The sequence below is a fragment of the Pristis pectinata genome, chromosome 8, assembly GCF_009764475.1.
Source record: "Pristis pectinata isolate sPriPec2 chromosome 8, sPriPec2.1.pri, whole genome shotgun sequence".
Taxonomy (NCBI): Eukaryota; Metazoa; Chordata; class Chondrichthyes; order Rhinopristiformes; family Pristidae; genus Pristis; species Pristis pectinata.
The window spans coordinates 78,630,727-78,702,815 of NC_067412.1; the positions used below are offsets into that span (position 1 = coordinate 78,630,727).

The window sequence follows — 72,089 nt, forward strand, 5'->3', positions numbered from 1 at the left end:
GCCCCCTCACCAAACATGCTGTCCTGCCTGAACAGCATAGTGGCCTTTGTCCTGAATCCCAAGCCAGTCTCTGCTCTTCATCTCCCCTAACAGAACATGCTGTCCTCTTCTCCTGCTCCCCTCTACAATCCCAACCCTCCCACCAAATTCGGTTGTCTGATGCCCTACATCCCCTCCCTACTTACCCCTCCAGCCTCAAGAGAGGAGGACCAATGCACACTTTCAGAAGTGAAAATTCTGATCAATTTTTTCTTCCATAGCTCAGGGTATTGAAATTATTATCCCCACTCTGCTAAGATAAATTTAACCTTGAGCCCTATCTGTTTAAAATTACTTAAATTAGTTTAACTTCAAATTTGACTGAAATATTTCAATAATTATTCACATATTTTCCGACAGTGGAAAACGTAATAGCTTTGCTCAAACAACTACTCAGTTCTCTCTGCCAAAGTAAAGTGAGGGTGTTAAGTAAGCTTTGTTTTTGAAAGGATTTCCACTGCTAACTTAGCTTGTATCTGACCTGAAGATAATTCATTTCTCTTCCCTGCTGAGAACATTCAGTCCTGCTGGCAAACCACTGGTGCCTCCCAAAACATGTGAGCACTGGCTGATGATATCACCCTAGTTCATTTAGAATGGACCAGGAATTAAAACTTAAATCATCAGATCCGCACAACATAGGTCTACACCAGTCATATTTACCACAGCAGTCATCTGATTTGAGAACGACTCACCCGTTATCAATAATGATTTCATTTCCAGTAATGGCTGATTTAGTTAAAGCTGAAGATTTAATAAATGATGAATTCCAAAGGGTTTTTCCTTAGCAGGAAAAGTGTGTTAAGGTACTTCTGAACACCGCTGGGAAGTGAGAAGAAAGTGATGGGGAATGGGGGCAAATTAATAGATTGTGAGATTCCCTGGCAACCAAATTCTATTGCAAATGTGACCATAATCTCATGCGTTATAGCTTAGGCCTTGGCACATAAACAGACATATAGGTTTTTCCAGGATTAGCTCTGCAATGAGTACAGAAGTCTAATATGTCACGGATCACATTTAGGGAGGTTGCAATGGGGAAGACGGGTGGAAGATCAGGGGGTGGTGGAAGACACAAGATAGGACCAAGGTCTAAGGGTGTGGATTGTGATAGACATCAAATCAGGCAAAGGTCTGGGGATAATATTAAAAGTGCAGCAGAAGGTGTGATGAGAGTGAACACCAAGAAATATGCTTAAAGAGAGGACCTGCCTGCAAATTAACAGAAGTTTGTGATTCCAGGGTTGTAGAAGAGGTAAGTTTGGTCTCTTTTAATTAAAACCAAAACAAACCCGTCCAGTTAAGATCTGCTTTTAGTGCAAGCATTCGACATTCAGAGGCCTTGACTGTTCAAAAGAATTTTGCTTAAACAAGGATAAAATAGGAGTTGTATGCCCTTTGACACCACTGTGCATGCCTGGAAGTCTCCATGCACGTTATACACTCCAAAGATCTGGATCAGACTTCTGGACTGAAGAGTGTTTAGCGATCAGGTTTTGGATACAATTCATTGTGCCATGCACAAAAATATAGCACACACGGGGTATTTCTAGCCCAGAGTCTTTTACAACCTCAGGATATTGCAGAATGTTTTATAGCCAACAAAGTACTATTTCTAAATGTATTCGGTCTCGGAATGTAATTTAAGTAGCAACCAGTTGGCATGTAGCAAGCATTCAAAAATGAATGGATTTTTTTTATGGTGATGGTGGTTAGGGATTAAATATTAGCCAGGGCACTGTGGAGGATTCCACTGTTCTTTTTCAGATAATATAGTAAGATCTTACATTCACCCAAAAGTCCTGATGAGGCCTCAGTTTAAAATTGTATTTTAAATATGGAATCTTTGGAGCACTTCCTTAGTACTGTACTGGAGGGCCAGTCTGGATTTTGTGCTGCTGTGTCTGGTACATCATTTGGCTTTGCTGACTGACTAAGTGTCATGAATATTGTCAACACATCCAAGTGAAAGCATATCAAAGCAGCTGTAGCCGTAAGGATTGGGAAAATTAAAATTATTTCAAGAAAACAGTGGAATCATCTAGAACATAGTTATTTAAAAATGATATTTTGTTTACTTATTTCTTCAAATATTTTCAAACAACATTTTGTAGAGTTTTTGCTGAAAAGATATCCTGGTGACTGCTGGTACAGATCCTTCTTACTTTGTAAAATGCCATTGCACAATAGCCATCAGGGTGCTGAGGTGTAGCTTGTGAAACTCCTCTGTCCTGTTCTGGATAAACACTTCATCACGCCACTAGCTTCATCAATATTCAGTAAGTGTTGAGAGCAAATATTCTGTGAAGCGAAACATTACATGCAGGTTTTTTCTGTTCATGTTACAATGGTTAATAAAGAATGTAAATGGTTGGCAGCTACAGCATGTTTAGGTAGAATTTCTTCAGGGAATAGCATTATAAAATTTAGCTCAAAGTGTTAAATAGAAAACCATTTGAACTTACAAGTCCTTACAATCTATATTTTTATGTGTGTGCTTGCATACGTGTGTGGTGAGAGAGAAGGTATTTACTATGGAGAAGGCCTTGTCACAAATGATTATTTTTAGCATGCTTTATATGTCGCCAGTTTCTCTTTATATAAGCAATAGAGAAATGAAAATATTGCTGCAAGCATTAAGCAAGTGTCATTGGAATGATCAGGAAAGGAGGAAGTTAAAAGCACTTTACTTAAATTCAAACAGAAATTTTATTGAAACAATATGCCAGAATGTCATTGATTCCAACAGATTTCCCAGCTTTAAAAAAATCCAGATATAGCACCCAAAGGCACCATCTAGTGACCAGAAAAGGAACAGACCATATGTGAACAGACAGGATGAAGAATTCACATTTGTGTTGTTTGTTTTTAGGAAAGTTAGCATTGTAGTCCTAAAGGCTCTTCAGATACCATAGTAGATGACTTCACATGTCCAACTTACAAGCAGCTTGATTTTGTTACACATCATCTTGTTGGGCCTTTAACAGAAAATGCTGTAAATATTAAATAGGGCAGGCAACGTGTATGGAAAGAAAAACAGTTGACATTACAAGTCGAAGACCCTTTGTCAGAACTTGGTGCAATGTGTCTTCAGCCTGAATCAGTTTCTTTTTCTGCACATACTGTCTGATCTGCTAAGTATTTCCAACATTTTCTGTTTTCTTTTCAGATTTTCAGCATTTGCAGTTTTTAGATTTACATAATGCTGGGCCAAGTGAGGCAATGCAATGGGCAACTAGAAATCCTGTTTAAATTGTATAGTTAATTAAATAAAGTTCCAAGCTGAGGTTTGTATTTTTTGGCATGCCTTAACCTCCATCCTGTACACACCAGTTCTACAGTCGACCAGATTTAACTCTATTCTTAAAGGCAAGTTGCTACCGTTAGAACTGGTGGTGAACATTTTTGTCACCAAACATTTATTTTCTTCTGCATAACAACATTTTAAATTCATCAACTAAAATACAGGAGCCTGAGGTAAGGTATTTAATAAAAATAGAGGAATTTGTGAAGCAGTAACCACATAAGCAGAGAATTTTCATACTTGTGATACTTAAGGTTCAAGAGATCCATGATACTAATTGTTTGGGTTTTGCCCCCTCACACAGCAGCTATTTCATGGAATTTGTGGGGGTTTTTTGTTCTCATTATAATGCAGATAGCATGGAATAATGGTATATCATTCACTGTCAAAGCAGTTTAATACATGACCTCCAGAGCCACTGATGAATGTCAGACCTTTACTAAAATGTTAGTAATTCCAAATGTAAACTACCCTAAAGCCAGGGTCTGAAAGGCAAGAAGTTTCTTGACTGTTTTGGCAGATACCCAGATCTCACAAAAGGTTTGCATCTGTCATGGAGACAGGAATTTCATGCAATATTATTCACATTGAAGAGTAAGGGTACACCTATAAATAAATTGAGGCTTAGTATTTACTATTTAATCATTCCAGAGGAAATTATTTTTGGCTTTAACTTGACCAAGCGTAAAAATCAGAAATGTTCTTAGGAGGGTGCCTTCCCAACTTCCCAGGATTGAAATTGTACCTTCACAATTCATTTCAAACTTTTTAACATTTACCTTTAAAAATGAAATAACACCATGTCCTATTGAATTCACATTGGAACCATTACTGTATTTTATAGCTGAGGGGCTAGTTTTACATTTACTAACAAAAAGAAAGCAAATTGAATTGTAGAATGTAATGTCAAAGTTCTATTAAACATCCTACAATCTAAACATGTGAAAAAAGTATTTATCTTATTCAGTTAGGATAAACAGTGACACTTGTTCATAGGCATTTATATGGAGCTGTTTTTCTGTTGTATGTTATTTTAAGTTTTCTTTAAAAGCCATTAACTTTTTTGATATTTATGGATTAACATATATTTCCCTTCCTAACCCAAAGACTCATAACCATGTTGCAATACCTTTACTTTGGGGGTGGACCAGTTAATTCAACAAAGTTCATTTCCCATCCCTTCCAAAATTGAGAAGCAACTAAATGAATATTTATGTTTATTTTAGAAGTCAATATATATGGACAAATTGGAATTTAAAACTTGATGGATCTGGAAACCAGATGTGCAGATATGAAAGGGTGGACTTCACCTGAACCAAAGAGGCCAAAATGCCTTAGTGGGTGAGAAATGGGGGAAGATTTAAACTATACGGCGAGGAGCTGGGTTGAGTGGAGAGGGCAAACAAGATTAACAATGCTGCTGGAATGGATGCAGAAGGCTTAGCTGAAATTAATAGCATGAAAATATTAGAGAAAGGGGGAAGGGTGGAAAGAGTGAAATACAAGAAAAAACTGTTTTATTGCAAAGAGGATCAATCAATTAAAATACCAATGTTCCAGAAAATCGGAGCTGAGATTGATTGGAATGCATGTGAATACACAAAGCATTTAAGGCAAAACTGAAAAGCTGGAAGCATTAGTAACCAAGCAAATGATTTAGTAACTATCACATTTAGACAGGATGGGAATTTAATATTCTCAGTTATAAGATTTTCAGAAAAGATAGTGGAGAAAGGAGATGGCTATTGTGGTAAAGGATCCCATCACTGAAATAATGCAAGGATGTTCTGGGGATTGTATTGAGACAGAATCCATATGGACAGAGTTAAGAAATGCAAAATTAACAACTCTCAGTGTGCATTACTAACTGGTGTAGACATTTCAGTGAAATATGCGAGAATAGGTATGAGCAATTGTACAATAAACCCGGCACAAATAAGTTGGGATAAAGCATTTGGCCAAAATGGTGGATGATTATGTAATTTATCCAGGACTGCTCACAAGATCAATTCTTTCTTCAAAATTGAATATTAAAAGCTTGATTTTGTTCCGTCAACAAAAAGAGCAAGTAACTAATACAGAAGCAGGAGAACCATTGAGTAATGGTAACTATTGCCTCAAAACAGAAAGCAACATTAAGGCAAAGTGTGTTAAGACGTAAGGTATCCATTCCAAATTGAGTGGACCATAAAGGTATCAAATAAGCCAAAAACCAATGAATAAATATCAGAAACCGAAAAGTTGAAAGAAATGAGGTGATGTTCCATAAATGACCACTTGTTGATCTGTAATGCACAAATGAAAACAAGACTAAAACTTAAAATGGAGGCAAATTATTTAAAGTGTTATAGAGAAATGAAAAAAGTGAAATAGGTTGAAAGAGGATGTAGAAAACAATATAAAAGTAAAGAGCAAAGGGTTTGATTAATGCATTAAAAGTAAAATAATTAAAACAGGGAGTGGGGGAACTCAGGTGAAGGAGTGAATCAAATTCAGGAACAACAAGGTATGGGAAGAACATTAAAATATATATCATATTAATATTAATAATAAACAAAGTTAATATTAAATAAATATTAAATAATATCATTGAGAGTATGGGTATATAAAAGGAAGATATGAAACATTTGTCACAAATCATTAAAAAAGGAATTGGTTCTGAAAACATTAGTAGAACTTAGGGCACAACAGTTACTGGTTGCATGGGAGCACTACCACCCGGAAGTTGTCTTTTCTCCGATACTTTCACAGTTGCAACGTGACTAAAAGTCAGGCAGATGGCAGATACTCTGATCTTAATTTCTCAATCCTCATTTAATCTGAAATTGTAATGAGCAATGTAACACTTATTTTCAATAAGAAAATTAAGGATACAATGGGTAGTGATAGATCACAATCCGTACCACAAGATACACTTATTAAGGGCTTATCATGGGCAATTAATATGTATTTATCATCTTTATCAATTATTTTAATGGGAATTATTTTGTCAATGAGAAAGAATTTGATACATGCGACCCTGTGTTATGAGGTGGTGGGTGTTGCGTTCCTAGACCATTTTCTGTCACATGAGGCCACATCACCTGTGCTTGCTTCAAAAACACCAGTTGAAAAAAATAACACACACAAAATGCTAGAGGAACTCAGCAAGTCAGGCAGCAATAATGGAGAGAAATGAACAGTCGATGTTTCAGGCCAAGACCCTTAATCAAGACTGGGAAGGAAGAGGCCAGAAGCCAGAATAAAAAGGTCAGGGGAGGGGGTAGAACACATGCAGGCAGGTGATAGGTGAGTTCAAGTGATGGGGTGAGTCCAGGTGAGGGGGGAAGGTAGGAGGGTGGGGGTGGGGCAGGGGGGAGAAGTAAGAAGTTGAGAGGTGATAGGTAGAAGAGGCAAAGGGCTGAAGAAGAAGGAATCTGGTAGGAGACGACAGTGGACCATGGAATAAAGGGAAGGAGGTGGGGAATAGATAGGCAGGTCATGAGAGTGGGGAAAGGATGGGCAGTCATGAGGGTGGGGGAAGGGGAAAGAGAAGGGGGGAGGGGGCCATAGGAATGAGGGTAGACAAAGGAGTAAAAAGTGGTGGGGGGGAAATAGGGGAGGGGTTATTATGTTTATTTATTTACTTTAGTCACTTGTATTCTGTGAGAGTGAATTTTGTTCTGCATCTCAAATTTTTGGGTAGTGATTTGTGAATTCTATAAGGATGAATTTCCCGAGCAGCCATAAAGCAAGGGCCGCTTGTACTGTTTATTTGCAATGTCAGGAGACTTGTTTATTGCATTGTGATAAAATTATAAGTGGAGTAGCATGGATCAAAAATTGGTTGTTGGGTAGATAAATTAGTGTTGTGCAAACTGGAGAGTGTAAAAACAGTGCATTCCAAGCTTCAGAGCTGGGTTTATTTTTGTTCTCAGTATGCAAAGAAAATTTGGGTTTACCATTATTATTGCTTTAATATGGAAAAATGTTCCACAGTATTGCATACAGGCATGAACAAAAGATGGATTCAAACTGTAGATAATATTATAAGCAACACCCGCTTCAGAGCAGATGTAGATATATTTGGCAAAGGAATCACAAAGTATGGGACTGCAACCACCAATGGTACACCGATGGCCTAAACTTAGCAGAAAATTTGGGATAGAACTATAGAAGGTTATAGGAGAAAGTAACAGAGAAGGCCCAATAGGAATTTAAAGCTGATGGTGACAATTTTAAATCAAGGCCTTAAGAGTTTGGAAGGCAATGACAATTAAAATAAACAAGATTTTTGTGCAAACAGGACAGTCTAAAATTTGCCAAAGTTGAAGTACTGGAGATTAGCCAAGGGGTTAAAAAAAGCTGAGTTTAGAACACACACTCTATTGAAGACACAAAAGCAGGTGGTCTTGAAACAGCGAAGAGAATTGTAAAGGCATTCAGGAAGATATTTTTTTTAACTTCAAAAATAAACTTTATTTTAAGAAATATATATAGAAGAAATACAAAACACTGCATAGCTTTCTTTATATTCATAGTTTGTCCAGTCTATACATACAAAGTGTTGTCAAGTCTATACCTTCATGGTATCATCCAGTTAATACATTCTATAAGCACCAATGCCAATCATGTGGCCTATTTGAGCAATATACCTGCAAGTGTTTATGGGGCTGTTACACAGGATCCAGTCCCTCAATCCCCAGTGGCGGCAGGACCTTAGTTTGCAGTCCTTCCTCAAAAACCTTTGCGTTAGCTTCACCATGCTTCAGTGCACCCTTATCAGCTACTCCTGCAGCCAGGAATGTGCCAGGCAGCAGCATTCACTTATGAGTAGAGTAAAACGTGTCTTTCACGGAACTGATGATCTTCCAGCAGCACTTGATATTTGTCTCAGTATGCATCCCTGGGAACAACCTGTAGATGAGAGTCCCTGTTACACAACTGGTCTGGACAAACTTTGACAAGGATCCTTGCATCATTTTCCAGTCTTTCTTTGTGTAAATATCACTAACAATTTTTCCTGGTCCAGCTGCATGGACGCTACAGCCAAGAAAACATACCAATGCCTCTACTTCCTCAGAAGGTTAATGAAATTTGGCATCCTATCTCGATACATCTGAGCTTGGTATGGCAACTGCTCTGCCCAACATTGCCAGAAATTGCAGAGAGATGTGAATGCAGCCCAGTCCATCATGTAAACAAACCTCCCCTCCATTGACTCCATTTACACTTCTCGCTGCCTTGGAAAAGCAGCTAACATAATCAAGGAGCTCCTCCCACCCCGGTCATTCTCTCTTCTCCCCTCTCCCATCAGGCAAGAAGATGCAAAAGCCTGAGGGCACGAGCAACCAGACTCAAGGACAGCTTCTATCCCATTGTTATCAGACTCTTGAATGGGCCTCTCATATGCTAAAAGATGAACTCTTGAATTCTTGATCTCCCATTCTACCTCATCCTGACCCTTGCACTTTGTTTGTCTACGTACACTGCACTTTCTCTGTAACTGTAACACTATATTTTGCATTCTGTTTTCTCTTTACTACCTCACTGTAATTATGTATGGCATGATCTGTCTGGATGGCACGCAAAACAAAAGCTTCTCATTGTATCTCAGTACATGTGACAATAAGATAAGATATCTTTATTAGTCACACGTACATGTAAATACACAGTGAAATGCATCTTTTGCATAGAGTATTCTAGGGGCAGCCCGCAAATGTCACCACGCTTCCGGTGCCAACATAGCATGACCACAACTTCCTAACCTGTACGTCTTTGGAATGGTGGGAGGAAACCGGAGCACCCGGAGGAAACCCACGCAGACATGGGGAGAACGTACAAATTCCTTACAGACAGTGGCCAGAATTGAACCTGGGTCGCTGGTGCTGTAGTAGTGTTACGCTAATGGCTACACTACCGTTCATGCCATACAGTAATAAACCGAAACAAAACAATACCAAATGCACAGTCCATAAAGAGTGGAGAATAGTCTCACCTTCAATGCAGCTGCCTTGAGGACAGCATGCACTGGAGGTGAGACTCTGACCGTGCAGGAAAGATCTGATGGGCGGAGGGTGGGGGCACTCTCACTGCCAGCAAAGCAAGGTCTTGGTGCTATCGGTGAATTAGGGTGATGAGACATTCTGCCAAATGATTTTGATGTTCTGCTCAGGAAACCATCCCACAGGATTCATTATGTTCTTATCCTGCCGGGCCTGCAGGACATACCATGTTGACCACTACCTGATGGACTAGTGATTAAAGGTGTTTTCCTGAAGGAACCTTTCTACAAAGGACAGCTAGTGCATCAAAATTGAACTGAATGAAGCATAGCATGGCAACAGGTAGAGGCCTCTCCTTTGTAATGCTGGGGACAGTAGAACTTCAGGACGTCATGACATTTGGTGTTTGTGTTGTTCGGCTCTGCACACATCTTGGTGCAACCACATATAAATGTGGCCATCAAGACAAGGGTATGTCAGGTCTGCTTTTCCCCTGTTCTCTGAAGATTCTTGAATTGCAACCTACCAGAGGTGCTCCATCTTGGACCCCCAGATGAAATGGAAGATGGCTTGGGTGACTGCAACAGCAGAGGAGCATGCTATGGGCCACACCAGCACAGCAACACCTCGCACCTGATGACTAGGTTCTTGCCTGCCATCAAGAGTGAGCACCATTCCCACATTCCCAAATTTTGTTGGACCATGCCTATCTGCTCATCCCAATTTTTGCCACACACCTTGGTTCCTCTGAACTAGAACCTCAGCACCTTCAGGTAGTCGGACTTGATGGTGAAGGGAATGGAGGATTGGTTGGGCCAGTTGCCAAAAAGCATGGCCTCACTCTTCCTATGGTTGACTCTGGCTCCCAAGGCCAGCTCAAATTGGTTGCAGATGCTGATCAATCTGCAGACCAACTGTGGATCCAGGCAGAAGATGGTGACTTCATCCACGTATAGGGAGGCTTTGATCTGAATGTCCACTTTCCCTGCCTTATGTCCATGTCCTTGGTAAAAGAGCCAGCATAATCAAAGAACCCACTCACTCAGGACATTCCCTCCTCTCCCCTCTCTCATCAGGCAGAAGGTACGAAAGCCTGAAAGCACATACCACCAGGCTCAAGGACAGCTTCTATCCCACTGTAATAAGACTATTGAATGGTTCCCTAGTATGATAAGATGGACTCTTGCCCTCACAACCTACCTCGTAATGTTACACTTTACACTGCATTATGTTATTGTTTTACCTTGCACTACTTCAATGCACTATTGTAATGAATTGATCTGTATGAATGGTATGCAAGACAAGTTTTTCACTGTACTTTGGTACATGTGACAATAATAAACCAATTCCAATTCCAGGATTTGGCAAAGGGCAACACACAAGCAAGATGGGAAAGCAGGCAATCTTGCCTGACTCCAGCAGGTAGATCCAATTTCTGCTTCCTTCCCCAAAGCCCATTTTGAAGAGCATATCCATCATGTAAGTGTACCGTAGAAGGAAGCATGTCAGTAATGTATGTGTGTGTAGGAAGGTAACAGTAAGGTCACAAGAATGGACAAACAAGAGGAAAAGACCAGTATTATGGAATGTGGCACTTTAACATTCACTTCCATCTTTGACACACCATGCTGCGTAGTGTAATATCTATTATTTGTACATTTGTTTCACCAGAGCATGCAAACATGATATACTGGTATGATTAAAAATGCTGCTTTTAGAATGTGCACTAAATGCTGACCCTGTCGGTGATAACCAAATGCAATATACCTGGGGGAGTCCATGCAGACAGATGATGTTGTAACACAACCAAAAGCATTTTGTGTATTGAAAGCAAAAGCAAAATTGTGAATTTCACAATGGCTAGAGCAAAGAGAGCATTGTGCAGTGTTGCATTCCCTGTACTGGAAGGGGCGTTACAGGAACATTGTGATTGACAGGGATGATGTTAGAAACTAAGTTATGCAGAACTTCTACAATTACCTTCACTGAAATAGATTAACCAACCCATTTAGACTTTTCACAACCAAACTGGGAGGTTTCTAGTGACCACATTGACCATTATAATGGTATTGGATAATATGGAATATTTCCAACAAAAACCTTTTGAAAATGATTTGAAGGAAATGGAAGGCACATAGGATGTAGATCAAGCCATAAGGAGAAGAGTGGAGCACTGTTTTTCATTTCAAAATAAACTTTAATCCCTGAAAATATATACAAGAAATACAAAAAACAGTGCATAGCTTACTGTACATACATGGTTTCATTCAGTCTATGTACTCATAGTGTTATTGGTTCTATACATTTGTAGTGGGAACATGTTCTGTATACAGAGCACCATTGCCACCCATGTAGTCCCTTTGGCCAATACAAAACACCTGATGATTGAGAGGCTTTTACACATCCTCTCAATGTCTGGTGGTAAAAGGACCTTAGACTGAAGTCCTTCCGGTCCCCACAAAGTCTTTGCATTGGCTGCATCAAGCTTCAGGGCATTGGACTCCTGCAGCTTTGAATGTGCCAGTCGGCAGCATTCCTTATGGACTTCATGTTGTACTGGAACACCAACAAGTTTTGCATAGACCAAAGTACACCTTTCACCAAGTTGATGATCTTCCAGCAGCACTGATGTTTGTCTTGGTATGCTTTACTAGGAACAGCCCATAGATCAGATTCTTTTGTTATGCCAGCCGCTCCAAATGAACATTGACAAGGACCTTTGCATCCCTTTTTAATACCTTGTTTGCAAATGCACTGTTTATAAAGAGGTGGGTTATCATTTTGCCTTCCACCGATTATCTTGTCCTTGAATGGCAATCAGAGAGGGAGGGATTGGACAGAGGAAATGGGACAGTGATCGGACAGGGGGGGATCTGAAAGGAAATGGGAGCTCCTGCCAACAGCTGCTTGTATGTTGGGCGTATGATATGCTTCATCGTCAGGGGAGAGCTGTTCCAAGGGCAAGGTGCATTGGGAGTGAGACTCCAACCATGCAGGAAGGACTGCTGCCAACCAAGCAAAATATTTTTCTTTTAATTTCAAAAATAAACTTTATTCATAAAAAATATATGTACACTCAAGAAGCACTCTGTTTACATTCGTAGTATTGTTCAGTCTATGCATTGACACTATTATCTGTTCTCTGCATTGGTAGTGTTCACACATTCTGTGTATAGGCCCATTGCCACTTATATGACCTCCTGGGATGATGCAAACTTCAAGTGCACAAGAGGCTTCTTTTCTTTTACAATATTTTTTATTAATTCTGGATAGAAAATACAGAGTACATGAAACAAAAGAAAAGACAAAATGTTACAAAATACATTGTATTGAGTCACACTTGAAATCACAATACCTCATATTAATAAACAGAAATGAATACTAATTAATACTAATAAATTGGAATAATTTTATTATAAAAAAAATCTAAACCCACTACCAAGACCAAAGCTGTTTGGTAAAAAAAAGACAAAAAAAAGCCCTGAAGACATAATAGTATTAGCCAATATCTGTACTTTAAGCACCAAATCAATGGTTTTGAAAGTAGTTCAAAAAAGGTCCCCACAATATTTGAAACTCCAGATTAGATCCAGAAATTGAGCAATGGATCTTCTCTAAATTTAGATATGACATAACATCCTGTAGCCATTGAACGTGAGTGGAGGGAGTAACTTCTTTCCATTTAAGCAACACAGCTCTCCTGGCTATAAGAGAAATAAAGGCCAATATGTGTAAGTCGGAAGTCTCCAAAATTATATCATTTTCTCTAACAATCCCAAATAGTGCAGTTAAAGGACTTGGCTTAAAATTTATTTTAAAAAGCACAGAAAAAGTTTGAAATACCTTTATCCAGTATTTTTTAAGACTCGGACAAGACCAAAACACGTGGATTAAAGAAGCCTCTCCATTACTGCATTTATCACAATAAGGAGATATATCTGAATAAAAAATGTGATAACTTGTCTTTGGACAGGTGAGCTCTATGGACCACTTTAAATTGAAGGAGGGAGTGACGTGCACATAATGATGAAGTATTAACCAACTTAAAAATTTCATTCCAAGTTTCTTCAGAAATTGAAATCTTCAAATCATGTTCCCAAGCATTTTTAATTTTGTCTAAAGGAGCCTTAATCATTCCTGATAACCTACCATAATACTTAGATATTGAACCATCATAAAAAGGCTTCAAATTAAAAATTGCATTTGGTAAGTTCTTATCAGGACTTACAGGGAATGTATGTACTTGAGATCGGAGAAAGTCTCTGATTTGCAAATATCGAAAGAAGTGAGTTTTTGGTAAATTGTATTTAATTGACAGTTGTTCAAACATTGCAAAATTTCCTCCAACAAATAGATCCTGAAACAAGTAATACCCAATCCATCCCATCTTTAAAAATGTCATAGAAGGTTTAAAAAACAATTAGCAAAAATGGGACTAGACAAAGAAAATCTCAATAAACCATAGTATTTTCTAAATTGTAACCAAATCCTCAAAGCATGTTTAACCACCAAATTATCAGTTAATCTATTTAATGATAAAGGAAGTGAAGAGCCAAGCAAAGAGATAATAGAAAATTTTTTAACAGAATTAGCTTCCGAAGAAACCCATACTGGGGAAGCCTCATGATTAATATAATGTAACCAAAACGTAAGATTTTGTATATTGACTGCCCAGTAATACGAGAGGCTTCTACACCAGGGTTAGTCCCTCAATGTCGAGTGGCAGAAGAACCCTTGATGACTGCAGTTCCTCCCCACAAAGTGAGGGCTTGGTACTTGTTGGGGTTGCATCACACCAGCTTTTTTATTTTGAAAATAAACTTTATTCTTAACAAAACATATATACAAAAAAAAGGCAAGGCTCTTTACATTCCTGGTGCCATTTGGGCAATACATTCAGTAGTGTTGGCACTTTTGTTTGAACTATAACACCACCGCCACTCATGAGGCCTGCTGGGGAGATTCATTGTTTGAGGGGTTTTCCCCACCACACCCAGCCCCTCCATGCCCAGCAGCAGAAGGACCTCCCCAGCTGCAGACACTCCTGACCCAGGAACCTGCCAACACCACGAAGCTGCAGCTGGTGTGAGGTCCCAGTGACAGGTCGGTGAGCCCCGCCCCCTGCCACCTCCCGAGTCTCGCGAGATCACAGTCCGCCGGGGGCGGGGCCAGCAGGCGCGGGTCACGTGGTGCTGCAGGACATGGCGGGCGCTAACGGTGATGATGGCAGGAGGGACAGTGTCTGAGAAAATGAAGACGCGCGGCGCGGCGTTCCTCCGGTCGGGCGCCTGATCGCGGCTTCCACCGGCCGAGGGGAGGGAACTCCCCTGACCATGGAGCACATCATAACGCCCAAGGTAGGGTCGGCGGCAAGGAAATCAAAGCCGCCCATTTCCTCTCCGATCCTTCTTCCCACACCCACCCCCCCCCCCATTCTGATCCCGTCCCATCCCCGTCCCGATCCCCGCCCCATCCCCGATCCCGTCCCATCCCCGATCCCCGCCCCATTCCCGATCCCCGCCCCATTCCCGATCCCGTCCCATTCCCGATCCCCGCCCCATTCCCGATCCCCGATCCCCGCCCCATTCACGATCCCGTCCCATCCCCGTCCCGTTCCCGATCCCCGTCCCATCCCTATCCCGTCCCATCCCTATCCCGTCCCATCCCTATCCCGTCCCATCCCGATCCCCGCCCCATCCCCGATCCCGCCCCATCCCCGATCCCCGTTCCATCCCGATCCCCACCCCATTTCCTCTCTGATCTCGTCCCATTCTCCACCCGATCCCCGCCCCATTCCCTCTCCCTGTCCCACCCTCTCTCCCCTATTCCTGTCCCATTCCCTTTCTCCGATCCCCGTGTCACTCCATCTCTGATTCCCCCATCCCGTTCCCTCTCCCCGATTCCTCTCTCCTATCCCGCTCCTTTCCCGATCCCCGTTGTATTCCCTGTCCAATCTCCCTCTCCCATTCCTGCCTCTGATCTCCCGTCTCGTTCCTTCTTCGATCTCCCGTCTCGTTCCTGTTCCCTCCGGTACAGTAACAGGTCTCACCCGACCGGAGGTTACAGACCTTCTGTTGGTTAATGTCGCATTAGCTGCAATCTTCCCTCATTACAAACTACCCTCTTGCCTTTTATCCCAGTTTTCTGTACGTGTGTCGCTATTTTAATATATTTTTCCTGATATTTTTGTGTTTGTAGAAATAATTACTTCACCCCTTCCCCAAGTAGAATATAAATCACACCATCTTATTGGAATTAAACATTTGTTATGACAGGCAATCTTATCAGTTCAGTTGGCAGCTACTACTGGATTGGAGGGTTCAGAATTGAGAACCAAGGAAGTTGAAATAGACCTCAGGCATTATTGCTGCCAGTCATGTCAGTTGATCTGATTGTCCAGCGCAGGGAGTGTTTTGCTGAACTTTCACGAATATTTACTTTCATCTGAGTGTTGAGTTTTTGGTGGCCAGTGGGGCCGCATTCCATCATGGTTGCCAACTCATTTCCTTCTACTTGTCCACTGCTTTTGTGATAGTACAGAGAGCATGCTGACATTGAGATGGAGGAAAGTCGTGCTTGATCAAGCAAAGTGGAATGTTGCAACTGTTGTCTTGTTCAGTTGCAATGGCTGAGTATATATTGGCGTCAGTGGTCAGCACATGGAGTAAAGAAAACAGATTGCATTTTGGGAGATCATTGCTGTTTTGGAGAACACAGTAAAGTTCAGATATTATGTCATTTTGATTTAAGCAATAGGTATTTAAGCTGGGATAAATGAGGAAAAAATCTGCAGATGCAGGATATCTAAAGTAAAAGCAAAATACTGAGAATATTCAGCAGGTAAGGCCCATGCGAAATGAAACAGTTAATGTTTCAGGTCGAATGGTTAAATAACTATTATATTTTGTTTTTCTTGTGAAGGGTTATTTTCAGCCTAGAAAATTCTTTTGCTGTTTGGCTTCAGGGCTCTTGGCCTTCAAAGTATTCTTGCTGATTGGACATCCATGACAAAAGGGCATAGTTAAAGGTTCAAACCAGACCTTTTGGGAATGAAGTTCATTATGAAATGAATGTTTCGCAAGTAGTAATTAATGCTTCAAATGGTAATTGCTAGATTACTTGTTAATTTACTGGGGCAAAGAATTCTAGGACAATGTTTTGAGAGAAAAAAATTTCTTCAACATTTCAGTCCTAATAGATACCCTTTTGTTCTGAGACTCTGGTCCTAGGCTTTCCCATAAGGGGAAATATCCTCCCAGTATTTATCTTATGAAGCTCCCTTAAGAGTCTGTATGTATCGAAAAGATCTCTTATCAGTCTTATAAACTCCAATGAGTACAGACCCAACTTGTTCAATTTTTCCCAATGAGACAATTTTTCCATACCTGGGATCTTTCTCTGAACTGTCACCAATGATATATCTTTTAAACAAGGCAAAAAAAACTGCTCCTGATGTGGCATCTTTTGGCTAGATAATTCCAAAGGTTCACTGTGCTCTTGGGTAAAGAAAATTCTTCTCATTTTGAATGCCAACCCTTTATTTTGAGACCTCAACTTTGCATATCGGTGTGAAGCCCCATAAAATGTTGTATCTTTCAATAAGCTGTTGGGCTTGGGGGTAGGGTGGGTTAGTGGCTGGAGGAAGAGTTATGGGCAGCAAAGGAACAGCGCTGAAGAGGATGAGTGGCACCATCAGGGAGGGGTGGTCTTGCTCTGGGAAAGAACAAACAGTCAGCATTTGGAAAGTTGTGGGAGGCCAGCATTTGGGGGTTGAGATTTTCTTGGGACCGATAGGAAGGGGGAGGGAACCAGACCAGGGAGGGATCAGGATAGGGAGACAAGGAAGAGTGTGTGAGCAGAATTGTGTGCATACGAGGTGTCCATTTCTGGAGATCTGGGGAAGTACGGTGAGTTAGAATGTGTCTTAGACTTCCTTGCCATTGGATTAAAGCTAACCTGAACAATAGCAGGCATCTTCCACTCTCCAGAACTGGAGTGGAAGCAAGTCAACCGAGGTACTGTCTATGAAGAAGCAAATTATAATGGGAGCAAGTCATCGCTACTTGGTACTCAAATCCTTTTGCAAAGAAGACCAGTGCACTGTTTGCCTGACTTTGCTTACAGTTCCTACATGTCAACTTTAAGGGCTAATGCACAATGATGCTCAGGTCTTTCTGAACAGCAACAACTTTCTGCTCAGCTTTTCTATTTCACCACATGGGTGACATGTCAGTTTTCCACATTATATTCCATTTGCCAAGCCCTTCTCCATTCACTTAATTTATTTATATCTCCATAAAGCTTTTCTACATTCTCCTCCCAGTCTACACTGGCATCCAGCTCTGTATGATCAGTGTGCATGGATATATTACACTCTTAAAAGCAAAACTGCTGATGATGGAAATCTGAAGATAAAATGGTAAATGCTGGAAATAATCAGTAGGTCAGACAGCATTTATGGAAAGAGAAACAGTGTATATTTCAGATTGATAACCTGGTATTGTCAGTCATCGGTTCCACTGAAAGGTTGTCAGCCTGAAATGTACACTCTGTTTTCCATAGATGCTGCCTGGCCTACTGATTATTTCCAACATTTTCCCTTTTTATTCTACATACTACGCTTGATCTCCTTGTTCAAATCATTGATTTAGACTGTGAACGGTTGTAGCCCCAGCACCAATCTCAGTGGCATCCCATTAGTCACATCCTCCGTAACCAAAAATGCTCTGTTTATTTCATCTCTGTTTTCTGTCCAGTAATGAATCTTTAATTCACAAATAATATTATCCCCAACTCTATATCTTCTTAATAGTCTTTTGTGTGGCCCCTTTCAGAGAAGGTCTTCTGAAAATTCAAATACCTCACATCACTGCTTTGCTCTTTTCTGCTCCACTAGTTACAGTCTCGGAAAAAGTCAACAGATTTGTCAAATGCGATTTCCCTTTCATAACTCCATGTTGTCACTGCCCAATTCTGTTGTTATTTTCTGAATGCCCTATTACCACATCCTTAATAATAGATTCCAGCATTTCCCTGTCTACTGATATCAGCTGTCTGGTTTGTTGTTCCTTGTTTTCTCTCCCCTTTTCTTAAATAGTGGGGATAGATTTGCTTTTTTCTGATCTATAGCATTTTGGAAGATGGCAGCCACTATTTCCATTGTCGTCACTTTCAAAACCTAATTATTTTTTTCTTACATTAATTTTTTACTGATGCTAATTTCTTTGAACTCTTTGTTCACTTCCTGTGGCTCACCACTATTTCCAGAAGTTTTTTTGTACCTTCTGTGAAGGCAGACACAAAATTTAGTTTAGTTTCTCCGTCATTTTCTTTTTCCCAATATAATTTATCTTTTTTCACTCTGTAAGGGACTGCATTAACTTTAGCTAATATTTTCCTTTTTACATATCTACAGAAGCTTTTACTGTCTTTTTTAACATTTCTCAGAGCCAGCTGTTTTATTCAATTCTCTCTTGTATTGATCTTCCTTTGCTGAATCTAAAATTCTCTGTTTTTCTGGCAGCCTTTTAAGCATCTTTTCTGTGATCTGAAGCTATCTTTAATTTCTGTTGACAGCCATATCTCAACCACCTTTCCTGTTTTTTTTTAGCTTACTATGATACTGCAAGTTGCTGACTCATCAAGGGACCAGTGATTGCAATCTGCAGATCAGAATTTTTTTTTGTGATCTGTGAGTTATTTAACTCATACCCCGGAAATGCAAGACATTGACCCTGCGCAAAGTGCTCCTAGTTATTTTAGAGTTAGGAACTAAAGTCATTGTTTTCTTCTAAAAGCTCCAATTTCTGCTGGGAATGGAGGAAACATATACTGTGTAACCTTTGATATTATTAGCAGTGTGTCTAGTTCCAGACAAATGGTAGCTGCGATGAATTGTGCCTGGGGTGATTTCCATTGGTTACCGATTGACCTGGAAATTATCGCTAGTGAGATCTAACATGCTCCAGATAGCTTATAGTGGATGAGATGTACTTAATAAAAATGATGCAAATGGTTTAATTTCAAGACACTTGATTTTAAAATTCTTGTTCACGGTAGCGTAGCAGTTAGCGCGACGCTATTACAGCACCAGTGATCGGGGTTCGATTCCCGTCACTGTCTGTAAGGAGTTTGTACGTTCTCCTGTGTCTGTGTGGGTTTCCTCCGGGTGCTCCGGTTTCCTCCCACATTGCAAAGATGTATGGGTAGGTTAATTTGGGTTTAAAATGGGCGGCGCGGACTCGTTGGGCCAGAAGGGCCTGTTACCACGCTGTAAATAAAATCTTAAAAATCTTAAAAAAAACACTGTAGTGATATTCTCTCTATCTTTACAGGCTCTGGTCAGGCTGCACAGAAAGTTGAGTTGGACAAACTATGCTATAGAAAGGACAAAGGAGCAATTTTAGATGGTTGGTGTCAGAATTGAAAGATTACAGCTATAAGGAAAGACTGAACGAATAGGGGACTTGGTTTTTTCAAGTAATAAAGGGAATAGGAGTGAACTAAGGCAGATCTTTAAAATTCAGGATTCACTGGACAGAGTAGTGGAGGCTAGGATGTTGTTGGACCAGAAATTGCTGGTCCAGTCCACCTATGTGGATGTGCACCTGAGCTCTTCCCACATCATAATTAGCTGACCCATAGGCACACCGCCAATTTCACTGGTCCTTAGCATGCAGGACCTCAGAATCAGTGGGGCCTCCAGTGCTAGACTGAGTAAGCTCTGCTTCAAAGTGTGTCTGAATGTTTTGACAGCTGGGAAGATCTCACCCTTAGCTTTGTCAGCTTTTTTGTTATCTGCAAAAATTGTAAGTTTTTTTTAAAGACTATAAATGTCTCTTATTCAGTGAGTTTCAAAAAATATTAAAATGTAAGTAAATAATTATAAAATTACAAAGCATTTATAGCACTTTGTTTTAATTTAGACTCTTCAGTATATTGCTTTTGGAACTGGAAATACATTGTATTGTTTGATAATATTATACGCCAATAACGGAAAATCTGCAAATATCACTGTTTCTCTTTGGGTATTAATACTTGCAAGAGCCCCTAAAACAGTAAAAATAAAATCTCTGACATATTAATGTTATTTTTTTAATCTTGGTAAGTATTATTTCATTAAAATACCTTTGTTGCTACACAACAATTTGTATTTACGTAACAACTTTACCATGATAAAGTATAAGAAGTACTCTTTCACCTTCATATATGTTATTTATAAACAACATTTACCATTCTGCATGGTGGTCTACAAATGATATCACCTTATTTCTCAATTGTTGTTGACTAAGAGCAATTATTGAATGCAGTAAAGTTTATTTTAAATTGAGAGGCTATCCAAGTCTATGTGATCTGAGATATATGTTGTATTTTTTCAAATAATGAACAATTTATATAATCGTATTTAAAATGGTACTGTACTTCACAGTACTTTGACAGCTTTGCTGATAACAATGAAGAAGTAGTTTGACCAAAAGCTATATATAACTGTCTCCTTTGTATGAAAATGTAAAATTGCTAAGTATTGTTGATAAAGCTTCTGTCTCAGTTTGATAGGCAAGTTGATAGATTAAAAGACAGGCTAGTGGAGAAATTGAGTGTATCCACAAAGTTAGTGTTTTAAAAACACACAGATAGTGTTTTAAAGTATCAATTAACTTGGAGCATTTCTCTAATTTAATGCTAATATGGTAAAGTATCAGTGGGGGGGAATATTAACTTGATTGTTCAAAGATTATGTAGACAATCTCTGAGTTGGGAGTAGGCCTAATCATTAGATGAAGTGGGATTAGAAGGAGGACAATAGTGTATAGATGTTAGTCACTCCCCAGTTGAAAATCATTCATTCTGGTGACATTTTTGTGTAATGTTTGGTAATTTTGCCAATTTGCCATTATTTATTCCTGTGTCCACATTTGTAATACGAACTGCCTAAAAATGTTTGTGCCCCTCTGCTGCTAATGGCACCACAATGCCTCCATTGGTAAGTTAATGTATTGCAGCAGGGGAAATTTGCATCAACTGTTCTGATTATAAACGTGAACATTGGAATTTTTAATGAGATGTTATGCTAAGGCCCAGTCTGGCTGTTTAAATCTACATAAATAACACCAAGTGCCTTTCTCAGCCTGGTGGCTTCCATTTGCCCTGAGCTTATCACCATCTCTATCTGGTCCGTCTTTGTGTGGGTTTCCCGTGTTCCAGTGAAAGGCAAATAATTCATTTACTGTGAATTTAACTACTCGACTATTGGGGAACTGTAGTCCTAATTCCTAGTTTTTGCTTGCCTTTGTATTTCTTGCAGGTGGAATATGTGAAGCTGCTTGACCGGTTTACTTCTAAGAAACCAACACTGGGAACGCTTTACTTGACTGCAACACATCTGATATTTGTAGAATCTTCATCAGAGGTCCGCAAAGAGACATGGGTATGTAATTGCATATTGAAGTACACTGCTTTTGTGCTAATGTCTGACTCTGAAAGTAAGAGTACCCAATTTAACTTAAACCTTCCCTAGGAGCAAGGCAGACTTGGATTAGGTGCTTGTTTTGATGTTTGGTTTTTCTGGCCCTTTGACTTCAATGAATTGCCAAATTTGGAACAGTGTAAGACTGGCCTCTGACAGAAACTCATCCCGTTCCTGTAGATCATGTTAAACTTTGGGCTAAATTTTTCACAAAATTGGTGAAAATTTTTAAGCCAGTAAGCATTTGTATTTGCTTTGTGAATGGATAAAGTTAATATTAAAAAGGACAAAGTTAAAACCTAAAATCTTAATTCCTGTTTATTTCTAATTTTCCATGGTTTTCTAGAATCTGCAGCAAGATCATGTACTTGCTCAATATCCCCAATGAGTAATTTAAAGTAGAAGTTACTAGTGGCAGTCAGGAATAAGAATTCTATTTTATTTCTCTTTATCATGCACTGTTTGGATTTGTTTTCAGTTTTCATTTGATTACTTTATTGACAAGAGAATTGCGAACACTGCAGAGGGATACAATTTAAACTGTTGTTGCCAAATGAAAAAAATATTCGCAGCTAGGCATTTAAACTAATTTATTTTTAATATTTTTTTTATAGATCTTGCACCATCATATTTCAGCAATAGAGAAGCTTCCCCTTACTTCTGCAGGGTGTCCATTGTTGATTCATTGCAAGAACTTCAGAGTTGCACACTTTGTTATTTGTCGAGAACGTGATTGCCATGATGTTTACAGTTCACTTCTCAGACTGTCACAGCCAGGTACACTACACCCTGTGTAAATTTCTATGTGTAATCTTTAAGTTTTTTGGCATCTTTCACTTACCTTGGTTCTATTCAATAGTTGATGCATAGTTATGGTATCTTATCACATATTTCAAAGTTTGCATCTTATTAGTTACTTTAAAGTGATTGTTGTGTAGCCAAGAATGCCCAACTGTGTCATGCCCAGCATAATTACAAATAGGAAAACTATAATGATGAAGCAAATTTTTCTTACTCGTTTAGTGGATTAGAAGACACTGGTGTTTTTTGATAAAACCTAAATTCAAATCCATCTTGTGCAAATGGATAACAGTGCTTTTGCTGGCTTTAGTGATCCAGAATGAGATTCCTAATTGATTCGACTCCACTGTTCATGCTATCTTTAGTTCTACACTAAAATGACAAATTCACCCAGAACGAATGAATTTACTACAAGCAGAATAACTTTTGAGGTTGACATACATTGTTGTCACTCCAAATTGTGCCGGTGTTGGGTGATAAACAGGAAACATAAGAGAAAATCACAACTGAATAAATAACTTGCATTTTTATTGTCCCTCAAACAAGATATTACTTCTGACTGCTTCACAGATACATAATCAGATGAAAGTTAATGCTGAGCCAAAGAAGGAGATGTTAAGAGTGACTAAAAGCTTGGGTACAAGGAATTTCAGAGCTTGAAGCAAACACAAAATTCACAGAGGGCTCAACAAATAGATATAGGAGGATGTTTCTCCTGGCTGAAGAATCTAGAATGAGGTTTACAGTCTGAAAGTAAGGACTGGACCATTTAGGATCGCTGTGAGGATAAAAGATAGTGAAACTTTGGAATTCTGTGTCACAAAGGACAGTGGTGGCTCAGTCACTGGCTATTTAACATTGAGATTGATAGATTTCTGCTGTTAGGATATTTGGCAGTATGGAGATAGGTTAGGAAAATGGTGTTGAGGTAGAAGGTCTGCCTTGATTGTGTTGAATGGCCTACTTTTTCTGCTGTTTCTTATATTCTTATGACCAAAGTGAACAAAGACATGTCTGCTAGTTTTGCAGTGAAGAGAATCTAGGATGCAAAAGAGTTCAGAGTTTGGGGAATGTAGTTCTTTTGGAGGTTGATGGTATAAGGATGTGAAAAGTTATGGAGAAAGGATGGGTGATGTACCTGAAGGGATTTCAGCTTTAGAAAGGGAACTTAGAATTTTAGGTCTTGAGGGTTTGGAACCAAAAGTACATAAGCAAGGAGAAGACTGGTGGGATAGGAACAAGGTAACAAAAGTTTTGGATAAGCTCATATTTATGATGATAGGACATTGGCCAGGAAAGCATTAAAATAGACTTTGTAACGGTCAAAAACATGGGCAAAGATTTCAGTAAAAAAGGCAAGAACAGAAATGGAGAATATTACTGAGATAGAATGATAGATATTTTTTGGATCGCAGAGGACATGGGATGAGAATATCAGGAATGACAAGATATGTCAGAAATTGAGGCAATGCTGTTATGTTGTAATTCTTATCTGGAAATTTGAGGTGCAAGAAAAATAAGGGTTCTCTGTATAGAGACTTGCTTCGGTATCTCTCCTAATTTCTACTTCTCACAAACTATCTTTGTCAGCACACTTCACTATGGGAAACTTCTGTGAGCTTCCAGTTATTTTTGTTTAATATTTTAGAAGTTTGAGCCTTTGCAGAACTTCCAAAGGATGCTTTCTAAAAGGATAACATTGAGTAGTACAGGAACATATTTTACGATGCGAAAGAGAGAATTTTGAGAATAAGCATTTGGTTAAGCACACTGCAGCCCAGCCCTAGGTTACGAAAGGGTTCCATTTTAGAGATATCCATAAGTTGATTTTGTCTGTAAGTCAGAAAATACACAAACATACTTGATATGGTAACCATTCTTCCACAGTATTGTAATGAATGGTGTAGATGAGGGCCAGTTAACATCAACATTTATTTATTGTCTTCTCCTGCCTCGTTACAGTGGTACTGAATCAGGATGTTCCACACAATGGCTGATTTTGACGGGCTTGAAGTATCAGTGGTTGCTACATTGTTTAACAGAGTATTTTTGCACAAGTATCAATAGAAGCAATTGCTTCTCAATTTGCAAAGGAACTCTCACAATGGTGTCTGATTACTGTCGGGAAGTTGCATGTAAACAGGTTTTTTTTCAAGGCTAGTTCTTGTTTGAATTTAAAAATATTCATGGGAGCTCTTTTGTATGTACGGGATGTGCATAAGTTGGGCGTTTGTAACTGGGGAGGGCTCGTATGAAGCTGATTCATACAGGCTGCTGATGGTCAAATTAAATCTCAGTTTGTAGTAAGTAACAGATTTTGGTGAAAACAGCAACTTATCTGCAAAACTAAGGCAGTAGTTGGTAATTTAACTACAGTGCCACAGAGAAAAGAGAGCTAAAATTATTCAGGATATCCCCTTATGATTGTTACTCAATCATCAATGCTCCTGTTGGTGTTAGGAATGGATGAATTGGGTTTCATTTAATGCTCTCAAAATAGGGTTGTATCAGATAGATACTTGGGCAGGGTTTTAAGGGCAACTGGCACTCACTGATACAACAATAACTTGGCCCTATAGAAAAATACAGAGAAAGTTGGAGACGGGGAGAGAAATTGAGAGGAAGGAGAGGATGGGGGTTGGGCTCTCTTTGTGGAGTGATCTTTGGACATTTTCATAACACTCAGCCACTGATCCAGTGCCCAGTACCTTGAGAACAGTTGGTCATCCACTGGGATGTAATGGATGTTTTGCATGTGGTGTTATGGAATTACACATTTCAGGGGAATCTGAGGCATTGATTTAAAGATGCTCAGCTTATGAGTCTCTTTAATCTCAGGGGTTCTGGTGCATGGGAACTTTTAACCTGGATTTTCATGATTGCGTTGAGAAGGCTGCTTTGATCTATTTTTTGTGGTAGTAAAATATGAATGTAGATTCAACTATGGCTTAGAAGATTTGCATTAATCAGTTATCTTCAATAGTACGGATGTCTTGGACACACCTAGAAGGAATTTTCTTCATCCCACAAATGAATTAGGCAAAAATCTGCAGAGGACAGATCTGTCTGCTAAAATGTGTGCAAAACTCAATTATAGTCTCCTCACTGAGGCTCAGCCTGGGATTCGCCATCTGGATCTAAATGGGTGTGTGCTTTTTGCCCAATATACAGGATAATGTTAATTAGTGATTGTCTCTTTTTTTCCCTATTACCTGCATGGATTTAGCAAGACTTCAGCAGCATCACTGCACACTTAGGCACCTCCTCCTGGACCCCTGCCACCCACCAAGCCTTGGATCTCACAATCTGCACTAGGATGCTGTTTATTTTGTTTACTGGGATGTGCTCCCACAGATGAACAGTATAATTTAAAAACCTTGTGGATTTCTCAGTTAATAAACCTATCATAAATTTGATAATGTTCCATTCAATAACATGTAGGAGCCTTGGCAGATCAGAAAAAAAACATTATATGAAACACAGCTGAGTATTTATAATTACAGTTTATATATGGAGGTTTTTATTGCTGATTGTTAAGGAAGTTCCTTTTATACACCAACAGTTTAATATTTATTAACTTTGCAACAAAACTGATTACATTTCAGTGGAGTATGAGGAACTTTATGCTTTCTCGTACAACCCTAAACGGAAGGAAATGGACAGAGGCAGAGGTTGGAAAATGATAGATTTAAGGGAAGAATTTCACCGAATGGGAGTACCTAATGAACACTGGGAACAGACTGATGTAAATGAAAATTATGAGGTGAGTAATAGTGATTTTGTACCTTTTTTAAGAGCCAGGTGTGCCCATGCTTCAGTGGGATCACAGTACCCAAATAGTTATCACAACAATTAATTGTTTTAGTTTAGCTAAACATAGTTTATGAATATGAATGTTGAATTTGTGCTTATGTTATGGGTCTCTGTTAATTTAGCTGGTTATGCCCAGAGCAGAGGATTGGTTGTTATGTGTGGATCTTTAAACTAGGAAAAGGGAAAAAAGAGGTTACAGTCTTACTCTCTGGATTTCCTGTTTACCCATGCTGGAAGGTGTGCAAATGTGGATCAAGCAGGTTTGGAGTTCTCTCTTGTCACTTCCTAACACTGTCCAGATTTATACCTGGGGGAAAAAATCCACCTGATTCAAGGTTCCAGAAGGCAGTCCACCTGAAACCATAACAGAGCAAGAATCAGAGTCTCTGGGGTGATAACAGAATCATACAGATCCCTAATTTAACATAAAAATGTTTTCAGCCCAGATACAAAATAAACCTAAATCTAAACGATATAATGTTTTCAACTCACACTTTTAAGTTGTTTTTGCCAAGGTTCTGTATCTCCTGGAATTCTTGACATTTGAAGCTGCCTTCCTTATTTATGAGAGCTGAATCAATATCCTGTTTAGTTTCTGTTTTCAGTGGGTTTCCAAACATCACCAACTGGAATTTCACTTTCCTACTGGCAGTGACAAGTTAATTTTAAGAAAACTTGCATTGAGTTTGACTAACTTGTTTACACTCACCTTGTTATTTCATTTCTGCCAATATTGGCATTGAAAAAGTTTCCAAAGTATGGCAGTTATTTAAATTTCCTGATAGGGTGATGGAATCTTACTCAGAAACAACTTTGAAAGGAAAAAAAGATCAACTGCTGAAGTGGAAAAAAATGCAGGAGTAGAATTAATTGATTAGATCTTTAACAAAGTTCGCATGTATACATTGAGCTGAATGGCTGGCTTCTATGAATAATGGTGGGATTATATTAAAAGAGACCTATCATAAAATCTGTGTATTATGCTTGTCAGTATGTTTTGCTGATTCATTTTGTTGAACCAATCAAACCATTCATTGACTCTGTGGTGAAAAAAGTCTTCTAGCTTTCCAGTAGCTGACATCCCTGATGTGAAAATAACATTTTCAACTAGTTCACTAGATTGACGTATTTAGTTTAAAATACTATTCTTTGTGTTTTAATTGAAAATTTGGTCTGCTTCTAAAATCTGGACTTCAATTCAGTTTTCCCAGGAACATTTGGACGAAAGTTCAAAACATATCTGCAACTTGTTAAGTCTTAAGTCTTTGTAAAACATTTCTTCCTGCCCTAGCACTAGTGATCAGTGTTTAAGTATGGCTTCCTTCCTTTTGAAGAGATTTGTAAATACCAAATCTTGCATTGCAGCATAATCCAAAACTGAACAGAAAAATACCTGTTACTGTCGTTTGCTTATCTAATTGATACAATTCCTCTCTTGTCTGTATAATCTTTAGCTATCAGAAGAATAAATAACCTTGTGAGACTTAGGCTCTAAACAGAGTCGTAGAGGGACAGCATGGAACCAGTTCTTTTGGCCCACCAAATCTGTGCTGACCATCAGGCACCCGGTTTACACTAACCTGTCCCAACCCATTGTATAAATCCTATTTGATAAGAGACGCATTTTTAGTTGATGAAAAAGAATTGATAAAAATGAGCAAGATGCTTTATCTCAATATTATTATTAAACCTGATCCAGCAGCAATAGTCATGGATTGATTAAATCATTTAGTCTGTCCAGTCTTGTGATCCCCATCGTTAATTATGAAATTCAAACATTCATATTGGATGAAAGCCTACCATGCTTCTAACTTCATAGGGGTTTACTCCCACAATATTACATTAGTGTGGCAGTGACAACACCATCAGAAGAGGGAGAAAGATTGACAGAGTAGAGTATCTTCTCCATAAGTGTCCAGTGTGGATAATGCATTCGGGCAGTAAAGTCTAACCCATCTGGTGATCCTTGGAAATTTTACAAAGGCTGCATTTAAAGGTGACTACAAAATTATGCAGCAGTGTGAAAGACAGTTTAAATAAAAATATTCTTGTGATTATTGTATTAAATCTATACAGTGGGCAATACATAATAGCTTTAATCCTCATTTTGATTCTGTGCCAAAGACTGATGTATATTGTGACACATCTTTCAGTAACAAAATGTTGCAGATAAATGTTAACAATCTTAATGTATTACAGCATGGAAGTTCTCATTGCATTCATTCACTCTTTCCATTTCCACCCCATAGTTTTAAATATATGGTGAAGTACTTTGAATTGTACAGCACTCATCATTCAGACAGCCCAGCAAACTTAAAGTTGTCTGAAAACTGAATTAGTATTTCAAGTATAGATGCCATAGTAATTTATACCATGAAAGTGATTGCCTGAAAATTGTTAAATTTGCAAAGATTTCTAAGCCATTTTAAAGTATATACACACAAGCACAGGAAAATGGGACAAAGAGTGGGCTACATGGTGCCCTCAAGCATCCCCCACCACTCAATATGATCATAGCTGATCTACCCCAGGCCTCATCTCTTCTGTGCCTGATCCCCACTTGGGTAGAGAATCTTGGGCAGAGATTCACCAACCTCTGAAAGAAGAAATAACTAGGCACCTTGGGTTTAAATGACAGGCCCCTTGAAACTATCTCCCCTTGTTCAAGACTCTCCCATTAATGAAAACCTGTCAGCATCTATTTTGCCATGCCCTCCCTCCTTAGGATCTTGTATGTTTCAGTAAGATCACCCCTCATTCTAACAAACTCCAAAGAATACAGGTACAACTTGTTTAACCTCTCTTGATAAGACAATCCTGTCTTCCCGAGAATTAGTGTGGTGAATCTCCTTTGTACTGCCTCTAATACTACCATATCCTTTTTTAGGTAAGGGTAGCAGTTGTCTCGGTATCGCCTCACCAACACCCTGTACAATTGTTACAAAATCTCCTAATTTCTAAACTCCAAACCCTTTGCAATAAAGGCCAATATGGTGTTTGCCTCCTTAGCTACTTGGACTTGCCTGCTAACTTTTTGTGATTCACACATAAGAACACTTAAATCCATCTGTACTTGACTCATTTGCAGTCTATTTCCATTTAGATAATAATCTGCCTTGATTCATCTTACCAAAATCCATGGCCTCACACTTTCCCACATTAAATTCTATTTGCCAACTCGTCCAAATCGGTCTATATCCTGTTGCAGTGTCACAATTTCCTCATGACAATATGCCTTTCTTCCTATTTTTGTATCATTGGCAAATTTGGATTCCTTGCATTTTACTCCCTCCTCCATATCAATAATATAAATAGAAAATAATTGAGGCCAAGAGCTAATAAAGCTGTTGCCTCACGGCGCCAGTGATTCGAAGTTCAGTCTTGACCCCTGCTGCTGCCTGTGTGGAGTTTGCACATTTTCTCTGTGACTGCATGGGTTTCCTTCAGGTGCTCCATTTTTCTCCCACACCCAAAGACATGTGAGTTGGAAGAATAATTTCTCATTGTAAATTGCCCCCAGTGTGTAGGTGAGTGGTAAAAAATGGGGTTAGTTGACTTTAAAGTGAGGTGAATAAAATGGAATTAGTGTAGGATTAGTTTAAGTGGGTGCTTGATGGTCATGCTGACTCATTATGTCAAAGAGCCTGTTTAAGGACTCTATTTGTTATTAATATTGTACCCTTCAACATTTAGTGTGGAAGCTGACTGTAGCCCAGAAAAAAATGATTTCTAAAGGATGCTGGGCATCAAAAGTTAACACATTAAGTACTAATTCAAGTTTACCCCAAGTTAACACATTAAGTACTAATTCAAGTTTACTATTGCAGTAAGTTCTTTTTAACTGCATTTTGAAATTTTAAATTATCCAATGGAGACACAAGAGACTGCAGCTGCTGGAATCTGGAGCAACAATCTAAGTCCTGATGCGGGATTTTGACTCGAAACATTAACAATTCCTTTCCTCCCACGGATGCTGCTCGAACCACTGAGTTCCTCCAGCAGATTGTTGCTCTAAATTGTCGAAATGAAGTATTGTTCAAATTTTCTTTAGGTTTGTACTTTGATAATAAAACACTCATTTAAGTGTTGTTCAGTTTTATGTAAATAATTGGGTACAGCTCCATTTGTATTTGTCACACTTTACTGTGGAATTTACTTTTGATTTCTTCTAGACCTGTAATACTTATTCAGCAATTCTGTATGTACCAAGAGAAGCCACCAAGCCAACAATAGTGGGCAGCTCAAAGTTCAGAAGTAAAGGACGATTTCCTGTTCTTTCTTACTTTTTCAAGGAAAACAATGTAGGTATCTTTGCTGATAAGTGATCTTCGCTGATTTTTCATCTTAATTCCTACCGTCTCCCTTGATAATTATGTGTTTGTTTTAACAGGCTGCCATTTGTAGGTGTAGTCAGCCACTGTCAGGATTCAGTGCCAGGTGTGTGGAAGATGAACAAATGCTACAAGCCATCAGCAGGTCCAATCCCGGAAGTTCTTTCGTATATGTGGTAGATACTAGACCAAAGGTATTTTAGTTTACCAAATGTTCAATCAAGATTACATACAAGAGTCAGTGGGTTGAAACACATTACGATTTTCTGATTTACAATTATTTCTGAATTAGAATAAAAATTCTTCTATAGATATCATTCAAGAGGGTGAGGACAGCATGAAATTCCATTGTGATACATTTCATTGTCATCATCAAAGAACCTATTAGTTATGTCCCTTAACTGCGATGTATAGGTTTATCCATCAGGAATTAATACTTATGAGTGGTCAAATCTGTAGATTTCAAGACTGCTTATTACACCATATTAACATTGAGACAGCAAGAAAACTCCTTTTAAGCGACATAGAAGCAAAGGACGATGAATGCTGGGAATCCAAAATTAAAAACAAAATTGCAGAAAATACTTCGCATGTAGGGCAGCATCTGTGGGGAAAGAGTTAATGCTCCAACAGAGCTCCTGGTTAGTCATCAGCCTGAAACATTTATCTATCTGTACAATCTGCCTGCTTTGCTGAGTATTTCTGGGATTTTATCCATACATGAAAATTATTAAGCTGTGTGTTCCTGATTTTATTTTTTGTGATAGCTGAATGCCATGGCAAATAGAGCTGCTGGGAAGGGGTATGAAAATGAAGATAATTACTCCAACATTAGGTTCCAGTTTGTTGGTATTGAGAACATACATGTGATGAGGAACAGTTTGCAAAAGCTTTTAGAAGGTAACATACCTTTTCTACAATTGTTTATTAAAAAACAAGCAGCATTTGGGAATTGTTTGTTTAAAAATTATTAAGAGAAATTAAAAATAGAATTATTTTTGGTTGGTAAGGTTTGGTGGCTGCTGACGCATCATTGATGGAAGTTGTTGCCACTGCACTTACTGCTTTGATTAACATTTGTGAACTCTACACATACCTTGGGCCTTTTTGTGTATGATTTTGCAATTTACTGGCTGATAAGTACTAGGCTATCGGGCGACAACAAATTTTGTCCTGCTCATTTGAAAAGATTTTTAATGTAGGTATGGAACTAATTTTGTTCTGGATCTATCAGAGCTCATGAAAAGTAGCCAGTTAATGTGGGTGAAATGAGCTTTTAAAGGAACAGCTTTTCCTACAATGTTATAAATTCTGTACATTGGACAGAAATAGAATAACTCCTGTCTTATAATCAGCAGCATAAATCTTCCAAAGAAATGAAATAGAGAAGGGGTGGGGGAAATGACAATTTTAGCTTTAAAAAAAATCAATGTAACAATTGGGTGCATGGTTTAGAGGAGTCAAGTTAAGGATCAACTTTATACTTCTGGAAAATTGTTGATATTTTACAAAATATCTCATTAATATACAGTCACTTCCTATTACTAAATTGTATGCAAATTACTTTGATAACAATGATGCTTATTTAAAAATATTATCATTGCTTTAACTTTTAGCTAAAATATTGCCTTTGGATACTTTTTGTGTATGATTTTGCAATTTGCTGGCTGATAAGTACTAGGCTATCGGGTGACAACAAATTTTGTCCCCCCTCATTTCTCATTTCTTTTTCATTCTCCCCTTTTCTTTGGAGCAGACTCGATGGGCCGAATGGCCTACTTCTGCTCCCTTGTCTTGTGATCTTGGATTAGTTTCCATTAGAAAAGAGAGTGCTGTAATTGCAGTGAATATTATAAAGGAGATGAAATAGCAAACCTCTAAACCAATAACACACAAAAATACGTCAAACGACACAACTTTAAGTGTGAGGGCTTCAAACAGCTTGTGTTTTCATTTGTATCACTAATCAAGGGAAACAAAACAATGTTGAAACCTAAATGAAGAGTATGATTTTACTTTTTAGTATGTGAGCTGAAAATGCCTTCAATGAGTGACTTTCTTACGGGCTTGGAAAATTCTGGGTGGCTGCGACATATTAAAGCTGTCATGGATGCTGGTTTATTTCTATCAAAGGTAATGGCTTGAGCTTTTCATTTGCGAGTATTTGTCATCTTTCTGGAATGTGATGAATTCTTATTATACAATGATTCAGTGGCTGAGCCACTGGTAGAGCTGTATAATTCCTCTGAAAAACACTTTTATCTTATCAAGTTTTCCATATATTCAAAGGTTGCTGTAAAATTTATGACCTTACCTCTGGTTTTGCAGACTGTTCTAGCCTCTTCATGCAAATGGAGTTTGGTATTCAACCCTTTTTTTGAATCACTTCAGCATTTTGCTTAAATAGTTACATTTTTCATTGCATTAATGCATGGAGGAACTTATCGTGAATCACAATAATTGTGAAATATCTTACTCTTAAAATAGTACTTCCCCTACACATTCTCCCTCCCACCCTAACAAGTACAAGAAAATAATAACATTTCTGTTGCAGTAGTTTTCAAATTGGCCTAAAACAAAGCATTACTTTTGAAGTTGTCATTATGTAGGAAAATTTTGTTTAATGATTCATGAAATGCAATACAAGATATTTATATAGAACATTCTGTTCAAAACTATTTTCCTGTACACTGCTGACTCTAGGCAGTGGCTGAAGAACATGCGAGTGTGTTGGTCCACTGTTCTGACGGATGGGATCGTACTGTTCAAGTTTGCTCATTGGCTGGCCTTCTCTTGGATTCCTACTATCGGACAGTAAAGGGATTTATGGTGAGAATTCACATGGCACATTATGATTTTTTGGGCTTTTGATAACTTTGTCTACTGACTCAACCAGCTGAACTTAGTTTTATGTTCTGTCAATGAAAATATATTATATTATTAATTAATAAGCAGTTTGCAGGCTGAGTTGGAAAAGGCATTGGTCTGTGTGGCATTACTTTGTGCAGACGAGAACTGAATTAGTAATCCAATTGAATTATTAATCCAGTTTGTGTGGCTAATTGCTACTGGGATGGGAAAGATGTGGTGAGACAGCAGGGGTGTACAGTAAGGCCATTTCTGAAGAAATGAGGAGGAAATCTGGACTATATATGTCCTTATGTTGTTTTGCATGAATTCTTACTCTGCCATTAAAAATAATTTGCATGGTAATAGACAAGGCGTAACTTCCTTTTTGTTTATTACTATATACCTGTAATGCAAAATTGAGTATCACATGTTCTGAATGTTTCAGTGGTTGTGTCTCATTTTTATACTAGAGTAGGGAACCATCTGGATGAGTAGGACAAGTTGGACAGCAGCTTCCTAATTTCCACATTTAACTGTACATATATTATTGCTAGAATTTGTCGTTCGGACTCTTTAGTAATGGTGAATGCTGATGGCCTCACTGATGTTCCCCCCCCCCCCCTTAAAATCCTGCTAACATCTTATAAGTTGAGAAGATTCCTAAAATACTTAAATGTTTTCAGGTGGTGTCTATCAATGAACCTTGAAAGCATCTCCCAACTCAGGCATTGTTGATGAAAAAATCAGGACATTTCCACATGTGCTGTATTCTGACAGCTGAGTGCTTTTTAAAATAGAGGCTTTAAATAAAAGTGTAGACTTTAAAGTCAACTTGCCTTGATTCAGGCAGCCATTGAAACATGGTAAGAGCAGAATGATGCAATTGGAATTATTTGTGTGAGGTAGAATGCAGGTTTTGGTCTGGAGACGAGGATAATAGCAAACAGAGCAAAGGTAAAGTCCAGCCTTGATGCAGTTATATAATTAAGGACTTTAACAACGTCTCCATTGAAGATTAGCAGTGCTCCGGGGAATGAAAGGAGGAGATTTTTGGCAATTGAATGATTGTGAAAGTGGGGGCCTGACTTACAATTGAACAGATTTCCAATTTTAGAATAAGATCGATGGGAAGATAGAAGTTGGGACCTGTGTAAAGAGAACAGCTTTTAGCTAAAGATAAAATGAAAATTATTGAGTACTTCAGAGGAGTATTAGATTATGTGAATACAAAATAATATATTTAGATCCAAAGGGAATCACGTTTTTCATTGCTGATGAATCAGATTTTTTTTGTTCGCCTTAGGGTATCATAAAGAATTATTTCTAATGATTTGTCGTCTTGTAATCAATACCTGTCTTTTTTTTCAAGGTTCTTATAGAAAAAGAATGGATCTCTATGGGACACAAATTTTCTCAAGGTAATCATACTCTCTTCTAGTAATTGGGGATGCATCAAAATAAACTTTATCATCCTTGTTTTCATTATCCCTGTTTCCCTCTTGAATACTACATATGAACATATGACTTAGGAGCAGTAGGTCACTTGGTCCCTGAAGTCTGCTCTGCCATTCAATAAGAGAGTGGCTGCTTGACCTCAAATCTGCATTCCATCTCCCTGTGGTAATCTTTCAGCCATTGCTTATTATCTACCTATCTCTGCTTAAAATACTCTGCTACCACAGCATTTTGAGGAACTAATTTCCATAGACTCAATACCTATTGAGAGAAGAAATTTTACTTGTTCTAATTCCTTTCCACATCACCTTGTCAAGACTCTCGGGACCTTATGTTTCAATCATATCTAAACTCCAATGAATATAATAGCCTGTCCAGCTCTTCCTTATAAGGCAACCTGCCCACTCAAGGTTTTGATCTGTTAAATCTCTCTTAACTACTTCCAACTCATTAACATCCTTGAGAAATAAGGAGACCAGTAGTCTAGATGTCTCAGCAACACCCTATGTAACTGAATCATAACCTCCCTTCTTTTGTATTCAATTCCCCTAGTGATAAACAATAATGTTCTGCTAGCTTTCTTAATTACTTGCTGAAACTGCTTGTAGCTTTTTGTGAATCTTGCATGAGAACAGAAAACCAGAAAATGCTGCAAACACTCAGCAAATCGGGTAGCATCTGTGCAAAGAACAAGAGTTAACACTTCAAATCGAAGACTTCATCATAGCTGGAGAAATGAGAAAACGAGTTAGTTTTATGGAACAGAGAGTAGGGGTGAAATTGGTAGGACAAAAGGAATAACTCTGAAAGGGTGAGGCCAGGGTAGCCTTCATGATACACTTGATGAAGCTATTGGATTGATAGGGCAGTTAGAAAATATACAAGGAAAACATAAAGCTACATCAGAAATGGCCAGTTCTGATACAACAGAAAAGCAAATTACCCAGAATTGTAGAATTCAATATGAGTCTAGAAAGCTGCAATGTTCTCAGGTGGAGAGTGAGTGGGTTAGAGAATTGATAGGTAACTGAAAGTGGCTGGATTGCAGATGTTCCAAAAGGCAGTCACTCATTCTGCATTTGGTTTCCCCAGTGTGACGTACACTTCTTCGATTCTAGTGTACTGCTCCTGGAGGAACCCACGTGGTCATAGGGAGAACGTGCAGATTGCATACAGACAGCACCTGAGGTCTGCATTGAACCAGGTCTCTGGCAGTGTAAGCGGTCTACTCTACCTGCAGCACCACTCTACCGCTTGTATCCTTGAGGCAAGAAAATAAAAAACTGCAGATGTTGGAAGTCTGAAATAAAAACAGAACATGCTGGGAATGCTCAGTAGATTAAGACAACATTCGTAACATTTAGGTGGAAGACCCTTCATCACAATTGGGAAATTGCTCCTAGTGTGTAGATGGGTGTAGAATCCAGGGGGAATTGATGTCAATGTGGGGAGAATAACAACTAGGATTAATGTAGGATTTGTTTCAGTGGGCTGAAAGCCTGCTTCCATGCCATATGCCTCCATGACTCTTATGTCTGGATCTCTCTGCATTTCAGATCTCTACAATCTCTCATCGTTTAGATAATATGCTTTTTTAATTTTTCCTGCCAAAAAGGACAGTTTCAGAGTTTCACACCTTCTTCTGCCTAATAACCAATAAGTCTCTGTTCTCTAATTCAGTTCATTGTATACCTTTTGATTTTCATTGTTTCACCAGTGGCAGTTATGATTTAGTAGCCAAGTCCTGAGATTTATTTCCTGGGATTCATTCCTGAACCTCTCTCCCTTGCTTCAGAGCTCCCTAATGCTTCGTCATCTGAACAGATTTTTAATTACTTATTCTTAAAACTCCCTAATCTGGATCTGTCGAGTTCTGTTTAATAATGCTCCATCTGATGATTTATGTTAAAGTTATTATAAAAATTGTTGGGAAAAGTGGGGGAGGTAATGAAGCAGCCAGGGTCCTTACTCCAGGTCACAGCCCAGCACCTACTCCAAGGGAAAGTATATGGACAGTGGGTGAAAACATAGTTGAGCAAATGATACAGGCTTGCGTGTAAAGAAGAGCGGCTGGCCAAGGTGTCAATGGGTGACCATTGTAAATGTAAACGTGCTTGGGTGCCTTCAGGTCAAAAATAAAGTAGTTGGAGGAGAGGTTTTTAAGAATATCATTTCAATTTAAGGATTTAGTTTTAAGGAGCTTTTTTTATAAATTTTGTCCTTTATCTTTACAGATGTGGCCATTTAGAGGGTGATCCCAAAGAAGTTTCACCTGTGTTTACCCAGTTTATTGAATGTGTCTGGCATCTGATGGAACAGTTCCATGTGCTTTTGAGTTTAATGAGAAGTATCTGCTGGAGATCCATGACCACATCTACTCTTGCCAATTTGGTAACTTCATTGGAAACTCCCAGAAAGAACGTCAGGAGTTAAAGTGAGTTTCATGTAAACATTAATGTCATGAAGGAACTAGACTAGTACCAATTGTGGTTTAGGAGACCCTATTTAGTTTTATGCTCTTTGGTTAATATGTTAATTGTCTTTGAATCCTAGTATTGTATCTTTAACTGCCTCACCTATGAAGTGTAGCTTAAGCCAACTAATATTAATTGTTTTGCAATGGAAGCATAGAGACATAAATAAATAAAGCTTTTCTGTAAATGCTCTTGTAAGGGAAAATTGCTGTTGAGCCACAGGGATCAGAACTCCTAGTTTGTGTAACATTAACTGACATCAGCTATAACAACAGGAGTGCTACAGATCACCTCACAGTGTTGACAAAAAAGTCCCCATTCCTAAATGCTGTATTGTTTGTCTCACTTGTGGGTTGCATCTGTGTGCCACCAGATGAGGTCAGAATTCACCATGTCTTTGATGCCTCAATAATTGTCATAGTTAAGTTAGAGGCATTTACTGAATGGTTATTTGAATGAGATAATTAGGAAGTAATGAAGTGCACATAGGCTTGTTCTTCATTGAAACTTGATTTCTTGAGAGAGTAAAAATTTAATTTAAAGCAATGTCAATTACTATTTTCTTTGTTAATGGGTATGATTTCTTAAATTAATAAAAACTGCAACCATACACCTGTACATTATGATTGCTTATAAAATATTGAATATTTTTCTTGTAATTATAGAATACAAGAAAGGACTCATTCCTTGTGGCCGTTCCTACTGGAAAAGCAATACCAGTACTGGAATCCCCTGTATAAACCCAGTGCAATAAAATACTGTGTTAAAACCCAATACTGCCCTTTTAACTTCAGGTAAGTGTGAATCCGAAACTCAAAGTCATTTTGTTTTGCCTTGGTGTTGGTTGTAACTCTTTAAAAAAATACTGGAAAAAATTTTATGGCAGGACTTCTTGATCAGTTGATGTATAAAGACATCAAAAATGTCAGGCATCAGTGTAGAGAGGGAAAGAGTTACCGTTCAAGGTCTATCATCAGGACTGGGAAAAGTGAGGTAAACAGATTTTAAATGTAGGGAAAAGTGAGAGGGGAAGGGAGAATAAAAATGGAAGTCAGGATAAATTTAATGACAAAGTGACAATGGTGAAAGAGACAAGCAAGTAATGGGGCAAGCAAGTGAACAAAAGGTCTGTCTGAAGGAGATGTGAATGAGGAAGATGAGAAAATTATCTGAAATAATCAGATAAAGAATTCTGATTCTGGAAATCTGAAGTGAAAGTGCTGATAACTTTTCTATTTTGCTGCCTAGGAGATTGTAATGGGCAAGTGAGGTACTTGCTAATGTGACAACAGGATATGTTGGAAATATTCAGCAGATCAGGCAGTATCTGTGGAGAGATATCAGAATTAACACTTCATGTTGAAGACTGGAAGATCTTCTCAGCATTCAGCTTTCTTTTGGATTTCAATTATCTGCAATTTTTTTGCTTCTTGATTGCTGTTCCTTGAGCTTATGTTGCCTTTGTTAAAATAGTGTTAGAAAACAAAGTTTCAGGGATGGGACAGAGAATAGTGACAATTCTAGAGTCTATATGTGGGAAGTAAATATCATATCGTAATGTGAAAGAAGTACAAATAAATCTGTTTCCTCTGGAAAGTGTGCTTAGGGTTTGGATTGTTAGAAGGTGAACAGATGTTGCATTACATGTAGTTGCACGCAAAGGGGCTATGAAAAGTAGAATGAATATGGTGGGGTTAAAAGAGTGAACCAGTGTGTCCTTTGTCCCTGAAACTGCCTCTGATAGGATAGAAGAGAAGAAGATACATGTTGCTGGCAACACGTGGGTGAAAATGGTGCTTTGTGTAAAGGTTGTGCCTAGTTTCTAGCTGAGGTTGTTGATTATGACCAGATCTCTATAAGGATCATTAAAAGTGATTTTGTACATAAGCAGTTGGTGAACCATAACCATGGGGACACCAGCCAGCTGGTCTTGCTGTTCCCAGTATTACCCACTGGAAGTAATTCAGGTGTCTTAATCTGCAAGGGATAGTAAGAAAACAAAACATTTTAAAACTTAAACCTATCTCCAAGCTGTTAAGTTCTTGTGAGGTGGGTCAGTGAGTTGAGTGAGTGACTACTCTTGGATACAGGTCAGGGTTTTGGAGGACTTGGGGGAGGGGGTGACCAACGTGTCCTCAAGAGGTGGGGCAGTAGACGTGATATTGGTTGGTTGGCTGGCTGAGGCAGGTAAGAAGGGAGAATGGTGGTGGGTGACCAGCCATCTCTTGGGAAGCAGTTTCTTAATTCTTAAATAAAAAAAATACTTCCACCATGTTTTGGATTGAAATAACTGATAAATACCCTCTTTTCTCTGTAATGCTTTTAAGCTAATGTTATGAGAATATTCCTCAGTATCTCATATGATTTTTATTTTCACCTCTATGGGACAACCAACACTAGCTGTGGTAAAGATGTCTTGCTTTCTTTGGTTTGTTGAATCAGAACATCAACAAAGTATTGACAGATTGACAGTTATTTTAATTGTCAATTACACAATGAGTGTTCTGTCAGGCAATTAGTGCTCTTGTTATCATACATTTGAGAGGAAAAGAATAATAATTTTGAGATTCCTTTTGTAAGTTTCTGTTTGTTCCATTCTTGGTGAAAATCCTCAGACACTTTGTGTTCACATAGCATAGTCCTTTTCATTTTAAAAGATCACTGCTACTTGTTAACATGCAGATTTTTTTTATAAACATTCCTCCTATTCTCCTGTCTAGGTTCTGGTGTGGAATGTATAATCGTTTTGATAGAGGAATGCAACCAAAACAATCAGTTCTAGATTCTCTACAAACTGCAATGAAACAGAAATCAGAACTGGAAGAAACTGTAGAAGATCTGAATCAGGTAAAAGGATTTAAAATGCCATGTAGGAGTTCCATAATAAAAAGTACAATTAAGTCTGTGAGGCCCTAAATTTCGTATTGCAATCTACACTACCTTCTGTAGAAGAAATTAATTGGTTGATGTTTGCACTTGTGATGTAAACCTTCACCTCTGTTGCTTGTACATAGGCTTCCTTAGTGACTCTTATCCATAATACTTTCTTCTGCCTGAAAATGGCTCATACTGTCTCCAAGCTCACTCAGTATTTTTACTTCCTGTTGCAGTATGATATATCTGTAGATGTTTTCTGTTTTTTGGAGGACAGAGCATCCCAAGTAAACCAGCAGGGAAGTTGCTTCTTCTGCAAAGGGCATTTGTTCCGTGGAAAAACATTACTGAAAAATGTTGACTGCTAATGTCATTGATTACTGAATTATATATTATTAGGAAGGTGTAACAGCTCTCTTAATTTTAAAGGAAAGTTCCCAAGTTTTGCTTAACTAATTTGGGTGGTGACTGTGGCAAGGGGCTTCACCCTGCCTTTCTCCAAATAAGCCTTGTAAAGGAAGAGTTTTTTGGGTGTCTTTGAACTACCAAGCAAAGCAAAAGAAATGGGTCAGCAAATGACTATTTCCTCATTAATCCTACATTTTTATATTTTAAATATTCACTTAGGACTTGACCTCAAACTAATAAAAATACTTTCTCATGCTTTTGAAGGATTCTTTTAGTCCAATAAGTGGTATTCCCTACAGTTGTTTATATCAGATAAAATTATTCACAGGCTGTGTCAGCCCTAAGACAATGTGTCAGCGAACTATGCAATTGTCTTTGTATGGTGTACTCTTGTATTTTTCAGCAAGGCATTGTGGCATACCAATCCAACTAATTTTTCTGAGGCACGGAAACCCTAAAGTTATAGGTGATTTCACTACTATTGTGTATGGAGCAGTGTTCACTGAATAAAGTTCATGAAATATTACCATAGGATCATAGAACCATACAGCACAAAACAGGCCCTTCGGCCCACCATGTTGTGCCGTCCATCAAATCACCCTCACATTATCTAACCCTTTCATCCCGCATATCCCTCTATCTCACATTCCTCCATATGCCTATCCAACAGACTCTTGAACCTGTCCAATCTATCTGCCTCCACCACCACCCCAGGCAGTGCATTCCATGCACCAACCACTCTCTGGGTGAAAACCTCCCCCTGACATCTCCCCTGAACTTCCCACCCATACACTTAAAGCCATGCCTCTCGTCTTGAGCATTGGTGCCCTGGAAGGAGGCGCTGACTGTCTATCTAATCCTCTCAATATTTTATATACCTCTATCATGTCTCCTCTCATCCCTTCTCCTTTCCAGTGAATAAAGCCCTAGCACCTTAAGCCTCTCCTCATATTCCATAACTCTAATCCAGGCAGCATCCTGGTAAATCTCCTCTGCACCCTCTCCAACGCCTCCACATCCTTCCTATAATGCGGCGACCAGAACTGAACACAGTACTCTAAGTGTGGTCTAACTAGAATTTTGTAAAGCTGCATCATCACTTTGTGGCTCTTAAACTCAATCCCACGACTTATGAAAGCTAACATCCCATAGGCCTTCTTAACTGCTCTATCTACCTGTGAGGCAACTTTCAGTGAACTGTGAATATGAACCCCCAGATCCCTCTGCTCCTCTACACTGCCAAGTACCTTGCCACTTACCTTGTACTCTGCCCTGGAGTTTGTCCTTCCAAAGTGTACCACCTCACACTTCTCCGGATTGAACTCCATCTGCCACTTGTCAGTCCAGCTCTGCATCCTATCAATATCCCTCTGTAAGCTCCGACAGCCCTCCATACTATCCATAACACCGCCGATCTTAGTGTCGTCCGCAAACTTACTAACCCAGCCTTCCACCCCCTCATCTGTCATCTATAAGTATCACAAAAAGTAGAGGTCCCAGAACCGATCCCTGCGGGACACCACTAGTCACTGCCCTCCAATCCGAGGCACTCCCTCCACCACAACCCTCTGCTTTCTACAGGCAAGCCAATTCCTAATCCACACAGCCAAGCTTCCCTGGATCCCTTGGCCTCTGACCTTCTGAAGAAGCCTACCATGAGGAACCTTATCAAGCGCCTTACTAAAATCCATATAGACCACATCCACCGCACTACCCTCATCAATCTTCCTGGTCACCTCCTCAAAGAACTCTATCAGGCTTGTGAGGTAAGATCTTCCCTTCACAAAGCCATGCTGGCTGTCCCTAATCAGTCCATGATTCTCTAGGTGTTCATAGATCTTATCCCTTAGAATCCTTTCTAACAGCTTACCCACCACAGACGTGAGACTCATCGGTCTGTAATTCCCTGGACTATCCCTATTACCTTTTTTGAACAAGGGGACAACATTCGCCACCCTCCAATCCTCCGGCACCATTCCCGTGGACAACGAGGACTCAAAGATCCTTACCAGCAGTTCAACAATCTCCTCACTTGCCTCTCGAAGCAGCCTGGGGAATATCCCGTCAGACCCCGGAGATTTATCTGTCTTGATATTATTTAACAACTTCAACACATCCTCTCTCTTGATATCTACAACCTCGAGAACATTACCCTTACCAGCACTCCCTTCCACGTCATCAAGACCCCTCTCCTTGGTGAATACCGAAGAGAAGTACTCATTGAGAACTTCTCCCACTTTCGCCGCCTCCAGGCAAATTCTCCCACCTTTGTCTTTAATCGGACCTACCTTTACCCTAGCCATCCTCCTACCCTTCACGTACATGGAAAAGGCCTTGGGATTTTCCTTAACCCTACTAGCCAACGCCTTTTCGTGTCCCCTTCTAGCTCTCCTCAGCCCTTTGTTAAGTTCCTTCCTCGCTACTCTATATTCCTCATGGGCCCTGTCTGAACCTTGCTGCTTATACCTTATGTATGCTACCTTCTTCTCCCTAACTAGTCGTTCCACCTCTCTCGTCACCCACAGTTCCTTCACCCTGCCATTCCTTCTCTGCCTCACCGGGACATATTTATCCCTAACATCCTGCATAAGATCCCTGAACATCAACCACGTCTCCATAGTACATTTCCCTTCAAAAAGGACACCCCAATTTACACTCCCAAGTTCTCTCCTTATGGCCTCATAGTTCGCCCTTCCCCAATTAAATATCTTCTTGTCCTCTCTGTACCTGTCCCTGTCCATGACAATTTTAAAGGTTATGGAGCAATGGTCACTGTCCCCCAAATGCTCACCCACCAATAGATCCTTCACCTGTCCCGGTTCATTTCCTAAAACTAGATCTAGCATGGCATTCCCTCTAGTCAGCCTGTCGACATACTGCGTCAGGAATCCCTCCTGGACACATTTGACAAATTCCATCCCATCCAAACCTTTGGCACTGAGCAAGTTCCAGTCTGTATTTGGAAAGTTGAAATCTCCCATTATAACAAGCCTGTTATTTTTGCTTCTCTCCAAACTCTGCCTGCCAATCTGCTCCTCTATATCTCTACTGCTACCGGGGAGCTTATAGAATACCCCTAGGAGAGTAACTGCTCCTTTCTTGTTCCTTACTTCCACCCATACGGACTCTAGAGATGATCCTTCTACAACATCCATCCTTTCCGCAGCCGTAACAGTGTCCCTGACCAGTATCGCCACCCCTCCTCCTCTCCTCCCCCCTTCCCTATCCCTCTTAAAACACTGAAAACCAGGAATATTCAATATCCACTACTGGCCTGACGTCAGCCACGTCTCAGTAATAGCCGCAATATCATCGTCCCCCATACTTATCTAAGCCCTCAGTTCATCTCCCTTATTCCTGACGCTTCTTGCATTTAAGTAAACATACTTCAGTCCATCTACCTTACTACTTTTATAGCCTGTATTCTGCTTCTCCTTCCCCAAAGCCTCTCTACCTGTTTGATCTAACTTTTCCCCATCCCCTTCTTCCTCTGACCTACTCCTCCGGTTCCCTTCCCCCTCACAAACTACTTTAAATCCTCCCGAACCACCCTGGCAAACCTAGCCGCAAGGATATTGGCCCCCTTCTGGTTCGGGTGTAACCCGTCCTCTCTGTACAGGTCCCACCTTCCCGGGAAGAGATCCCAATGATCCAGAAATCTAAAACCCTCACTCCTGCACCAACTTCTCAGCCACGCATTTATCTGCCACCTCCTCCTGTTCCTGCCTTCACCACCGCGTGGTACCGGCAGCAATCCCGAGATTGCTACCTTTGAGGTCCTGTTCCTCAGTCTTCTGCCTAGCTCCCTGAACTCGCTCTTCAGGACCTCATCCCCCTTCCTACCTATGTCGTTGGTGCCAACATGGACCACAACTTCTGGCTGCTCTCCCTCCCGCTCCAGAATCCTGTGGACCCGATCAGTGACATCCCGGACCCTGGCACCTGGGAGGCAACATACCATCCAGGATTCATGCTCACTGCCACAGAACCTCCTATCTGTTTCCCTGACTATGGAGTCCCCTATCACTACCGCATGTCTCTTTCCCACCCTTCCCTTCTGAGCAGCAGTACCAGTCCCAGTGCCAGAGACCTGATAACTGGAGCTAGGCCCCTGCAGGTCATCCCCCTCAACAGCCTCCAAGGCAGAAAACCTGTTACTGAGGGGAACAGCCTCTGGGGTTCCCTGCTCTGTCTGCCTGCCTGACTTCTTCTTCCTCTTCCCTCCCCTGACAGTCACCATTCTATCTGCATCTTGAACCTCAGATGTACCTGCTCTAAGGGGGGTGACTGCCTCCTGATGGACCGTGTCTACATAACTCTCTCCCTCCCTTATGCTGCGCAGTGTTTGTAGCTGCGACTCCAGCTCATCAACTCTGAGCCGAAGTTCCTCCAGCCTCAAGCACTTACTGCAGATGTGGCCATCTTGGACTGCAGCAAGGTCCACGAGTTCCCACATTAAACAGCTGCAGCATATGACCATGTCCTCCATCTGACTGCCTTTCTTTTCCCCCTAGTTAATCCCACCTACAAATCTATAATAGACAACAGGTAAACCTTAACTTTACCTACTTACCAGCTACTTACCCTCCTTGCCCATTCACGCCAAAGCCCCTTGAGCCAAAGCCTGACCACTCTGCTGCCTCTCACTCAGCTGCCCGCTCCGATGCTGCCCGCTCTACAGGCTGTTTGCTTTTTTAAGCTGCCCCCGCATTCCAGCCCCCACTCGACCAGTTAGAAAAAACTTTTAAAACACTTACAAAAGCAAGTTATAAAAATCTAACCCTCACACTTAAAACCCTAACAAAAAACTAACTCTTACACTTAAAACCCTAATAAAGTGATAAAAAGAAAAAAACTTAGCTGCTCCGAAGTCCTCCGAACCGAAGCCCTCGAGTCCTCCGGAGTTTTTTTCCTCTCTCCTCTTTTAAGCTGCCCACACCGTGCCTGCCTAGTAGCAGTCACAAGACCCTTTGTTGTTTTGACATTTCAGTCTCATTGAGAATCATTGGGTCATATCTGTGAACGACTTCCAAGTATCAAGAAAGCTATTTCTACTTGTTTTTTTATTTTTGGTTTTGTGTCAGACTTCTGTCTTTGAGAATCTGACAACTACTTATTTATCTGGTGAGCATCTAAATTTATGCCTCCATGATTACACCAGAAGGACAATAAGAGTAGCAGGATCCACTTATGTAGCAAACTAAGTTGGAACTCTATGCTTTTAGAACTATTATTGCAACTCTTTCCCCTTTGTGCATCAGTTTGAATGTAAAATTGACAAACTTGCACTAGTGCAGCACACAAAGTGCTGGAGGAACTCAATGGGTCAGGCAGCATCTATGGAGGGAAATGGATAGTCGACATTTCAGTTCGAGACCCTTTACCTGGAGTCCAACATCTGCAGTCTTGTGTGTCTCCAAACTTGTGCTTGTGGTGACTTACAGAAGAGTAAAATTGTCTACTATTATGTGACTTACTTAATGTCCTTTTTAGTCTAAGTAGCTTGAGCTGATGCACATTTCTTTGTTGATGTTTTTTATTCTATTTTCCTTCACACAGAAACTTCTTCATTTAGATGAATCACACTCTGATAGTCCTTTCACCTTACCAATGAAGCTTTCTACTGGGGAACGTACTCCACAGATCCAAGTACTTAATGCTTCTCAGGACAATACAGAAGAACAGAAAGTTCCACTAGCAAATGGCATGGAGAAGTTAGTAGAAACTATTTCTGATGGGATCAAAGAAAGGGAAAATGTAATGGATTCTTCACTTACGCACGAGTCTGCTTCAAATCACATCGACTCCCTTGCGTTAGTCAAATTGAACATACAAGGAGATGAAGAACACCGTGAAATATTTCAAGATAAGGATGAAAAATAATTACTCATTTTAAAACAATTTGTATATGTGTTTGTTCCCAAATATATTTGTTCTTGATATTTTTATATCATTCTGCAAGAGTGTCAAAAAGGGAAAATGCCAAGAAACAGCAGTGTAACAGAAATATATTCCAGGATTAGAAAGGGATTCTCAGTGCTTAAATCACATTATTTACTTCAGAGAGACAATTTTATAAAAATCACACTCTTCGTGTGAAAACTTATCCATTAGGAGGCCCTAGTGGATATTTAGGTGAATGTCCATAATGGATGGGAAATCGTGGTTACCTTGGCCCTGAATTCTAGTGGTGAGGCTCCTGAATTCCTGATATGTTCCTAGTGATGAGGCTCAGATGTTATAATCTGTCCAGTTATTGCAAGCCTGTTTTATTGTATTTCTCAACTTTTAAAGGTCCATTCTTGGCAAGTAGCTTCGTTGTATTATTTTAGAATTTTACTACTGAAGAAACCACTTTGGGTGTGGTAAGGCCTTTTAGAAACCCAAATTGGCTGCTTTATATATTGAGTATAACCAATATGTTTTCTAAAATTGGAAATTATTAAGTTTTAGATTTAATACTTAATAAACAGATTATGATTGTTTTCCCCTCTTTCATTATCTTCAGGTTTTTCCCCACAGCTGCCTTTCTATGACACATTTTTTGATATGGCTTTACGCCTGTCACCAGCTTTGTGATATTTTGGCTAATTGGCAGTTCATTGTGTAAGCCAGTAAGACAAATTATTCTCCAGTTATATTCAAATCTAATTGTGTTCTCACCATATCTCCACACTTGCATTTACCATCTAGAGTTGATGCAAAGTGTTTAGAGATAGGAACGCGAGCAGCTGAAGTACTATCATTAAATGTTATGAATTGACTCTGGATAGGATTTAGAGATAGGACCTCAGCTAAGGCCTGCTACTGTCTCATCTATGATCAAGTAACTCAGCACAAGAAAGGGAATTCATCCAGGCTTTAGTGTGGAAAGACCCTTATGGGTTTGGTCACTGGAGGAAATCGTAATTAACTTATTTTTGCAGAGTGCTTTGTAAGTGGGTTGTAATATCATTCTGCCAATTATGAACGGTATCAAAAGTTTTCACAGTTCTTTCAATGTGATTGTGAGATATTATCACTTGATATTGCCTATTGAAAAGTAGCTCTGGTGCTATATTTGCTGCATAGTTAGTGCTGATTTCTTACTTCATTGGGCATTAGAAATATGAAATCTTTTTCATGAGGCTCAACAAAAAGTTTATTTTCTAATCATTAAAGAGTTGTCATTTGTATTTTTAATGTGTTTGGTTTATTGTTTTCTATCATTTATTGTCTGAAGTTGGACTCCAGGTTATTCAAATTCTGAACTTACTTTATTATTTGCTATGCCTCCAGATTCAGTTATCTAATCTCTGTAACCCTTTGCAATGCCAAACCTAAGTTAGTGCCCCAGGAAGTCATTCAGAGGCTATTTTTTGCGATTCTTTTGGGGGCAATGGTCTGGAGATTTATAATGTGAAAGATTGTTTGCCAGATGTGCAGTGTTCTTGTCCACTGGTGTTGTATGCTGTCAGTAGCAGATTTTCCCTCAGAATCCAGTCAGCAGCAAATGAATAAACATTAACTGCAAGTGTTGTTAAGCTTCAGCTTCCCTAAAGCCTTTATTTCAAGACCATTTGTCACACAATTTCTTTTTGCAGCAAGTGTACAGAATTTTGTGATTTAAAATGGATCATAATTTGTCACGATGAGTATTGTCCATATATACATGTGTAAGAGGAGACTTTTGGTTCATGTTTTAAGGGTAGAAAGGAGGATGCTTGCTTAAATATGAGTCATTGTGATGGAGATTACCGGGTTCATATTTGGGAGTGCATTAATTTGCTAACCAGGTCCTGCTCTCCTTTCCTTCTCTGTCTATTGACTTGTACCAAGAGATCACATTGCTGCAAATGAGAAGAATTTGGGCCACTTTATCTTTTGATACTGAGTCAGTACATGTACTATTGAAAATAGTTGGATTGGAGAAGGCATTTTTTAAAGAACATTTAAAGTGAGATCTGACTAAACTTTTTGGAACCATACCACAACCATAGACAGATATGGTAGCATTATAGTTAAATCAGCGGGGGACTGGAAAATTGATCTCATCAGATGAGTTTGAAACCCACAATGGCAGTGAGTGAATTTAATTCAAGTAATTAAATACAATCTAAAATGAAAAGCTATTATCGGTAAATGATCACCATGAAATCACCAGATTGTTGTAAAGTCCCTTTATGTCCTTAAGGGAAGGAAATCTGGCATCCTTCCCCAGTATTGGCTACATGTGACTCAAAGCACATTGTGATATGGTTAACTGTCCTCTGAAGTGATTTTTTTAAACCACTCTATCCAGGGGCAATTTGTGCTGGCTGTGAACGCTGGCCTAGCCAGTGACACCAATATCCTTTGAATGAATAAATAAAATTAGGAGGAAGAAGCTTACCTATTTTGCTAAATTATTTCAATACCCAGGACAATTGTTTTAATGTAACTTATGAATATAATAAATATGCAAAATAGTTTGACTATAAGAATGTGTGGAATGTATGATTTAGATATGGTTTTACATACCAATTTTTCAGACAAACTTTTTGTCAGTGGGATCTTGAATGTCAAAGGAAAAGCTATGAAATACTTGGAAATCTTTTTATAAAATAGCTCCAGTTTCCTTTGCACATTTCTTGAAACTGCTAACCAGTGTTCTATTCAATATGAATACAAACATCTGCTTTGCCGATGGCTTCAACCAAGATGTAGGATTCCAGATGATGTTAACGATCTAATCGACTGCTGGTGGGGACGAGCCAGATTCTGTGCTCACTTGACATTCTACAGAGACATTCCCTTCCTTGGGGTGCCAAGGGACTTTACAGCACTTTGCAACCAATCTAGATTAAATGAGATAACGCAGAACAGACTTGGAATCATCCCAAGATCTTGTGCTATTAATGGTTTTGTTAGCCATCTATCTTGTTGTATGTATTTCTTTCTTAAACATTTAATAGACTGTGCCACGTTTGAATTTTACTTTTGAACAGCATTTAAGGTAATTGATTAAAGTACCTACTAAGCAAAATGAAAGCAATCAAAAGAGATTTTATAGAAAACGATTCTTGAAAATGTTCCCTCATAAGAGTCATAGAGCAATACAGCACAGATACAGGCCCTTCGGGGCAACCAGTCCATGCTGACCATGGTACCCACCCAGCTAGTCCGAATTTCCTGCGTTTGGCTCATATCCCTCCAAGCCCCACCCCTCCATGCACCTATCCAAGCACTTCTTAAATGATACTATTGTATCTGCCTGATTACTTCCTCTGGCAGCTTATTCCATATACTCACTGCCCTCTGCATGAAAAAAGTTGCCCCTCAAGTCCCTTTTGAATCTTTCCCCCTCACCCTAAGCCTATGCCCCCTAGTTTTAGACTCACCTACCCTGGGGAAAAGACTGTTACCATCCACCCTATCTATGCCTCTCATAATTTTAAACATTTCTATAAGGTTGCCCCTCATTCTCCTAATTTCCAAGGAATAAAGACCTAGCCTGACCAACCTTTCCCTATAACTCAGACCCTCTAGTCCTGGCAACATCCTCATAGGTCTTTCAGAAGTAGTCTTCAGATCAAAATTGATCAGTAAGATAATCCATTTCTGCCTATGGATCAATTTAAAACTGTTACCTTTTATTTGTGATGTAATTTAGTTGCAGACCACCATATCATCTGTGCTGCCTGGATTGGATAGTATGTCACATGCCGCTGGAGAACTGATCAAGGCTGTGACTTAAACTAAAACATTGATGTACAATGTTTTATCTCAGATTTCCAAGATCCATATTTTTTCCTTTGTTTTGGTGTAGAGGTTGATATTGCATATTGTTTATAAAATGAATCCTTGCTGTTGCTGCTCAAATTTATCCAATTATTAAGTAAACAAGCAAAACTACCCTCTAGGATTGCACAGCACTTTCATATTGTCACACTGAATTATTAAGATGTTTAATGACTGGCTCAATAATGTATTTTTCTATTACTGCATTTGAATGGTTGTGTTATTTAATTTATCTCTTAACACAAAACTGAAATGTTGTCATTTTAATACCTGTTTCACCTGGTATTAATGTTTTGGAATTGATTGTTCAGCCATTTTAAATTGTTCCTGTCTGTACTTTCTTAACTTCAACCTTCTACAAAAGGAGTGTGTAATTCGTTTATTTTCTTAAACTTAATATAGTAATTTTGAAGGTTTTTCTTTTCAAAAAATCTTGACAAACTGTCCTGGAAACATTCAGAAAAGAAAATACAAATATTAGGTTGGATTTTGCTATATAGACATCAATGCAGCATGAGCTGAAAGGCGTGTTGTTTCCTGTGTATCCTGTTATCTTGCCAACTGTACCCCATCCCTTCCTGTCCTGTTGATTTCTTGACAGTTTAGTTCCATAAGCACCAGATGTCTTCTGCTATCATGAATAATATCAGAATTTGAACAAAGCATTCTTGGTAATTGTTGGTATTATGTCAGGATGAGATGTGATCAGATATATATTAATGTTTATGCTCTTCCAGTAGAATTAAGATACTGATCATAGAAGAAACTGATTTTTGCTATTTGTAATTAGAGGAGCAGGGTATAATGTCATTTGTACAAATCTGTAACTATAACCTGCTTGAAACAAGGCTGAAGTTCATTTCTGGATTACATGGGAATCAGACAACAAAATGGAGTTATCCATAGCCTCACCAGCAAACACCGAACATTAAAGATCAGTTATCTATCGTCTTATTGAATGACAAAGTGGGCTTGAGAGGCTATATGGACTTTTTCTTCTGTCCCTTTCGTTCATGTCTTTTATGGGAATTAAACACAAGACAGGTTCAAGCAAAGAAATTTTGCCCATTATAAATACTACCATTGAGGAAAGTCTGTTTCCCTTAAACTATTTTTTTTCATTTTTCCTTTGACAATTCCTCCTCCTCTACCCTCATAATAGACTTGCTGGGGCATCTTTTCACAGCTCCTCTGGTGCCCCTCTTTACTTGCCTTGTGTTCTCAATGAATTTTGAGCAAGGTGAATTTCTGATCTGCCTTGATGCCCACTTCTTTCATCATGAGCTTTATTTTCCCCTGCAGGTGAAACTTTTTCCTTCGTATCTCAAGAATTTTTGTTCAGACAGGACCCTTCTGACTTTTTACCCCTTCTAGATAGAGTCATTGAGAGCTAATGGGGTGACAATGGTGGTATCAGTTTTTCTGCTCCCTCATTCTGATTTAACATCCCTTTGACCTTGCAGCAATCTATTCTTTCCCCTGATATTGTCAATAAACCTGCTAACTGGGGCTATATTATTTCTGCTTGCCAAACTTTTGTCTACCTGACAGTTATATCCACCTCCTATTACCTCACATGGGGTTATAACCCCACCAGCAAATACAAACATTACACTCCATTCCCTCTGGCAATCTCCACCCAAAGAGTCTTTCCATGGTCTCCATGATCACCACCAATTCCACAATCCCATATGATCCTATTCTCTCTCATTCTCAAGATTCATAGGCAGGATTGTCCTAGCAGACCCTCATTTCAACCATTTTTTGGGTCTCAGAATTATTTCTTACTATCTCAACTTTATTTTTGCTTTATTTATCCAGTTGCATATGATCTACATCTACCACTCTTCTGACACCCACCAGCATTAAAAATAAATCCTGTATTTCACAGTCATTTTTTTTCATTATGAGTATTCAGTACCTCAACAGCTTCATCCACCTCCAGGATGGCATTATTATATTCTATCCATTGTTGCCACTTGCATGGCTGAACTTATTCTTACATTGAGCAACTTGTCTCTATTTGCTTTCTCCAAATAAATGTAACCATGGGTCTTAGGTATGTTTGCCTTTTTGTGGGATTTGTGGAACTTGCTACTCAGAAACTTCCCTTGAATCGTAATGATGTCATCTTGTTTTGCATCGTGCATCCTTAACCAGAACATTTCATCAATTGTTTTAAATTTCTGTCCCAGCCTTGACTTCACATGATCAATCTGTGATTCTTCCCTGTTTTTTGTATTCCAGTTCCTGGGGATAAATACTCAACCAACAAGTACTATAATCCTGCAAGTACATTGATTACTATTCTACCCACCCTGCTTTCTGTAAGGACTCCTCTCCCTTTTATTTTAATTCTTCTGCATCATATCTGCTCTGAAATCTCCTGCACCAGTACTTCTGATGCCAACCAGGTCCTTGAGCCTGTTTCATCATGCAGCTGGATTCTGACTGATTTGCATCTTAACTTTGTCTGCCCATCTTAGTTCCAGACCCACAAGGCACTTGTCTAACAACAAGCCAATGTTGTCAGTTGACTTTGATTCCACTGTTTTTCAGGGAAGATTATATCAGTTTATCACTGACATGAGGAAGTAATTCTTGATGTAACCCATGAAAACCTTTTCCATTGTTCTGGACTCTCCCACTGTGAGTCACACACACAATTTGATGAAGTAGTTGGAACTCAACTTTCGACACTAGGTTTGACTATGCAATAATCTTAATTTTAGGGATATGGACTCAATGCTGCACACTTTCACTGCAAAATGTACACTTACCCCTTGTGGTCAGACACACTTCCTTAGTTGTGTTTAATTAGAATTAATTTTTGTGGGGGAGGGAAGACAAGGCAATCCTCTTCAGTTTTGTATTTGAAACCAATTTCAGAATCAGATTTGTAACATCTGGTAAGTTTTCACAAACACTGAAATACTTTATCATAGATAGTGCTGGCAGCCCAAGTTGCCATTCTTTACACATTACATTGGACAAGAAGGATTGCAAGATATTTAATCATTCCTGACCTCCCCCCACCGGCCCCACCAAACACACACACACACATTCCAGTTAAGAACACAGGGCTGTCATCTGTGAAAGTAATCCTGTCAGTTTTTTTTAAAGGTTTTGAGATCACATGTAATCTGTTGAGATCATCTTATTCAGTGTAAAACAAAACTAGAACCCAGCACCTAATGGTTCAATTACATCCTGCCTTTACCAACTAACACTGAGAGAAGATCTGTAATGAGAGATGTATAAGAATATTATCACAAGACAACTTTTGTTCATTTGTGTGTGCTGAAAAGGAATGTCATAAAGTTGCTCAATATATTTCAAGAATGTTTTGTGAATCAAGTCATGGAATATTTTGTATAAGACTTTACTTATCTTTTTGATTCTTCTTTGTAAGCAGTGAAATATTCTTTTTGTAAATGTATTTAAAAGTATACTGTGTTTATCGAACCTGTGTGCCATTTTCTTCTGTTGTGGTCAGAAATCTTTATTCATAACTTATCTTGGGAATGGTTGATAAGTTAGCAGTTCCTCATACTTTTTTGGGACCAGTTTTTCAACTCACCCTCCTAAATGTGTTTGCTTATCATTTTTTTTAAAAGGTGTCTAATGTCCTGCAGTAATGTGTATGTTCTTCATGTATGTTTGAATATTATTTAGTTCATTTAACAATAGGGAACATAAATGTTCAGTTCTTTGTCATAAGCCAGTATTGAAAGTGGCAGGCTGCAATGAATCAGCTTTTAAAAGAAAAACACAGATCTTCACTTTTAGTACTGAGATGTAGCAGATGAAAGCAAGGGCGCAATATTAATTTTGTTTTTATAAAACACTGCCACAATTGAGGAAGAACATTAAGGGCTTTGAGAAGCTGCAGTAGGAATATGCAAGAATGATACCAGGATGAGAGGTTTTATTTATCCCGAAGATTGGAGCAGCTAGAAATCTGAGAGCAGGAAGGAATAAACTGAGATTGGAACAGCCTTCAAAATCATTAAGTTTAGAGTAAATAGGTTTGCATTTGGAGGAGGAGTGGTAACCAAAGGGCACAACTTCAAGGCAAATGGCTAAAGAACCAGAGGTGACTTACAATAATCTTTTCAGTAAGTAATTGTGATCTAGGTTGAATTTCATGAAATAGTACAGAAACAACATTGTTGAACAACATGTAGAAAATAATAGGATACATTTTTAAAGCATAATGTTTAAGGCTGAGGAACGATCAGAGGTTTGGAACTAATCGGGTAGCTCCTTCAAAAAGCTGGCAATGGCTTGATCCTGTACCTCATAATTATGAATGGTGACAGGACCCTACATGCGAGTGCCAAATTAAAGGCTGAAACAGTTGCAACTAATTTAATTGACTCCATGTGATAAGAAAAGGCTGAGAACAATGAATACAGCAAAGACCATGAGATCTGACAACACCCCATCTATAGAACTGAAGATGAGAGGCCAAAACTAGGTAAGTTGTTTCACTACAACTGCAATACAGTATCAACCCAACAATGTAGAAATTGTCCAGGTTTTACCAGTCCACAAAACACAGGACAAATCCAGCCTATTACCTTCCACTTAGCTTATCAATAAGGTTGATGGAGAATCTTGTTGAAAGTGTCAGCTAGCAGCACTGATTTTGCCAGGATCACTGGCTTTGTCACAACATTGATTTAAACATGGACCAAAGAGCTGAGTTCTGGAGATGAGATGGGAACAACTGTCCCTGGCATCAAGAAGTGGTTGTAAAGCTGAAGTCAATAGGCATTGAGGAAAACAACTCCAACAGTCAGTATCATACCTTGCAAAAAGAAAGATAGTTGTGTTTGATGCAAGTCAATCATTCCCACCCCAGGACAATGATGCAGGAATGCCCTTGGCCCAACCATCTTCAGCTACTTCATAAATAACCTTGTTTCCATGATAAACGCAAAAGTGGTGATATTTGCTGATTATTTCACCATGTTCAATTCCATTATCAATTCCTCAAGAAATGAAGCAGTTCATGTATTCATGCAATAAGATCTAGGCAACATTCAGGTATAGACTGATTAGTGGCAAATAACATTCATGCTATAGAAGTGCCAAATAATGATCAGCTTATACAAGAGAGTACAGGCAACCCCTGCATTATGGAAAACTCACAGAATTTAGTGAAAAGAAAATTTTTTGCAGCTTGCATTTTTTGATGCCTGTGCAGATGACAACAACCTTGAGTTATGGAAGATCATGATACAGATCATTTTCTGGGAACGTAACCACATCCCCTCTCTCAGTAACGTAGGGGTGGCATGTATAACTATCTACCATTACCATTGCCAAATCCTCTACCATCATCCTGGGGATCACCATTGGCCAGAAATTCATCTGGACCAACCACGTAAGTACTGTTACTACAAGAACAGATTGAGTATTCTACAACAAATGACTCATCCTCATGACACCCCAAAGTCTCTTTACCATCCATAAGACAAGTCAAAGGAGCAGCTCAAAGAATACACAAGAGACTCCGCACGATCCCAATACCAAACCCACTTGGGCATCATCACACTGTTAGGGCACCATGACAGTTCCTTCATTGTAACTGAGTCTAAATCCTGTAACTTCCTACCCAACAACACTGTGGCAGTACCTTCAACAGAAGGACTGCAGCATTTCAAGAAAGTGGCTCACCCATCACCTTCCCAAGAGCAGTTAAGGATGAACAATTGCAGCTATCCTTGCCAGCAGTGCCCACTCCTGAAAACAATGAACTTAAAAAAAAATCAGTCTTGTTGCAACAAAGTAACTCATAACTTCAAAGCAAGGCAAAGCTTGAATCTTAATGTCTCACTGTGTGGCTTTGATTCAAGCAAAATGACTTGAGAAAAAGCTTGAACTGGAAGTGCTCAAGTCCCATCACTTGATGAAGGGAAAAAGCTTTTGAAGCATCACTGTTATTAGGTTATTTTCACGACAGGAGAAAAACATCCATAAGAAGACCTTAATTGTAGATAGTTACAAAGGACTTTAATACATCAGTCTTAATTATTTACTTACGTGAATTAATCAGACTTAATTTAACAGGAACAGTTACTAGTGTAAAAAGTAGACCAGGAACTCCATGTCAATATCTGAGATTACTTTCTCCTTTTCCAGGATATATTCCTGTCCTTACTGACAGAAGAATCAGAAATTTCCAGTGCAGAAGGATCAGAATCAAGTTTATTATCACTGACATATGTTGTGAAATTTTGTTGTTTTGTGGCAGCAGTACAATGCAAGACATAAAAAATTACTATAAGTTACAAAAATAAATAAATAGTGCAAAAGGAGATAATGAGGTAGTGCTCATGGGATCATGGACTGTTCAGAAATCTGATGGCAGAGGGGAAGAAGCTGTTCCTGAAATGTTGAGTGTGGGTCTTCAGGCTCCTGTGCCTCCTCCCCAATGGTAGTAACGTGAAAAGGGCATGTTCTGGGTGGTGAGGGTCCTTAATGACAGATGCCGCCTTCCTGAGGCATCGCCTCTTGAAGATGTCTTCGATGGCGGGGAGGGTTGTGCCCATGGTGGAGCTGGCTGTGTCTACAACCCTCTTTCAATCCTGCACATTGGAGCCTCCATACCAGGTGGTGATGCAACCAGTCAGAAAGCTCTCCACTGTATATCTGTAGAAATTTGCAAGAGTCTTTGGTGACATACCAAATCTCCTCAAACTAACGAAGTAGAGCTGCTGGCGTGCCTTCTTTGTGATTGCATCAATGTGTTGGGCCCAAGATAGATCCTCTGAGATGTTGACACCCAGGAACTTGAAGCTTCTCACCCTTTCCACCGCTGACCCCTCAATGAAGACTGGTGTGTGTTCTCTCAACTTCCCCTCCCTGAAGGCCACAATCAATTCCTTGGCCTTGCTGACATTGAGTGCGAGCTTGTTGTTGCGATACCACTCAACCAACAAATCTATCTCACTCCTGTACGCCTCCTCATTGCCATCTGAGATCCTGCCAACAACAGTGGTGTCATTGGCGAATTTATAGATAGCGTTTGAGCTGTGCCTAGCCACACAGTCATGAAGGATGCCATTTGGCTCATAGTATTTGTGCCTTCATTTCGCCTATAATGGATGCAGTTAGTGGCACTACATTGTACACATTCCATAGGCCATGATTCAAATCTTTACTCTTCATCCAGAAGTGTCTGTCTCTGTTGCTTATGGAGTATTTGGCTATGAAAACAAAAAAAAGATTACTGGCTTAATGCTGGAATTCTGTGAGAGTTCATAAGAACACGTGCAGATTTCTGGAGGTAAGAACATAAATCCCAGTTCAACTGATACTTTGATCTTGCAGCCTGTAATTCACACTGCCACATTAGCTCAAGTATGTGTCAAATAGCAGTGGATAATCTTAGAAAGATAAAATTGACAATTGGTTCATCGGATTGGGGCTCTGAAACAAGTAATACTGATTATTGTCTGATCCTCAGCAACTTGTACAAACATACCCATGTCACTCATCTGTGGCCCATTGTTGGCAGTCCACAGCAGCTGACTCCTTTTCCTCACAGTGAGACAGCTGGAGAGCTTTCAGAGTTGAAATAAAATGACAGGCAGGATGCCCATGTCATATTATTTATTTGCACTATTTATTTTTGTAACTTACAGTAATTTTTATGTCTTTATGTCTTGCACTGTACTGCAGCTGCAAAACAACAAATTTTACATCATATGTCAGTGATGATAAAATTAATTCTAATTCTGATGTTATTTTATTTTGGAAAAAAGTACTTGAATTTTCTTGAACTCACTATATAAGACTTCATTATGCAGCTGATCCTGAAAAAAATAGGAAGAGGTAGCACAATCACAGTTTCTGAACCTGAACAATCCGTATTGAAATTAATAAAAAGATCTTGCTCAATAAACTGGGTTAAAGGCTGATTATGGAGTCTAAGCTTGGTGCTGCTAGAATGGCTGCTCCTGGATCAGATCTGAGGGCTAAGTTTTCCACCGAGGGTAGTGAATATCTGGAATGAGCTGCCAGAGGAGGGGGTGGAGGTAGATACAATGTTTAAAGGGTGTGTGGACAGATACTTGGATAGAAAAGACGTAGAAGAACATGTGCATAATGTGAGCAAATGGTGTTAGCTACAAAGGCATCATGATTGGCATGGACAAGGTAGGCCGAAAGGGCCTGTCATTTCTATGCTCTGTGATTCCATGAATTCTCCTTCATTGGCTTTCCCCTGGCTGGGGTGTAGATCTCACATGAAACCATCAGACAACCCTGTCCTAAGGATATCACCATGCTGACCACAGTCCAAATCAGCCTCAGCTGCCATCTATCCCAAAGTCAGCTTCAGATCCATGATAAGCCATAACTGGTGTTGCACAGGTTCTTATGTGATTGACTGAAGTGTCTACCTAGGCAACATATACAAATGTCTCCTGTCTCTGACCCTGAAATGGCCCTATAAATTAACACATTTTGACAGTCAAGGACAGTGCCCTGTAAATTACCTCATTTTCATAATACAGAACTGCCAGGTTTATGGATCAAAATTATTAACAGCAGCAGCTTTTAAAGGCTACCGCTTGCTCTTAAAGCTTTACAATCAATGGAACGAAAATTACTCAGTAGTGTAGCAATCAATTCCTGGAGACGCTACTCAGGTGGTCCTCTCTCTAGCAAAGAACGACCCCTTGGATGAGAAGGCCAAGAGCGTTTCTTGTATTTGTTAGCATTGTATGGATGGAGATGTGCAGAATGTATTACCAAACCTGGAAGCACAAATCCCATTAATGTTGCTCTGGATTTGTTATTTTCTAACAGTAAAATGAAAAATGTCCCAATTACGGAACTGGTCTCAAATTCATGAAATTAGATGTTGTTGCATCATGTTAGTAATATTTTGTCAAACTTTGTTAATGTTTCTTGTTGTTAACATGGTACATCACAATAGCACAGAGCTTTGTCATCTTCTGATCATTGTAAACATACAGACATGTTGATTCTCTTCCATTTTGTTGCAACATATCAAATGGTCAACCCGGATTATCATGATCCTTTGTAGAAATGGGGAAAATGTGGGGAAATGAGAGTTGACAGGGAAATGTGCATTAACATGCATGGTTGTTCAGATGGTTACTGTGTTGCTGTTCAGACTAGGTGGGTAATATTCCCTACTTTCCTTGTTAAAGTAGATTATCTGGTCACCATCACATTGGTGTTTGTGGGAATTTGCTGTGGATAAATTGGCTGCCACATTTTTTGCATTACAATAGTCATTACACTTTAGAAATACTTCTGCTGACATGTCCTGAGAGAGCTGTGAAAGGTGCTTTTTAAATACAAGTCTTCCTAACTTCATAGACCTGAACACCAAATCTAGGATGACACTTCAGTATTCTGCAAGTGAAGATCTAATTAAGGTGTTGCCTTTTGATGAGACATTGAACTAAGGCGCAGTTTGAACCTTCAGCTGGATGTGAAATAAACTATTGCTCTATCCTGAACAAGAACTGCGGAGTTAATCCCAGTGCCTCAGTCAATATTTAACCTTCAACAAACAACTAAACAAAACATATTATTTAGTCATTATCACATTGCTGTTTGTTGGTACTTGCTGTGTCAAAATTAGCTGCCAAGCTTCCCATGGCAGCCACTTGAAAAGTACCTAATTTTGGAATGTTCTGTGGCCATGAAGGGTGTTATGTGCTGACAAATTCTTCTTTCTTTCCTCAGGATCTGAAGATAAAGAGATGTAGGCTTGGAAATATCATGTCTAAATGTAATGGGCTCTCCTATGAGTTGTGCAGTCACTAAGAATGGATCCAGTGCACCTTTAAATAACTATCAAGGAGGTCAAATATCAGATGTAAAAATAATCAGGTGTTGCAGCAGCAAGTTTACCTTTAACAACAGGAAAACAATTGAAAGAAGCAGACCTCCCAATCACTGCTCAGTCTGTTGAATCCTTGATATAGTTCCGCTTTTGAGTTAAAAATAACCTTGTGCCCAATCAATATTAATTTTGGCTGCCAAGCTAACATATACATTAGGGCTCAGGCATTCTTGGCAATCAATACTACCACTGCATAATTAGGTCATGGATTCAGGACAAGTTTTGAAATTCTGTTATTTTACTACAATTGAATGTTGTTAAGTGGACAGTCATGAAGTTTAAATTAAGACATTACCTTTGCTCTCATTATGTTCAAATTCATGCTATAGCTATAGTGTGGAATTCATCTGAAGCAGGTAGCTAGCATCGGGTAGCGTCAGTTTTTATGCTGGGAATTTCACTAAAGCCCAGCAGAGAGTTCTACATATGTGAGAAAGTCACTAATTACTAAAAATACTATTACAAATTATCCAGGAACTACAACTAAACACATCTTAAATGTGGCCTGTTACCACACCAATGTTACGTGCAATGTTTTATCAAGCTGAAGGAGTGTGATAAGGCGTTTCCCAGGAATCTTCATACTTCTACATTGCACAGTTAGGTTGGGTCCTGACAGTCCAATTACACCATTACAGTTGCATCACCATCCAGAAGTGGACAATTTATTTTATTTCAGAAAGTAATGCTAACTTTCTGCTTGTAATTTACTAAACATATTTTAATGGCAACAATGTTTGTAGTTATATTTGAATATTCCTTCTTATTTCAATTAACCCTCTCATATGTCCCTCTCCTGCTTTCAATCAAGTAGACAGGCACACACATATTGTCACCTATCTATATTTACTCACACTGGTAGGTCTGACCAAGTAAGGAAGGACAAGAAGGCTAAATTTAGCCTCCCCTGTAGATCTACACTCCGAAACATTTGCTGTGGTATTTGTGTAGGTTATTGGCCACAGCCACTAGCTGCTTGGATCAATTTAACAATTTTGGTCACAGAAGAATATTTTGGAAGATCTTCTTGTACATTACCTGATCACTGGAGAATTGATAGTGCATTTTGGCACCAAACTCCTTTCTGTTGTTTCCTTACATCGGTGATTATATTAACGCAGAGGAAAATTTAAGGAGTGACGGGAAAGAACTATGTCTGGATGTGTGTGAAACTAAGTAGAAGAGATTTTATTGACATGGAACTGGAGGTTACGTGGCCTGTGAAAATGAGCCTGGTGGACATCACCAAGATATTTTCTATGCTGCAGCCGAAAGATGAAGAAGGTGACAATGGGGAAATAAGTCAGCTGAATCAAGCAGTCTCTAACGATGATGACAAACTGTTAGCTGAACTTTTATCCCAAGAGAGGTATGTGAGATTTATTAATAGCCGGAGTGGCTGGGGTGTTCCAGGAACCCCTCTTCGTTTAGCAGCCATGAGAGGTCACCTAAAATGTCTAGAGATTCTCCTAGATCATGGTGCTGAGGTGGATAGTTTGGATGTGAAGGCACAAACTCCTTTGTTCACTGCTGTTAGTGGCAGGCATTTGGATTGTGTCCAGGCCTTGCTTAGGGCTGGAGCTAATCCCAACGGTAGTATATATAACAACAGCTCACCTATTCTGGTTGCTGCCAGAGAAGGGGAAGTGGAGATTTTGAAGGAACTGTTGGAACATGGAGCAGAAGTCAATGTCCGTTCCAAAGCACCGGACTGGGCCTCCAATCCCTGTGCATGTAGTGGTCCTCTCTACCTCTCTCTGGTGTATGGACACTTCGACTGCTTTCGCCTTCTTCTTTTGTATGGAGCCAATCCAGATTTTAACTGCACCGAGGAGAGACTGCTGACACGAATTAAGCCGCGAAAGACTGCGCTGGAGATGTGTTTCAGATATGGCTGTGGGACCGAATATGTCCAACTGCTTATAGACTTTGGAGCAAATGTTTATTTACCAGATCTCACTACAAATAAAAACATAAACCAAAATGAAGTATTTAAACTCTTAAACAGAGCCAGAGGTAAGTAAAAAGATATATTATTTCCATTATGTCAACCTGATTATTTAAAACCAAATCTGTCCTTTAAATAGTGTATATTGTTTAATTTATGGAGAAGAGCTCTGTCCCTTTACTCTCCTATTTGAAATGGCTTACAGAATTCTATTATTCATTGATTTAGTCATTAGTTTATTTGTCATACAATGCAAGAATTGGCTTATAAAAAAGTAATTTTATGGTTGCAGTATCAGTTGAAGTGAAGCCACTAAAAAAGGTGTAATGCTTTTAGCAAACCAGGATAATAAGATCCAGAGAATGTGTGTTCATATCTCACAATGACATCCTGAAAACTTAATTTTGTTTGTAAAGAAATTTTAGAATTTAAAAAAGCAGCATTTTCACTTGATACTGATTATTGATTATTGGAGATGTGCGAGCTCACTGTAACGACAGGGGAGAAAAAACAAAACAAAATCTCTTCTGTTAATTTTGGTGGCACAGTAATTATTAGAGATGGGAACAGAAAGTTGCAGGAGAACATAGATTAAGTCTGTGTGGGCAAAACTGTGGCAAATTAAGGTTATGGTGAAGAACTGTGAAGTTGTCCAATTTGGAGCTCAGTAAGAAAAATAAAACTATCTTTCTAAATAGTAAATTTTTAAAATTTGAATGAGGCGACATTGTTACAAGGTTAGGGGGCAGTCATTTAAAACTGACAATGCAAAGGACCTTCTTCTCACAGAGGGTGTGGATCTCTAGAATACTCTCCCATGGACAGTTGTGGAAACTAAATCAGTTGGGGTAAATAAATAATTGAAAGGTGAAATTGAGGGCTATGGTGAACGAGCACGGAAGAGGAGATGAGGCCTGGGACAGAATAGCTTAATCATATTGAAAGGCAGGGAAGGCTTGAGGGGTCAACTTAAGGGGCTTGAGGGGCCCCTACTACTGTGCCTACTATGTTCTTCTGATGTATATGAAAACAAATATATTTTTGGGTTAATTTCTATTCCTCACAGAAAATGTAAAGAAGGGAAGCTTTAATCTCCTATGTGTCTGTAGATGCAGATGGCATGCATAAGTGAGTGAGAAAGGGTTAGAAGCTCACAGCATCCAGGGATTTCTGGGATACCCTGAAGATGAGAAGAAATGCTTATGTCTGGTTTCTCCTCGGACTGAAAAACCCTGAGAGACCAGGTATCAAGGGAGGAAAAAAATTGTACTTAGTGCCTTTTAAAAGGTCCCCAGCGAATCTTCAAGGCAGGAGGATACCACTGCTGAGGATTCTCATCCTAACTTTAGGCCAAAACTCAACACCAATAACCCAAAGTGCTCCAACTCAGGTCAGACTTGCACCCGGGTACAGAAGAGAGAAAACTGAAAACATTATGTTCAACAACCGTGGTTTGAATTGTAAAAGTAATTGTAAAATTGCAGCTTTTATTTAGCTAAAACACTGACCTAAACTATTTTTGATTTTAGCTCAACCAAGATGTTTGATGTCACTAGCTAGGATAACCATCCGCAAGTATCTGAAACAACAGAATGGACTACATTGCATTGACCAGCTGGATATACCACCAGTCCTAAAAAACTATGTAAAACATCAAATCTGAGCTGACACTCAAGGCACTACTGATTTATGTAACGTGTTCTGTAGTGATGAGATAAATTGGGCCAAAGCTGATCTTTATCATGTCCAATCATGTGACTTTAATGGTCAGATCTCATCTGCAAGAGAGTGAGACACAGGTAAAGCATTTTACTTTAAATGGTTATGAAATCAGGTGGATTATTATAGGTAGTAATGGTTTGTGTGTAATATTGCAAAGTTAATTTTCTGCCTATGTGCTCTCAGAATGCTTATAGGCAGTTCAGGTTTTACTCATCTCTTACCAGCAACATGTTTTAACTTAACTTGAATGTAATGTACTAAATTATTATATAAAATTATTCCTTGAACTGCTTAAAAGTAAGCCTTTGTTAAACAGTGGACATTTGCAATGAAGTAAATCACAAAACAATTAATTACAAAAGAAACAGCATGTGCTGCCAAATGTTGCTCAATTTATGTCATATGCAAGAGACACAAATCCACTCACTCAGCACTGTTTATTTCAGCACGATGCAGTTCAAATGCCCTCTCATCAGAGTGAAATGTAGTAACAATAATTCCCAGAATATGTCATGTTACCTGGAAATTCAACTGGGCACTTCATGATGTGATTGGCATATGTGCGTTTGATGTAATTTCAACATCAGATACACAGCATGTGACATCATTGCCTGTGCAGAGTTGTCATGGAAATTAGTCCACATTGATCCAGGACCGGCAATTCTTGGCCACTTCCAGAACAACTGTGTTTTCATTGTGCAGCACTGGGAGGTCAGCGGGGTAAATCCTACACCAACCATCAACCCTTTGGATACCACCCCATGGTCCTCATCCCAAATGCTACTGATGATCTCCTACAAACACAAGAAAATAGGAGCAAGAGTATACCACCAAGCCCTTCAAGCCTGCCTCGCCATTCAATATGATCATGGCTGATCTATGCTGACCTCAACTCCTCTTCTGTGCCAGTTCCCCATAATCTGCAATTCCTCAATCTTTCAAATATTTATCCATCTCCACCTTAACAATATCGAATGATCGTGCCTCCACCTCCCTTGGGGGGCAGAGAATTCCAGAGGTTCACTACCCTCTGGAAAAAGAAATTTTTACACATCTCAGTTTTCAATGATTGGGCCCTTATTTTGTTGCTATGTTCCCTTGTTCATGACTCTCCCACTAGAGAAAACATCACAACATTTACTCTGTCAAGCCCCTGTAGGATTTTATATGCTTGAATATAGTTACCCCTCATTCTTCTAAACTCCAAGGAAAACAGAGCCAAACTGTCTAGTCTTGAAAGGGCAACCCTCTTATCCCAGGAAATGGGCTGCCTCTTGTGCACAATATTCCAGGTGTGGTCTCATCCTGTATAAAGTTAACAAAGACTGCTTGTTCTTAAACTCCAATTCCTTTGCAATAAAGGCCAACATACTGTTTGTCTTCTTCACTGTGTGTTGGGTCTGTCTGCTGGCATTGTATGATTCATACACTAGAATACCTAGATTCCTCTGAACTTCACTTATTTGCAGTCTCTCTCCACTTAGGTAATAATCTGTCTCTTGATTCCTCTTCCTGAAGTGCACTTGCCTCCAATAATCTGATCCTGAACTCTGCACTCTACCTCTAGTTGGCCAAGGCCACAACTCTCTAATCCTCCAATTGGCAACAGACCTCGAATCATTGACTTTATCCCACCAAATCATCCAACCCTTCGAAACCCTGAGGCCACAATGGAAACCCTGATCTCCATTCTCCCTGACACAAGTCCCTGACTGGTGACGCAAACCAGCACTCCAAGACACCATTGGCTGAGTTAACCTGACCCACCAGTTCCCAGTCAGCCCTACATCTGCAGTGCCCAAAGGAAAACTTACATTGCTGGCTCTATAGCACTCAACATATTACAATTCCTAAACCATAGTATATTTAAATAGTCAACTATTTCATGAGTGATTTATTTGATAAAATTATGAACAGAAGGTATCCTCAAACTCCATTTTCTATCTCACTTTCATTGTTTGCTTAAATGCTTGTGTGAGGCTGCTGTGTGGACAGAGTTGTGATGTCCTCTATAGTTATTCTACGCTTACATGTGAAGAGTGGTTACTTATGCTAGGAACCAGAATTTCCTTGATAGCCTGCTGATGAATTCACTACCCACAGGAAGAAGAATGTTCAATTGGCATGGAAAGAAAACAAAAAGAGGCTTCCATTGAAAGAAATATCAGCCCTTCTACATTAAAATATTTACAGTTTGTGCAATGGACCATGAAAAATGTAAAGAAAGAAAAACCCAAACTTTTGAAATTTGAGTTGTTTTTAATTATGGTCAAAAGTATTGTGCCCATGAACTGGAGGATACACAACAGAGATTGAATGCCTATGTGTTAAGGAAATAAGCTAGGCAACACCATTGTTGTAGGTAAACTATTGACACTCATTATTCTGTGAAACCAGCACTGGCACTCAATCGCAGACTGTTTTTAAATATCAGATTGCATGACAAGAACAAGAATTGGGCTTTAGGCAGAACAAAAAAAAACCTCAGAATCTGCTACAATGGTTTTCGCTATGCCAATTTTCTCTGCCTAGCAGTATTCAGTCTCTGAAGAACAATTTTACACAAATAAACAAGTTAGCAAAGCATCTACATTAAGCAAGTTTGATTTCAATAAAAGAAGTCATAAATCATTCAGAATGGAAATGAGCCCTTCAGCCACTCAGTCTGCGCCAACCAGTGACCATACATTTACACTATTCCTACATTAATCCTATTTTTTATACTTCCCTCATTCTCATCAACTTGCCCCTAGGTTCTACCATCCACTGACACACTAGGGGTAGTTTATAGTGGCAAATTAATCTTCCAACCTTCACGTCTTTGGGATGTGGGAGGAAATCGGAGCACCCAGAGGAAAACCCACATAATCACAGGAAAAAAGTGCAAACATCACAGACAGGACCCACTGTCAGAAGTAAACGCAGGTCTCTAGCCTTGTGAGGCGGCAGCTCTACTAGCTGTACTGCCTTAGAATAGAAAAGGCAAGTCTAAAGTAGAAGGCAATATTCGGTATATTCCAAACAACTACTTTGTGACTGAAAAAAAGGAAAAGCTCGTGGTGTAATTGTTGATGCTAATATTTCTTTATTTATGAGTTTTCACTTTCATATACCCTAACCAATTTCTTTAACACGAAATGGAGTCAATTCAATCGGTTCAGCTATGTTGTAGGAAAGAGCCTAGATGTACCTGAAGATACAACACCGCAGGTCTCCAGAGGAAAACTTTTCTTTCTAGCTTATTCTTCCAGTTAAAGAATAATTCAGGTTTATTCCAAGTGGGAACTTTAGTCACTAGAATTTCTGCCAACTTCTCTTGGCTTCACAATTTAAAGGAGAAATAATATTGGTAATAACTTTTTCTTATGTAGTAATACTTTTTGTCTAAAGTACTAACTTCTTGCGACATCTATCGCCCAAACTCTTTTCAAGCAACTTGCATCAAGCTTGCCTGACAATAACTTTCCTGTAGCAACAAACAAGATGCTGGAGGAACTCAGCGGGTCAGGCAGCATCCGCAGAAGGAAATGGACAGTCGCAGTGGAAGGAGTGTGACGGGCAGATGGAGTGAGTGGAAGAGAGGAAAGAATCAGTATCAGATCTATTATCACTAACTTAGATGACATGAAAATTATTGCTTTGCAGCAGCAGGACAGTGCAAAGACATAAAATTACTATAAGTTACAAAAATAAAGAAATAGTACAAAAAAAAGGAATAACAAGATAGTGTTAATGGGTTCATGGACTGTTCAGAAATCTGATGGCGGAGGGGAAGAAACTGTTCCTTAATCATTGAGTGTGGGTTTTCAGGCTCCTGTACCTCCTCCCCGATGGTAGTAACAAGAAGAGGGTATGTCCTGGATGGTGAGGGTCCTTAATGATGAATGATGCCTTCTTGTGGCACTGCCTCTTGAAGATGACCTCGATGGTGGGGAGGGTTGTGCCCGTGATGGAGCTGGCTGAGTCTACAACCCTCTGCAGCATCTCACAATCCTTTGCATTGGAGCCTCCACACCAGGCGGTGATACAACTAATCAGAATGCTCTCCACTGAACACCTATAGAAATTTGTAAGAGTTTTTGGTGACATACCAAATTTCCTCAAACTCCTAATGAAGTAGAGCTGCTGGTATGCCTTCTTCATGATTCCATCAATACGTTAGGCCCAGGATAGATAGATCCTCCGAGATGTTGACACACAGGAACTTGAAGCTGCTCAACCTTTCCGCCGCTGACCGCTCAATGAGGACTAGTGTGTGTTCTCCCGACTTCCCCTTCCTGAAGTCCACAATCAATTCCTTGGTCTTGCTGACACTGAATGTGAGGTTGCTGTTGCGACACCATTCAACCAGATGATTTATCTCACTCCTGTACACTTCCTTATATCCATCCGAGATTCTACCAACAACAATGGTGTCATTGGTGAATTTATAGATGGCATTTGAGCCATCTATAAACAGGGTGCTGGGGGACTGGGTAGGCATAAGAGAAATTGGGTAGGTCAGGAGGAGAGACAATTGTGGGGCAACACTCAAAGGCGCTGGAGGAACTCAGTGGGTCAGGAGCATCTGTGGAGGGAAATGGACGGTCGACGTTTCAGGTCAAGACCCGTCATCTGGACTGGAAAGAAAGAGGAGGGATGGATAGACTGAAAAGGTGGAGGGAAGGGGTGGACCCATAATACATAGACAACCCATAAACCTTTCCAAAAGTACAGCAAATTCCTTATCTTAATTCCTTGTCTTAATTCAGCTCTAAACTGTTCCCATGTAGCTAATTCTACTTGCTCCTCTCTCAAATATTTTAAATCTACATCAAGGTGTTACTCTTCTACTGGTGCCTGCACCAGCTGACAATATGGGGTGTGAATTGAACGTCTCACAGTCTCAAGGCTGTCAAGTTACTCATTGCACACCATCTGTAGGGAGACACAGTGGGAAGAGGCTTTTGTTGCTCTAAGTGTGATATGCCTAGTTTAGCACTGCACTAGATAAACAAGCCACAAACAAAAAGCCAAGAAGTTGCAAGAGCAGACAGCATTTCAAATGTCCAGTGCTTTTTTAATCTGCTGACAGGATGTCAGTGTTCATTGTCCATCACTCACTGTACTGAACTAAGGAGGCTGTTAAATGTCAACTGCATGGGCAGGTCCAGGATAACATACAGGTCAAATGAGATAAGAATGTCAACTTTCTTTCCCAATTCAAGATTAGTGAACCAGGTGGATCCAATGAACCTTGATAGATGGAAGGAATGGCAGCAATATCCCAATGTCCAAGCCAAATCTTCAATGTACTATGAAGAAGTGCTGTAACACTAGGGGCATTGTCTTTCAAATAATATGTTAACTGGATCAGGTAGAGTTTAAAGGTGCCATGAACCCATCCAATGAAGATTTATCAACAATAATCCCATGAGTCAAAAATTGCAATCCTTCTTTCCTCATTTCACTCAACAGAGAAGACAGTAGTTTTCTCTGACTGAGATTTAGAGGAGAAATGCCATTCAAGCAAACTGCCAAGCAGAAAATGATTGGTCTCAGTTGATGATGCGGGAGCCCGTAAGTCATAGCAGCTTCTATTTTATAGTGCAGTGTCAGACATTTCATTTTATCTATCTCACAGGCACAAGATCTCACAACAATTTTAAGGTAAGGACCCTGCAAAATGCCCATACGTCTTCCTCCTGCACCCTTGGTAATGCATTGTATGCTTCTCCAATGCTCTAATTCACCATGAGCAACCTGATGAAAGATCCTTTTATTTATTCAGTACATGTACTGTGGTACACTTCATGCTGCACATTTTGGTGACTATTACACTATCCACACACACATCTTTTGTCAGGCTTTCATCTGAAAGATTCAAACTTTATATTCATAAAATTGTAAAATTGCATCTACCATCATGAATTCATGTTCTATGAAGTTTGCATCTCAATAATTCTCTCAGGTAACTGTACATAAACAAAACAGATTCCTTCCTTAAGTTATATTAATTCTGAGTTGTGTTACAAACAACCTAAAACACAGTTGAGAGCCTTTTTACAAGGCAAGGCAAATATTTTCAATTTTATTTTCACCTGATGGAGAGAGTCTGAAAGAGGCTCACTGAAAAGGCAAGAACATACGAGAGAGGAAAAGAGGTAAACTGAAGGAACCTGAGAAGAAGAGAGATTGACTGAGGGAGGAACATGAAAGAGCTATCTCTGTCTCTGTCTCTGTCTCTGTCTCTTTCTCTCTGTCTCTCTGTCTCTCTGTCTCTGTCTCTCTCTCTCTCCCTCATATATATATATCAGAGAGAGAGAGAGAGAGAGAGAGAGATATTAAGGAAAGGATAAAGGCAGAGAAACAAACAAACTGATAATCAGATGGTGAGAGTGAGACAAAACGATCAAAGATACCATGCGTGAAACACAGAAAACTATATTTTTAATATATTCCAGGTCATTCTGACATGAACTCCAATCTACTCATGTTTCTGCTGTCCACAATTTGTGATGCTTTAACTTCTGTTTAGCCTTTGTCATTGACAATCTTTATTGTTTCCCTTTCCGTTAAGAGGTTCAATGTTAAATTCTTATTCTTTCATTCTGCGTTCAGCATTGGTAGTTCTTCTTCCAATTTTAGACTCTGCACAGACTCTTCCTCAACTCCACCATCAGTGACAAGACCTCCAGTAGTGTCAAGGTCTATTTGAAACTCTCTCCCTAAAACTCACCACCTCTCTGCCCTTCCCCTTTTAAAATATTACCCAAAATTACCTTTCAGACCCTGTTTCTGAAACAGTACAGTAAAACAGTAAAACAGTTTTAAACAGTAAGGATGTAATGTAAATGTAATTAATTGATTTACCAAGGACTATCATTCCTGGGTTTAGACAATCTCCCCTAAGGCTGATAAACACAAAGAACGTACTGTTTTCTTGTAGGGATCCAGGGAAACTTGGCTGTGTGGATTCACAATTGGCTCACCCATAGAAGATAGAGGGTGGTTGTAGATGGAGCGTTTTCTGCCCAGAGGTCCGTGACCAGTGGTGTTGTGGAGGGATCTGTTCTGGGACTCCTGCTCTTTGTGATTTTTTATAAATAACTTGGATGAGGATATGGAAGGGTGGGTAGTAAGTTTGCTGATGACATGAAGGTTGGTGGTGTTGTGAATAGTGTAGAAGGTTGCTGTAGGTTACAACAGGACATTGATAGGATGCAGATCTGGGCTGAGGAGTGGCAGATGGAGTTCAATCCAGAAAAGTGTGAAGTGATACACTTTGGAAGATTGAATTTGATGGCAGAATACAAGGTTAATGGCAGGACTCTTAGCAGTGTGGAGGAACAGAGGGATCTTGAGGTCCATATCCATAGATCCCTCAAGGTTGCCACGTAGGTTGATAGGGTTGTTAAGAAGGCATATGGTGTGTTATTAATTAATTGGGGTATTGAGTTCAAGAGCTGCGACGTAATGTTGCAGATCTATAAAACTCTGTTTAGACCACACTTGGAGTATTGTGTTCAGTCCTGGTTGCCTCGTTATGGGAAGGATGTAGAAGCTTTAAAGTTGGTGCAGAGGAAATTTACCAGGATGCTGCCTGGACTGGAGAGCATGCCTTATGAGGATAGGTTGAGTGAGCTAGGGTTTTTCTTTTTGGAGCGAAGGAGGACGAGAGGTGACTTGATAGAGGTGTACAAGATGATAAGAGGCATTGATCGAGGGGACAGTCAGAGACTTTTTCCCAGAGCGAAAATGGCTAACATGAGGAGGCATAATTTTAAGGTGATTGGAGGAAGGTATAGGGGGGATGTCAGAGGTAAGTTTTTTACACAGAGAGTGGTGGGTGTGTGGAACGCATTGCCGGCAGAGGTGGTGGAGGCAGATACATTAAGGACATTTAATAGACTCTTAGATAGACACACGAATGATAAAAAAAAATGGAGGGTTGTGTGGAAGGGAAGGGTTAGATAGATCTTAGAGC

General features: G+C 39.4%; 2 protein-coding genes across 2 annotated transcripts; both read left to right on the forward strand.

The window, feature by feature from the left end:
* Nucleotides 1-14,508: 14,508 nt before the first annotated feature.
* mtmr8 (myotubularin related protein 8) lies at nt 14,509-54,023 on the forward strand. Its single transcript, XM_052021111.1, is given in 15 exon segments — nt 14,509-14,684; nt 21,632-21,754; nt 22,408-22,570; nt 26,200-26,357; nt 30,580-30,708; nt 30,798-30,932; nt 31,506-31,638; nt 32,762-32,871; nt 33,442-33,567; nt 34,958-35,005; nt 37,276-37,360; nt 37,363-37,477; nt 38,183-38,311; nt 40,238-40,364; nt 46,359-54,023. Coding segments are annotated over 15 exon segments (1,929 nt in total). The 5' UTR covers nt 14,509-14,660; the 3' UTR covers nt 46,683-54,023.
* A 7,638-nt stretch (nt 54,024-61,661) lies between these two features.
* asb12a (ankyrin repeat and SOCS box-containing 12a) lies at nt 61,662-64,064 on the forward strand. The gene is made up of 2 exons (XM_052021123.1): nt 61,662-62,469; nt 63,931-64,064. Exons 1-2 carry the CDS (start codon nt 61,680-61,682, stop codon nt 64,062-64,064), a joined length of 924 nt encoding a protein of 307 aa, XP_051877083.1. The 5' UTR covers nt 61,662-61,679.
* Nucleotides 64,065-72,089: the final 8,025 nt, after the last annotated feature.

Excerpts from the sequence above, each read along its gene's own strand:
- asb12a (XM_052021123.1), top strand. The coding sequence starts at position 61,680 with ATGAGCCTGGTGGACATCACCAAGATATTTTCTATGCTGCAGCCGAAA. Across the intron at positions 62,470-63,930 it reads ACTCTTAAACAGAGCCAGAG|CTCAACCAAGATGTTTGATG; the intron begins GTAAGTAAAAAG and ends TTTTGATTTTAG.